We start from the raw sequence: 62,525 nt of genomic DNA, 5'->3' as shown, positions 1-62,525 counted from the left end.
TTGATCAACACCTCCCCAATGCAGTAAAGGACTGGACTGTTGGCTGGGCTGTAGCAGCACGTAAATACTGGAGTTGGCCTTATTCCGGTATCCAGTGTTACTGTTCTGCTGTAGTCAGGCCTGCCTACTACAACAGTCTGCTTTGTGTTTCACACTATAATGAGCAACTGCATTATTTAATACTGGATCAACATTTTAACTAGCCCATGATTAGTTACCCATTTTAACTAACCCATGATACTTATTACCCATTATTACATGTTTTCTTAAAATTCAACTGTGGAACTGTCTGTATTTATTTATAAGAACATTTTCATTTCCAGTGTGAAAGCATGTTTACATGACATTCAGTGTTATAATGTACTTAAGTAAAAAACAATTTAAAGTACTACTTGTCATTTCTTTGGGTATCTGTACTTAACTATTTATATTTTTGACAACTTTTACTTCACTACATTAAGAAAATAATGTACGTTTTAATTCATACATTTTCTCTGACACCCAAAAGTACACATTACATTTTGAATGCTTAGCAGGACAGAAAATGGTCCAATTCACACACTTATCAAGAGAACATCCCTGGTCATCTGTACTGCCTGATCCGGCCGACTCACTAAACACAAATGCTTCGTTTGTAAGTGAGTGTGCCCCTGGCTATCCGTAAATTAAAAAAACAAGAAAATTGTTCTCTGGTTTGCATAATATAAGGAATTTGAAATGCTTCATACTTTTACTTTTGATACTTAAAGTATTTGGTTTTAAATATACTTAACTCAAGTAGTATTTTACTGGGTAACTTTCAAATTTCTATGAAGGCATCTTGACTCCCGTATGACAGTTGGGGACTTTTTCCACCACTGCACATATTGCTCTGGTAGGTTTTGATTTTGCTGACACAACTCCACAGAAGACAGTTGATTTCCAGTGCCAACGCTGGGGAGAATGCCTCTATGACAGCGGTGACGGCTGTATCACAACCGGCTGATTGGGAGTCCTATAGGGCAGCGCACAATTGGCCCACTGTCGTCCGGGTTTGGCCAGTGTAGGTCATTGTAAATAAGAATTTGTTCTTAACTGACTTGCCTATTTAAATTAAATAAAAATAGTGGTATAATTTATATTTAACTTAATTATTTGGTACCACAAGCAAACCTTTTGGGGGGAAATCAGGAGTCATGAGGGGATGGAGCAGAGTTTAATGGTTGGGAGGGTAAAGAGAAAAACATTGTGATTGCATGAATCATTGTCATACAGTAGATGGAAGCTTAAAATACATATTTATAAAAGCAGATATGCATAAATGATCATAATATTGAACCACATTCAATACTCACAGTTTATATTACAGTACTACTGATGGAACACTTCCATTTTGGGGGGAAAACTATGCAAAAAAGAATATGTAATGTATTAGGATACCTGCTCCTTCCTTTGTCCATACCACTGAAACTATTATGTATAAGTAAAGGAATTCGGTCTTCAAGTGACGTACAAACTTTCAAATCAATGTCAAGCTAAAATCAAGTTTTGTGAAATGGAAAATAATTTAAATCTTAAGTAATTTTGACAATATGATGACTAAATGTTTGTTCTACTTCCTGCTACCGTAGCATAATTTCTCAATAAATTACTAATCTACAAAAAAATAAACTCTGGGTATTGATCATTATAACAGGGCAAGCAAATGTTATATTTATTGAAAGCGATGACAGCATGCACATGGACTCACACATACCAATATGTCCAAGGCAATGTCACACCTCAGAAATGTTCAATCTTGACACTTTAAAGTGTGTGTGGTTTCTAGAGTGCAGCACAGCATGTGGGGGTTGAGAGAGGGGCTTTGCAAATCTGAGGGGCAATGTAAGTGTGTGTATATACCTCCTCAGGGACCCTGAGCAGAACATGTACATGTGTGTGAGCAAGAGTTTCAAGTGAGCTGCACTCTTGATTTGATTTTCCTGACCAAAAATATATATAAATCAGATGTATAAAATGAAAGCAACATAAAAAAGAATGATAGCCAACTAGAGGAAGGGCTGTCCTCTTCAGGCCTTGTATTTTTCCTTCCCCGTTTCACTAATGACACAGATGTGCTGGAAAGCAAACAGAAAGGAACCAATGAGACCGTTTTACTCAACATCGTTTATCTAGCTGAGAAAATCTGTTCAAAAATACTTACATTTAAATCTCTGAAGTACTCGTTGTAGTCTAGCGCATATCCCACCACAAATTTGTCTGGAACCTCAAATCCTATGACTGAAAAATAAACAAATGAAGTAAGTGTGACAGGGTGGAACCATAGTTTTCGTCCATGTTTCTCAGGGGACCCTAATTGGTGTTGAACATGTGAAAGGTATAAAAAGCACCCTTTAGTGTTTTTCAGTAAAGAGCATAGAGTTGTATAGTAATCGCAATGTTGTTTCTGTCCCATTTATGGTGTCTGAGTGCACAGGCTTCCAAGTAGTTCTACTTCTCTGAGTTGGTAAACAAACTGAAAGGGTGCATTCTGCCACCTGGAGTATGTCGTTTGACCTTACACCCTACTCCTTTAATAAACTTGGCTCTTTCTTTTCTCCTTTCTTTTTTAAACATGTGTCTCAGACTATTTCCCATAATGGGCCTAGAACCTCTATTTAATCAGATGGTTAGATACAGTGCTTTCGGAAAGTATTCAAACTCCTTGACTTTTTCTACATTTTATGTTACAGCCTTATTCTAAAATTGATTCAATTGTTTTACTCTCAAATCTACACACAAAGCAAAAACAGGTTTTTAGTAATTTTAGCAAATTTATTTAAAAAATAAAACAGAAATATCACATTTACTCAGTACTTTGTTGAAGCACCTTTGGCAGTGATTACAGCCTCGAGTCTTCTTGGGTATGACGCTACAAGCTTGGCACACCTGTATTTGGGGAGTTTCTCCCATTCTTTTCTGCAGATCCTCTCAAGCTCTGTCAGGTTGGATAGGGAGCGTCGCTGCACAGCTATTTTCAGGTCACTCCAGAGATGTTCGGTCGGGTTCAAGTCCGGGCTCTGGCTGGCCACTCAAGGACATTCAGAGACTTGTCCCAAAGCCCATCCTGCGTTGTGTTGGCTGTGTGCCTAGGGTTGTTGTCCTGTTGGATGGTAAATCTTCAGCCCCAGTCTGAGGTCCTGAGCCATCTGGAGCAGGTTTTCATCAAGGATCTCGCTGTACTTTGCTCTGTTCATATTTCCCTCGATCCTGACTAGTCTCCCAGTCCCTGCCACTGAAAAACATCCCCACAGCATGATGCTGCCACCACTAAAGCTTCACCGTAGGGATGGTGTCAGGTTTCCTCCAGATGTGACGTTTGGCAATCAGGCCAAATAGTTCAATCTTGGTTTCATCAGACCAGAGAATTTAGTTTCTCATGGTCTGAGAGTCCTTTAGATGCCTTTTGGCAAACTCCTTTGGCTGGCCCCTCTACCAAAAAGGCCTGATTGGTGAAGTGCTACAGAGATGGTTGTCCTTCTGGGAGGTTCTCTGATGTCCACAGAGGAACTCTGGAGCTCTGTCAGAGTGACCATCGGGTTCTTGGTCACCTTTCTGACCAAGGCGCTTCTCCCGCGATTGTTCAGTTTGGCCGGGCGGCCAGCTCTAGGAAGAGTCTTGGTGGTTCCAAACTTCTTCCATTTAAGAATGATGGAGGCCACTGTGTTCTTGGGGACCTTCAATGCAGCAGAAATGTTGGTACCCTTCCTCAGATCTGTGCCCCGACACAATCCTGTCTCAGAGCTCTTCAGAAAATTCCTTCGACCTCATTGCTTGGTTTTTGCTGACATGCACCGTCAACTGTGGGACCTTATATAGACAGCTGTGTACCTTTCCAAATCATGTCCAATCAATAGAATTTACCACAGGTGGATTCCAATCAAGTAGTAGAACCATCTTAAGGCTGATCAATGGAAACAGGATGCACCTGAGCTCAATTTCTAGTCTCATAGGAAAGGATCATTTGTGTGTAGGTTGAGGAAATGTTTTTATTTAATCCTATTTCATCCTTTTTAAAACAAGGCTGTAACGTAACAAAATGTGAAAAAAGGGGTCTGAATACTTTCTGGATGCCCTGTATCGGTCTGCATTATAGTTAATGTATGTGTGACAGCACAATGCCTCAGGCTATTGATTAAGATGATTCACTGAAAGCCATTTAGCAGTGTTGAAGTGAACTCACAGTCTGGTGTGTAGCCAACACTCCTTGGTGTCCTCTTCACCAACAAACTGAAAGCACAAACCAGGAAGTTGGTCATGTGACTAATGGTGTTAGAGAATTAAAATACAAAGGAAAACATGACAGTTGGAGGTTTCCATATAACTTCTCTGTAAGCAGAAGTAAGTTGCACTGTACGGTGCCTTTGCTTGATTCTACATTTACATCAAAGATGTATGGACAAATATTTAACTTTTTATAACACTGCAATGTAAGATAGAGACTTGGGGATTACTTTACCTTGCAACTTTTACCATTTTTGGGTTGTACTGTTTGAGAAGTTGCAGCAAGGTCTTCATGGTCTTTCCTGTGTCAATAATGTCCTAAAAATGACACAACAGTGAGTGTCGCTGCCAAATGTCTATAATGCTGACATAGCAAAAGGTTTAACTTAACAATGAGATAGAAGTAGTCATAACATACCTCCACAATCAGGACATTCTGTGTAAAAACAAGAGGCAGAGATGACAGAGTGTAACTGTTAGCCTTTATCAAATATAAAAGTTACTCCAGAACCCATTTAGAAATGTGCCCTTGAATGTATCCTGGTGAACCCTGCAGCCATTATAGTTATACCCTCTTGTACTTTAGACTGCATGAGAACCCCTTCAAAACTTTTATGTCAAAGTACAAAAATATACATATATATATTTATTTTTACACGTGGCCTTATTTTTCACTTTCTATGCTTATAGTTGATCCTCCAAAGTTTCCCTTTAAGAAAGTTCAAACTAGATAACTGAGGAATGTTTGACAGACATATCTATAGAAAAGGTCAGTTGAAAAGATTTCTTTACCTTCCCTGTCAGCGTAGACAGGTCATCCCCTCCAATGACTTTGATTTCACCTGTAGATTGGTCATTCTGTGTAGACATGTAATAAACAGGTGAACAGGGATAGGGGACTTTGTCAGGACAGGTCTGCTGTTATTGACATCTCTAGTGTCTAGCAGTAAGAATCCATAAACAAAGAGCTGCTAGAGCTGCTTCTTAATGTATTATATCAAGCAGCTGAGTGTGAGTGAGTGTGTGTGTGTGTGTGTGTGTGTGTGTGTGGGTACAAATACAGATGGAAATAATGGAAATTTAGTACTAATAGCAGCCAGTCTTAGTATTTACCAAGTAAGCATTTATTGTGGATACGAGCCTAGGGGATTGTCAGTCAAAACAAGTTTAAGGTAGTGCATGTTGACATTTGGCTCAAAGGTCAAATGAAAGCTTAGGTGTAACTGTGAAACCAATGGACTGAATAAAATATTATATTCTTTCCATTATGCCGTTTTTGGCAATGCCTGTAATAAATAAATTAAATAACAATAACATAAACGCTAAATACTTCTAACATCTATAATAAAATAGTAATAACTCATGAACTACCTTCCAAATGGCTCCTATTCCCTTTATAGTGCACTACTTGTGACTACTTTTGACCAGGGCCCCTGCAGGGCATGCAGGGGCCCTGGTCAAAAAGGGAAAAAAGGGAATATGGTGCCATTTGGGACACAAATTTGAAGAACAGAGCGAAGAGTGAGCCTTACGCAATAGCTCTTGAGGCGGATGAAGTCCACTGTCATAGGAATGGAGCGGTCGCTGTTACGGTTTAGGGCCTTGATGTAGTCCAACAGGTCTGCAAAGAACTTGTAACCCCCCTTGAGCACGCAGAGGGCCACGATATGGTGCCCCCCCATGTCCTTCATAATCTCCCTGGCTAGCCTCTCTGTCCTGTAGACAGGGAGAGAGAGGGTGGTCAGTCGGCACTGGTTCCTGTTTCCTATGTCTGTTTGAATAAGGGGCTACACTCTTAGAAAAAAAGGTGCTATCTAGAACCTATAAGGGTTCTTCGACTGTCTCAATGGAAGAACCATTTTAGGTTCCAGGTAGAACCCTTTACACAGAGGGTTCTACATGAAACCTAGAAGAGTTCTGCCAGGAACCAAAAAGAGTTATCCTATGGGGACAGCCGAAGAACCCCTTCGCAACTAAACTGAACTGCCAGCCTCACGTGGATGTGATCAGTTAATTGATTTGATTATAAAAGAGTTTGTGGCTATCCAGTGACAAGTTCAGTAAAGGAAGAGAACATGCTCAACTCTAAATCCTTGTGTAAACAAGTAACATAGGCTGAATGAGTAAAATAACTAACATAGTAGTAAAATAACTAACATAGGCAAAAATGTAAAAATAATTTAAAAAGGGCCAGCTTGAATATGTATTGCAATTGAAGCTTAGTTGACATGTTCTTTCATAGCAACATCTATGGATCTGACCCTTTGTTTCCAATTTCGACTAAAATGACATACCCAAATCTAACGGCCTGTAGCTCAGGACCTGAAGCAAGGATATGCATATTCTTGATACCATTTGAAAGGAAACACTTTGAAGTTTGTGGAAATGTGAAATTAATGTAGGAAAATAACACATTTGATCTGGTAAAAGATAATACAAAGAAAAAAACATGCGTTCTTTTAGTATTTTTTTTGTACCATGTTGGAATCCGCTAAACTTTGATCATTGAGATAGTAAATGAATGATAGGAAATGAAAGAGACTGGGTTTTATGTCTGAGGAAAGACAGATGGACATCTGTGTATTAGATGAAAGAGGGGTTGAGGTCAGGAGGTGAGGACAGATTCTCTTAAGAGAGTAATAAATGTTAGGAATCCTGTTACCCTCTTTATTAGCTTCCTGTAGAGCCATAAAATGTAAGGATTGGAGAGAAAGGGGAGTGTCTTAAGTGGGATGTATATAACTGTGATGTGAGAAATGTTTTGCATTCTGATTACAGCTGTACAGAACCTTTGGGATAGAATTAAACTTGGTTAAAGCTTCTCTAGTGCCCGTGGGTTATTTACTCGGAAAAATAAGAACCTAACAGATGGCGCTGCGAGCAGGGTTCACCACGATTTGTAGTCAAACCAAAGAGACCAGATCAGTGGCACAGGAGCCGGCACAACAAACAAGGTAGGCTAGTTCCTATATCTGTTTCCACTCATTTTGACATCTTGGGGAGATGAGAATCGTTGGCTGAACTAATTAGGGGATACGGACCTGGAGAGCCTGAGTTTAATTATATAAGTCCATTGTGTAACGACCGGTCGTAGCTTTATAGTAAATGGTAAGGCCCGGAAGGTAAACTCATACAGGCTGGTACCTGTAGGGTAAGTCCTAGGGGGTAACTCCCTAGTAGGTTGGTTCCTGCTAGTACTATAAAGTCAATAGTAAATCCCAGTGGATTAATACCTGTGATTACTATTAATATAGGGTGAGTCCCGGAAGGTAAGCCCGCGCAGGCTGGAACCTGCGAAGGGTGAGTCCTAGGGGGCAAATACCAGCGGGTTGGTTCCCTGCATAGCTATAACCGGGTGAGAGCCTAGTTGTATTGGCCATAAAAGTGTGAATGGAAGGTTAGTTGTGTCCCCTGTTGGGGTGGTGACCATGGCAGATTATGTGGAAATAGGAAGACAAGTGTGAATCATTTTGGTGTGGGTTATCAATATTAGTGATGTTTGAGGAAATACTGGAATAGGACATAAGGTCCTGTCCGTATTCTCCAGTAATAAATTCGCAGACGTATAGTTAATAGAAGGTGTGTATTAGACGGGATTGAAGAAATCTAAAATACCCTGAACACCGACGGGAGTGTTTAGGAATAACAGCTATTGATAGGGTGACAAACGGACCCGTTTCTCCCTGTAATATAGAGATAGCGGAATTTAATAAAGCCATGGAGGCGCTAAAAGAAGCGCACAAGCATTCTACCAATTCACCTGGAATATGGGAAAAATTTAGCAAATTTTGGAAAAAATTGGACTGCTGACGGAGAATTCAAATCAAATAAAGAATTCAGGGAGGCAATTATGAATTGGCACAAGGACATGAAACCAGAATCAAAAGCTCAATATACCAGCGTTTTGATGTCAGCATTCTATCAACGGAAAATGCGTAACGCTGAACCCATAAAGTGTGACACCAGTACTTTACTACAGAAGGCCTGGGAACGGGAGTGTATTGATAAAATTTGCGCTTCTGCTTTGATGACGGGGTTGAACCCTGTGATCAAAACGGTAATTGCGGGGGTAGTAGATTTAATTCAAGACAATGTTTTGAGAGTGGAATATGACTCGACTCACCTCGCAGACGTGCGAGGGGTTAATAGGGCCATAGAGAAAATCACTAACTATGGTTTCAATGACCAGGATAAAACTACTACATGTGACCCAGATCAGATTACTCCAAAACCTAGGCTTGATTTGCAAGAGACGGCATTGGAATCAGGAAAAGTATAGTATACAGATGGCTCTAGTTACATGAACACAGAAGGGAATAGAGTACAGGAGTACGCTGTGTGTGGTAAGCATTTGGACTAATTCATGATTTCGGTACATTGTGGTCACCACGGGGCATGTTAGCAGCGACAGGAACACCAATAAAAATGGTCTGGAGGTAGATGTATTATTAGAATAATGTCAGTTAACCAGTAAATTAGCAGTGGTGAAATGTGAAGCTCATACAAGTCGTACAGATAAAAATCGCCATAAGTTATTGTAAAGCAGACGAAATGGCTAAGGCGGTTGCCTTGGTGAGAGAAAGTGTTATGGAACCACATGCCTATATTGCGGATTCCTTACGATGAGACATTGGCTAAATTTGCCACAAGAAAACGTATTTTGGGTTGAAGATTCTAGGCGAAATGCCAAGGGAATGGATTCTAAAGGTAACACATTTAAATTATATGACCAAACACTCATTGCAAATGCAGAAGGCCTTAGGATTTGTCTAAATCATTAGACATTCTATGTGGTTTTATTTTTAAATACATTTATGTTTGATGTCGTCTTATTCTGGAATGGGATTCTAGAATGGCCGAAAGGGTGATAGGGTCACGCGGAGGTAGTGTAACCGATGTGAAATGGCTAGCTAGTTAGCGGTGGTGCGCGCTAATAGCCTTTCAATCGGTGACGTCACTTGCTCTGAGACCTTGAAGTAGTGGTTCCCCTTGCCTTTGTGCTTCCCCTTGCCTTTGTGGAGCGATGGGTAACGACGCTTCGTGGGTAACTGTTGTTGATGTGTGCAGAGGGTCCCTGGTTTGCGCGAAGGGACGCCATAAAGTTATACTGTTACAGTAGCATAGGGGTACCAAACCTAAAATGAACTTTACATTTTTTGATATGGTATGATGGTTATGGAGAATCATGGGGAAAAGGAGACCAGTGAATCGTTAGACTCGGTGGAGAGATACCATCGCCGTGTTGTGGGATTTATTGGAAGGAGTCTTTTCAATTCAGTTAAAATGAGTTTGCAGGAGGATGAAATGTTTGGAAGAGGTATTTAAATGGTTTCTGAAGGACAGGGAATGAAAGGGAGAGGAAACATTTTAATGGTGACGAAAGCCCTGAATATAAAAAATTCCTAATGAAGAATGATCAACTTCATTAGGAATTAAATAGACGGGGGTTTCATTATAAAATTCATGAGAAACACCATTTTCTATCCAAATTGTACCATTACTTTAGGAGATTATTCTTATTTTTGTAGGGAGTTATAAAGAGTTGTAATTCTAAATTGTTTATTTTTGATTTAACATGTTTTTTTTGTTTTTTTATCACGTGTTTCAAAGGGGTAAATTACCAGTTCCCCGAGGTCCTGGTTTTTAGGGTACTTATACAGTGGTACTGTGTTCAGGCTGCATATAGAAAGGGAAATATATGTTAATAAGGGATGACAGTAACTTCAAATAGACTGTGATATGTATTGCTATCTTCATGATCTGGTAACTTAGAAAATGTTGTTTTCAGCAGTAACATTATGTTATGCTTTTTGATATTTGTCGTAGAGATGTTATTAAGAAAAGGTTAATGTCATAATTCGTCAGAGTCAATGTTTGTCTAGTTTCCTGAAACAGAAATGTAATGAACTTAACCTCAAAAAAGCACAGATCATAACAACAGTTATCATGGAGGGTGACGTCAGATCGTGTTTCAATGCATGGTAGAAATAATTTGACCATAGACAGTGTGTGAAGCTCAAAACCCTCCCTAACCGGCTGAAGAAAGAGCGATGAAGGCGTGCTGAGAGACAGTGACTTTTACCACTCCTATCTGAGTCCCAACCAAAACCAGGGCCGGGGTGCTGAGAGACAGTGACTTTTACCACTCCTATCTGAGTCCCAACCAAAACCAGGGCCGGGGTGCTGAGAGACAGTGACTTTTACCACTCCTATCTGAGTCCCAACCAAAACCAGGGCCGGGGTGCTGAGAGACAGTGACTTTTACCACTCCTATCTGAGTCCCAACCAAAACCAGGGCCGGGGTGCTGAGAGACAGTGACTTTTACCACTCCTATCTGAGTCCCAACCAAAACCAGGGCCGGGGTGCTGAGAGCGCGTGTGGAGTGAGCGTGGAGAGAAAGAACAAGCTCAGGTGGGAGAAACGGAAGTATCTACTTGGATATTAAAATCGGGACATTATCAAGGGCCATGAAGTGTGACAGGCAAAAGTTACATGTGCCGTTGGGAAAATTAACTGTAAACGATATCTGAAGAAGACACGCTAGAATGATAAGTGCCGGGTGAAGTACAGGGGGTTAGTGGGGTGGTGGTATACGCCCTGCTAACTATTTAAACTGAAAATGCATTGAGATACTGATCGTTCTTTACCAGGCCACTCTTGACAGGAAAACAGGGAAAAGGGGGGGATGTAATGAGAAGAGTTATGACCGGCAATAAAAGGTTGTTTATAAATGTGTGTTTTAACAGGGATGATCTGTGCTAAGTTGGCAAACTAGAATTTGAGCACTAGACTCAAAGTAAGAACTGAGGTCAGTCATTCTAAATTCAGTTTGGATAATTTATAAAATGTTTTAATAGTGATTGGGATACAGCGAGAGAGAATTGCTAAAGCACGATGAGGGGTGGAGGGCGCTGCTAACATTTATGTGGCCGAGAAAGTCTCCAGAAACTTATCTCCAAGTGTCATCCTGAGGGGAGGTGGTTTGTTTGGGAGACTGACTGGATGATAGCTTGGGACGAACTCATTAATGCTCTGTATTAAGAGTTTTTTATGTTACATCGCATCAATGAGTGGTGCTGAGTTATTAAACATGTACTTTGTTTCTCTTTTCTTTTCAAGTCAATATGTTTTTAGGTTTCGTGGAACATGAGGGTGTTCATTGTTCCAGAGAAGGGAATGATGTAAATTGACTAACTGATTTGAGAATGTGTTAGTAGGTTTGTAAAATGTAGAAAATGCATTAGGAGCATAGTGTGTTATGGGTTAGATGTAATGATATAGGAGTATCATTCCCAGAGACCGAATATTGTTACAGGAGATAGCTCATAGAAGGAGAGCAGCTAACTGTACACAATATGGGGATTTAATTGAACGTTACACATACCCAGATAATGGTGAAAGTAGAAGAGATAGTGTTGTCATTTCAGACACTATTGTCAACTTTCAGTAATGAGTTTGTCACAGAAGGCATAACACTTAAAAGAATAGCAACCGATCCCTGTATACAGGAGGCCACATCGCCAGAAGGAAAGTTTGCTGTGATAATCACATCTCCTGCAGAGTGTGATTAAGAGACATGTGACTCAGAGTTTTTGTACGGTTGGATACTCTTCCAACGCCACTAATCTCTCCCCCATTTCTGACAGATAGTAAACATTTGACATACCTCCCAGTAGATTGGGACCGAACCACGGTAAATGGTAAGTGTCAGAAGGTGGCTGCTTATCAACTGTTGGGGCCCAAAGTCTACATGTTAACAAAGGTGTTTACAAACGGGTGGGGGGTAGATCGGCCCTGGGATGAGCGATGTGTACCTAACTTGAGCACAGGGATGTATTATCCGCACGTACCAACTGTAGCAGAATACAGGAGGTCAGTGGAGATGTTGGTGGCTAGAGACCAAGGGATAAACTGGGAAACAGGTAGGGGGTAGCTGACAGGTTCAGTCCTAGACTTATCAGTAAAACACGAAGACAATAGGAGAGCAGGAGACAAATTCCGAGCAATAGCTATTCTCACAGCAGTCGCTGTAGGGACAGTAACAGGAGCAGTAGTAGAAGCGTAGAATGCTATATTGATAGCATGTAATGGGACTACTGCGCAAATGAGGGATATTGTGAGACTATAGTCATGGCCATGTTGGAAGTAGCAATGGTTACTTTAGTAGCATTGTTGGGATATCAGTTTATGACGACTCATGTCACACGGATTGGTTACTGGTAACTGGGGGACCAATGGGAGGACAGGGGATGTGATTATTCAAATATCACAAATGATGTTGTCAGGAAATAACCCATGTGTTGCAGTGTGCATATCCTCAGGTGGAAGCAGAGATATAACCAAGGGCACGGGCTGAATTCTGGAGATTGAGTGTACATCAAGAGACACCAGGCGGGGGTGTTGGAACAGCATTGGTTTGAGAGACACTACTCCGTACAGTACCTGCAGTGGTTAAAATCGTCATGTCTCTCCTTGGGGGGTGCATAGTTTTCACGTGAAGTGAGGTCCAACTGCATAATGGGTGAGTGAAGACACCATGACACAGGAAGCGGAGCGAGAGAGAGAGACTAGATTCCATTGTAAGACATAGATGGGTTGGGTCTGGGAACTACTATAAACATCATAGTTGGATTGGGGTTTAGCTGCTTTATGGGTTAATGCATCATATGATAGAGGATAGAGGGGTACTGTGAACAAAATGTTGAAGGCATTGATGTGAAAGCAGATACAGTGCTGAGATACCTCAAGAGGATGGAACGTGGATTAGGGATAGACACTTGCATATCAGGTGTTGGTGCCTATCAGGTGAAATGGAGAAGATGGGGAACAAAGTGAAAATGACATGACTTGGGAACACCTCTCAGAACCTGGGGCCTAAAGGGGAAGACTGGGTGAAAGCATGAGGAAGCTTTTAGAGGTTTCATTTTTGTGGAACCCAGCAGGAAATTATCCTGGAGGCATAGAGTCAGGTGAAGAGAGTGGGAATTGTCATGGTTTCAGACTTTGGTTTTCATGCATATATAAATATGCATAGCTTATCACATTGTTAATACTGTTATGTTTTATGGTTTTTTTTTTGCATTCCAAGTCTTGTGCTATCACTCTCTTAGGAACAGAAGGGGAAAGTGGAGAAACTAAAAGCTGCTCCCTCTGCCATTGAAGGAGACCGCAGATTCAGCTGGAATGGCATTTTGTTGTGTGATCATAGTTCGGAGGCCATAAGTCTCTGAATTTGTACACCTTGCGGTGAATGTTTGTTCATTTGTTTGTTTGTTTAATTCATGTTTTATAATCATTTGTTAGTTATTTTTCTTTATTTTTCTTAAAAAAAAAAAAAAAATGGTGTCCCATTTTCTCCCCAATTTTCGTGGTATCCAATCGCTAGTAATTACTATCTTGTCTCATCGCTACAACTCCCGTACGGGCTCGGGAGAGACGAAGGTCGAAAGCCATGCGTCCTCCGAAGCACAACCCAACCAAGCCGCACTGCTTCTTAACACAGCGCGCCTCCAACCCGGAAGCCAGCCGCACCAATGTGTCGGAGGAAACACCGTGTACCTGGCCCCCTTGGTTAGCGCGCACTGCGCCCGGCCCGCCACAGGAGTCGCTGGAGCGCGATGAGACAAGGATATCCCTACCGGCCAAACCCTCCTTAACCCGGACGACGCTATGCCAATTGTGCGTCGCCCCACGGACCTCCAGGTCGCGGCCGGCTGCGACAGAGCCTGGGCGCAAACCCAGAGACTCTGGTGGCGCAGCTAGCACTGCGATGCAGTGCCCTAGACCACTGCGCCACCCGGGAGGCCTGTTAGTTATTTTCTATTCATGTTTTATTATTGTTTATCCATTTAAGTAATTTCCAAGTTTATGTAAAGTGAACATTAGGTCGCTATTGTTCAAGAGGAAGGACTGTTGGAATCGGCTAAACTTTGATCATTGAGATAGTAAATCAATGATAGGAAATGAAAGAGACTGGGTTTTATGTCTCTGAGGAAAGACAGATGGACATCTGTGTATTAGATGAAAGAGGGGTTGAGGTCAGGAGGTGAGGACAGATTCTCTTAAGAGAGTAATAAATGTTAGGAATCCTGTTACCCTCTTTATTAGCTTCCTGTAGAGCCATAAAATGTAAGGATTGGAGAGAAAGGGGAGTGTCTTAAGTGGGATGTATATAACTGTGATGTGAGAAATGTTTTGCATTCTGATTACAGCTGTACAGAACCTTTGGGATAGAATTAAACTTGGTTAAAGCTTCTCTAGTGCCCGTGGGTTATTTACTCTGAAAAATAAGAACCTAACAACCATCATCTTTGAAATGCAAGATTAAGGCCATAATGTATTATTCCAGCCAAAGGCACAATTTAGATTTTGGCCACTAGGTGGCAGCAGTGTATGTGCACAGTTTTAGACTGATTCAATGAACCATTGCATTTATGTTCAAAATTTTGTCTCAAGACTGCCCAAATGTACCTAATTGGTTTATAAATACATTTTCAAGTTTATAACTGTGCACTCTCCTCAAACAATAGCATGGTATTCTTTCACTGTAATAGCTAATGTAATTGGACAGTGCAGTTAGATTAACAAGAATTTAAGCTTTCTGTCAATATCAGATATGTCCATGTCCTGGGAAATGTTCTTGTTACTGACAACCTCATGTTAAATCACATTAGCTCAACCGTCCCGCGGGGGACCCACCGATCCTGTAGAGGATAAATTATTAAGACCACACTGCCAGTAACAACCCACCTGTCAAGGATGAGTCCATGTGGGATGTAGACCCGGTCCAGGTCATCAGCATAGTGCTTTGGGATGCAGAAGAGGTCCAGATCATATCCCTGCTCATCATCGCTGATCTGGAACACAGATCACATGCTGACAATCTACCTGATCAATGCCGTGCCTGTGATGTGGAACTGCTATGACGCAGCAGGGAAAGGGTTAAAGAAATCACAGGGGCGTTATCTAAACGGGACACAGAGAGAAGTAGGGCAGTGGGAATAGAGGTGAAGACACTAAAGGTTGTTCACTTTACAACTATCACAACGCACCCTCCCCTCTGGCTGGTATCACTGGTGCAACTGACTTCTGGCAGAGCAAATCACACCCACACTTGCTGCCGCAGCTGCAGCCTCCTCTCAATACTGACCGAGGCAGGTGAGAGCAAAACACACATTGCCAGCCCCAATTCTAGGAAAGAGGAATCAGTCCACTCCAATCATGCAGTCATCTAACGCACCCCCCAGCTTCTATTAAAGACTCCACTGTTCGTCCCTGGCATCGACTTTGAACTAATACAAGATTACTCTGCGAAGAAGTCTCTCAATTTTAATAAACACTGCCTCTTTTCAGAGATGCCATACTAATCCTGGAAGCGATATACCCCATATGTTTTCAAATCTAATTTCCTACTGAGGGGTCAACAGCCCTGCACTTGAATCCAGAGAGCGGGATGTGTGTCCCAAATGGCACCCTTTCCCTATATAGTGCAGTACTTTTATATGGAATAGGGTGCCATTTGGGATGCACAGAGAGCTTCATCAGAGTCATGTGACAGCAGAGTGGCCACCAGACCAGGCCCAGAGGTGCCCAGGGATTGGGGTGTGATCACGGGTCTCTCGCCTGCCCTGGCCCCTGGCTGACATTTACACACTCTGTAAGACGCCATAAAAGGGTTACTTATTATAACAATGTAGTTACATGTAGGCCTAAGCTACATGCACTGTGGATAATCCTATGAGACATGTCCTCACATTTTCTGACCTGGGACAACTGTGTGTTCTCCTTCCCATGCCAGTCCAACTGAAATATATTCCTATGTACTCATGCGATTTGGCTCAGAACAGATGAAGTTCACGTGCAGAGAAATAAGGACTGATAGTGAGCCATGCAGGTACTAGGCAGTTGTCTGGGGACTACAGATCCTACAGCAGTCTTCCTCCCACCTGTTGTCTACTACAGGTGCTGCTGTACTGGGTTCAGCTGGTGGGAGAACAGGGGAACAGTTCCCTCAAACTATCTTATAGCTCTACCAACAGCACATCACATCAGGTCTTACTATGTAGCACCATAATCACAAATGTGCAATCGAGTTATTATTAAACCAAAAAGAGCCCTCCAAAAGACGACATAACAACCAAGCTATGAATCATAAGTTGACCTGAATGTAAGCTTGTACTAGTGTAGAGAAATGTACTTTGTAACCGTTGTGAAAGCAATGTGTGTTGTTATGATACAATAATTCCTATCTAAAGATGGAGTGAGGCATTCCTCCCCACAGTGGCCCTCTCTTACCTATCTCTTTTAAACAAGGGCCCACTTATCAGCAGTAGGGGTGAATGTAACACTGTAGTTTCTCCAGTCCCTACAGACTGACTGACTCTCCAAGCCATGTCTGCAAAACCTGCTGCATTCAGCATGTTGTCTGTGTCATCAATCGATAAGCAACTGCCAGCATGTGACTCCCAGACTACAGACAGGGCAAGTTTGATAGCAAAAAGAAATGCTATACTGACATAGGCAATAAAATGTGTTATTATGTTGGAAATGGCTACAAAAGCAAAATGTGTTCTTCTGCAATTTACATCTTCTTGTACTTCTGTAAATATATGGTGAAATATATGGAGAAATATAATGATAAAATGCATACCAGTGAAATGAGGATATCATGCTGGTTGCAGTACAGCAGTAATCCCCAAAAGCCTGTAGGCTGTCGTTTTCCAAAAATAAACTACTCTGGGTGACAGGACTGAACCAAAAAAAATGTATTGGTTGGAGAGACAAGCAATATCCCGCCCCATATGGCATGCATATATATTCGTTTCGAAGTTAGATATAACTTGCATTTTGTTCGTATTTTAAAGAAAACTACTCTAGCGCTATTATTGGTCAATTGAATATGTATCTGTATATTCGTCCTACTGTATGAATCAAGATTAGTGGTATGGTATAACAAGTATAACATGTGCCATGCGTGTTAGCACGCGTGCGACGCCCCAGGCCGCGTTTAGTTATGTAGCTAGACAGCTATTTTTGTTGTTGAGATGACATGAGTGATTTTTAAAGTGAGCGTGCGATGACACGTTTGAAGCATTAAAAATGAACACATAAAGGACATCGTAATAATTTGGAAAATGTACATTTACAGGGGCGAATGGCGCGTATTTCCGTTAAAAAAAACTAGTTACGACCCATTCCTCTTTGACTCGAAATAGCAGTCATGCTGAGTTCGCAATATGAACACCCATTTGAATCAGCATTGCAAGACTTACCACAACACAGGGGCTGCTTGACGCCATGTCCGTTTCGTCGTTTAGATCACGACCCGCTTTTTCTCCGACAAAATTCTTGTTTTTGCTAGACTCTGTCACCTAAAATGAGTTTCACCTCTTTAACAGCAGACCACCTAGCAACCTACGTACAGTAGATCTTCCGCAAAACCACTGCAGGACCTGCGGAGCTGGTTGTAGGACTGAATAACGAATCAAATGAGGGGAAAACCTGATGTACCGCCCATTTTGGATAGAATCTGTCATTGCCATAAAATCATGTAGACAAAACGCAATGCGGGGCACTGTATGATATTCCCCTCACTATGAATATGGAAAATGGCAACGTCAATTACCAAGCAGTTTCTTCAAACCATGCACCTGTAATGTAGCATTCTAGCTACCCAATTGATCAATATGTTGTTGATCAACATGCCCATTCTAAATCAACAGTACCGTTTTAAATAGAAATGCTCCAAAACAATAATACATTTTCAACCTGCTTTTCTGTGCAGCGGACTGTATTCCGTTTTTATTGCCAACAATAAACTTACTTCAAACGATATATAGCCTGGATAGAGATCAAGGTTTAACTAAACACAGACTACCATTTAGACATCTAGCCGGTTGAACCCAGAAGACGTTGTTGTTGACTGGGGTAGTGCGGAAGGGCCTTCTTGCTCTGGTCAACATCCAGGTATCTGTGACATTCTTCACCCTATTATCTGACCATAACAAAACTCCTCCAATCCCAAAGCGTCCATCAACAACCACTATTTGTGAGGCATCTTATATTGATCTGGCAGTTTAAAAGTTAAAAAAAATCATATTTGGAAGCTTTCGAAATAACATGCCTGGTACAATATTCAAATCATAAAAGGAAAAAGGAATACTGCCACCTGCTGGACAACATAAAAAAAAAACATTCTTGGTTTCTTATGTTGGACAAAAACATTTCAGCAGTATAATAAGTGTAATACAAAATGTATATTGTAGCCTGTAATTGTAACCCTTCACGAATACAATTGTGGATGCTGAGAAAATGAGAATAGCACAAAAACTTAAGTCAATATTCTTTCCTTATAAAGAAGTCTGCATGGGCATGTTGGAGCAATACAGAACATGAATAAACAATCTAAAGTGCTGCATGCTAGCAGATTAACTTTAATCCTGATTGACTATAAAGAAAGCCACAAATATTCAATAGTATTCATGATTATGATAGTTGTCAAACAATACACTTTTTTTTAGAGAAGTAAAAAAAGGAATTTCTTGAGAGAAGATTACAGCTACAACAAAGTAAATCAAATTCCATGATTAGGAAGAGACTGGTGAAAAAAAATGTACAATATTACAAGGCAGCCTCCTTGAAGAAGAGCTAGAGGAAGAAGAATATTGTTTGTATAGGACTATGGAATGCTGTGGGGCACATGGGAAGCAAGATACAATGAATGTTGATAACTTTGTTGAGTCATGTCTTCTTTAAGAGCAATACAACATGTATTACAGGGAGACCACAACTCTCATGCTTCGTCTTTCACCCAGCAGCAGTGTTTTGCTCTTAGTACTCCAGTCCGTCCGTGCCATTTCTCATCCATGAAACTTAACAATATGAAAGAGGTTTGTGAAGAAGCCAGGGGCTGACATGTTCACATCTGGCAGGGGTGTGTGTCTGATGTTTGAAGAAACTGAAATGGTGAATGAGGGGGCTGGCAGTAACCCCCTACTTCGGGAGAACGCAATAGAAAAATATCTTTGCTCCATCTTGGATATCCCCTCTTCTTATCCTGCAATTCTTAACCATCACCTGTGAAGGGAGTACATTGACATCAGCCATATACCAAATACTTGACAGCTGCTGGCCTATTGGTACTTATTCATCACCATTTGATCCAGGCAGGTGTGACAGTGCCATACCTAGTTGCCATTGATTTGTGGCGGAGGCAGAGGCAGTGTTCCCCCGTGATCAATGGCCGCCCTCTCTCTGTTGCGACTCTCCCTCTCCTCATCCTCCTCATCCCGCTCCTCATTCCCACTGTGATTCTTACAGTACAGCCTGGAGCAGAGACAATAGTGTAATGTCAACTTATATCTTTACGACAGTTACATATCATTACAGACAGGACAGGAATATTAACTTGAGGATTATTATTGAGGTCTGTCAGGAGCAAATAAATTATACTATATTTAAGTAGTTGCAATGTAATTAATCACCAACAGCAAACTAAGTGTGTATTTTATGAACCAGAAGAAAACTATCCATAGGTGAGGACTTGACACCTGAAAATGAGAAAGCAGAGGGGATTCTCACTTATAGATGCCACGAGCCATGTTCTCTATGTACTTGGCCTTGTCCTGCAGGCCGCAGTGATAATGATAGGTCTTCACACAGGCTTTGATCTCACAGCCAATAGTGGCTCCCAACTGGGTACACAGGGTACATTTCTGGAAGAGACCATCAATATACAGTTACATTTTTGTAATTTAGCATATGCTCTTATCTAGAGCAACTTACAGTCAGTGGATTCAACTAAGGAAGGTACATCCATAGAACTATAATACTTATTTAATAGGATCTCTATGGGTACATCAATCTGATTGGTAATACAACAGCAGGTCTCTGATACAGCATTAGCAACTTTCAAGGATCTTCCCCCATATTCAGTAGAAATGCATTAAAATTCTCTGCAAATAAAATTATTAGTTGCTAGTGCTAGTAAGCTACTTGTCCCACTGAGCAACCCTTGCGTCTTCACATTACCATACTACAGTGCTATCTGCAAGGTTCTCACCATTCTCTTCCCCCTCTTGATTTCCTGGATGACCGTTTTGATGTCAAAGTTCCCAAATTCAGCCCGTGAGGAGGTAGTGAGTTGGACGGTTCCCGATGAGAACAGCTGCCAGGTAGGAGTGACGACCAGGTCAGATGACAGACAGGGCAAATCAGAGTATAGCAGAAAATACCTTTAAAATGGATTGTGCTTTTCCAATCCATACATCTTCCAGAAAGTAATGCTTGGACAAGCAATAGTATATAGACCATCTTCAGCAGAAAATTCATTTTTTTCTGATGAACAATGATTGTTACAGCTTAGTACAGACTGACAAGTGATTAGATAATTCTTACCATGCACTTGTAATGTGCAGCAACCTTTTTTGCATTATCTGCATGTAGCACGCCCCGCATCTCGTTCTCCTCCTCTCCGGAGTGGCAGAAGCCACAGCGCTGGCCACCGTCCCCAGAGCCCCTCAGAGGGGACCTGTCCCTCTGAAAGACAGACACACACCTCAGGATACATTTTCAGGGCAAATGTTTTGTGTGTGTGTGTGTGTGTGCGGTCTTACATGCGAGGAGCTCTCATCATCTACACCTTGAGAGGAGGTCGAGCGTGTGTCCTCTGATTGGCCACGGGATCCAACTTTGATTCGCTCTTTCTCTAATCTCCCACGCCCCCTACTCCGTGGAGGGGAGGAGTCAGAGTCATTGGCAACACCTCCTTGTTCCTGTTCATCTGAAAAATATAAAATTGGAAACATCAATACACCAGCAATTCACCCTCAACAACAGTATAGAGAGTTATCCCCGTGTTCTACTTTAAAAGTGTCAAAAGAAAAGCCATCCCTTGTGTGCTGAGCATCACATAGCAGAGAAGTTAGATACCTTCACTGGCATCCTGGGAGGCATCCCGGTGTTTGCGACAATACACACTACATCCAAAGACAGAAATATTAGGATCATTTTTAACAGAAACGTCAAGCTAAATGTTTTAATAAGGTTATGTACACAGGGCACTTACAGGTAGCTCCCTTGTGAGGGATTCTCTTTGACCTGGGCCTTGTCCCATACTGCACAGTAGTAGTGATACGTCCGCCGGCATGTCTTCACATCACAGCCAACAGTGGCACCAGGCCGATGGCAGGACCAACACATCTGAAGGGGAGGAGAAGAATAAGACCTCCCATCTCACTAGCTGAACCTGGCAACTCACCGTGGTATGAGTCCTAAAAGGCACACCATTCCCTAAATCGTGCACTAGTTGACCAGACTTGCCGTAGTGCACTAATAGGGATTAGGGTGCCATCTAGAACACATTCCAAATGTGAGGACATGTGGGAATATCTTGCCATAGAGACTCACAAGTTTATTCCCTCTCTTGATCTCCTTTCTCACGTCCTGGACAGAAAACCCCCCGATGTTCTCGTTGCAGTCTGAGTGAGATGTAACCAGCGCGGAGGAGAAAAGCTGCACAGGGCAATGACAAAATCATTCAACAGAATACATGGACAACACAAGCAATAACTATGTTCTACTTCTCAGAGAGCAAAACTAGGGCTGGCACTACTACCATGTAACTGACGTTATGGATGAAGACTTCAAATAAAATAAGTCATAACCGTTTTGAAATAGTTTTGTAACAGCTGACTGAAGACAGGATGGCTGGGCATTCATGCAGTCGAGTCCGTTTCAGTGGTGACATGGACTCGTAATGTGATGAAACTTTTTTGCTCCTGGCTGAAACAAGCAAGTTGTAGTTGCAAATGAGTCTTCGGTTGCCTAGGCAACACCACCCTCCCTGCAGCAGCAGCACACATAGAAATATCATTAATAGAACAGGCTTGGAACCGCTAACCCTGGCAATTTGACTGGTAAACTCATGGGTACGCTCATGGTAATGTAATATGTTCATTCGAATTATGTTAACTGATGTGGCTCATGCGATGGAATGTATTTTTTTTAAATGTCAGTTTCGTAATCACAGCACTTACTGATTGGTACTTCCTGTTTTGCTCCTCGCAATGGCTGCCAGTCCACCCATTATGCCATCATTGACTTGAATGGGGACGCCTGTTCTATTCATTCTATTTCTATGGCAGCACATGCTGTCAGGAGAGGAGAAAATGTGAGTCTTTGGGGGGGGGGGGGGGGGGGGGGGGGGGGGGGGTTATGGTGGCCGCGGCCTGGCCAATTACCACCAACCAAAATTCCATGACCGTCAAAGCCCTAAGAAGAATAAGGATTCACAACTGAGACACAAGGACACTCCCCGCTAAATCGGAATAATAAGCTGCAATACAGAAATAGATATGATTGTAGGGCCGGGATGATACCAGTATTGCAATATCTTTTCCATGACAAAAAATGAAAACACGAATCAGACCATACTGTTTCGTGTTTCGTCCTGATAAAAAACAGCTGTATGTCAAATATTGTGTGCTGTAGCTTAGAAAATAAATATATGTAACTCTGGATGACAACAATGTTTGTTTCCAACATTAGGGTGGTTTACCTAAAGAAGTTCAATCCGCTTCGAGTTTAGTTTCCTTGCCACGATAATAATGAGTATCGTGATACTGGTATCATCCCGGCCCTATATGATTGCTTTTGTAACAGTGTTGCTTACATCCCTCTCCTTGCCCCATCCTGGGCTCAAACCAGGGACCCTCTGAACACAATGACAACTGACACCCACAAAGCATCGTAACCAGTCACTCCACAAAGCCGGGTCCCTTGCAGAGCAAGGGAAACAACTACTTAAAGGTCTCAGAGCGAGTGACGTCACTGATAACAAGTTAGCCATTTCACATCGGCTACACCTACAGTGTCTCAAAAGTGGTTCACAATGATCTGTTTTTTAACCTGTAACATGGATATCAATACTATCATATTGTGGAGTGACACTTAAATATGGTTTTATATGATAGTTAAATTGGTTGGCATTGAGAAACCCTTATGGATGGCCAATGCATACAGTAGTCAGTGCTATACCACCGACTGGGGGTTCTTCTCACCATGCACTTATGGTGGGCTGCCACCTTCTGGTTGTCCGACACTAGCAGCTGTCCACACTCCTTGTCCCGGTTCGTCCTGCAGAAGGCACATTTTCGCAGCTTTGCTGCCGCTCCCTTCCTCTGTGCCGACATGGTCGGTCTCTCTCACAAACTCTCTCGTCGTCTCCTGTATCGTCTCTGTGACAGTCAGTGAGCTCTTCTGTTCGTGAGAGGGACAGAAAGAACGAGAGGTAATCACTTGATAGCAGCACCAAGTTGACCTTGTTAGTAAACCCCAATAGATACTATAGATTACACTAGACAGGTAAGGTACAGGTTTATTGCTGTCAGCGAATAATTTTTTAAAATTGTATTTTATTAAAATGTAACCTTTATTTTACTAGGCAAGACAGTTAAGAACAAATTTATATTTGCAATGATGCCCTACTGGGGAACAGTGGGTTAACTGCCTTGTTCATGGGCAGAACAACATATTTTTACCTTGTCAGCTCGGAGATTCAATCCAGCAACCTTTCGGTTACTGGCCCAATACTCTAACCACTAGGCTACCTGCCAGATAATGATATCTGAAGGTATTATTAAAAAAAACTGTTAAGGCCCTCCAAGTTCCTAAAATCTAGGCCTACATATGAAACCATACCGCTGTTGGTTGCTGGAGGTGACGTACTGTGTTTCATGGATACATTGCTAACATGTTGTGTAATCATCAGTGAAACAAAAGGTGAATTTGGTTGAGACTTGGAGACAAATAAAATAGGGGTGGGCCTGTGGAACATTTCTCCTGTTTTTTGGAAGTTAAGCCCCTCGGCTACTGCCAATTCCATTGTTGGTGTAGGTGTGGTGTATCTGTGTGTACATGCATGTGTTGGAAGAAAAGAAAAGCAGAAAAGTCAAGTAAATTGTTGAAAGACGGTAGAATACATTTTATGATCGAGAAGTGTAGAGGACAAAATCTACAATTTACCCCAAGAACAGCTATAGTCAAATCAACAAAAATCGATAATTTTTTTTTTTACAATAACTCGTAGAATTCATTAGGTTAAGATATAATATTTTAATAGGAAATGGAGACATTACATACAAACACTGAAAAGTGAGAGGCCCTGATCACAAAAATCTGAAAAACACCAGAAAAATGTAAAGGTAAAAGTTGTATTTCACAGTAACATTCAATCTCTATAACCTCATGTTCTCCTAATAACGAAACTGGGTGTTTTTAATCACAATGGCATGCACCGCAACGCCTTGGTTTTAAACACAGCTGCCATGATAGCTCAGGAAGAGGATCTCACAGCGACGGGCGGCAACAACGCAGCACAACGTGCATGCTCACCAGCCAAGTAAACAACGAAGGATATATAGCTACTAAACTATCAATGAAATCTTCAAGAATTACACACGAAACACAGTGACATATAGTGCTACGAACAGTTTAGATTAATGATCGTGTTGGTCTGTTTTTTGGGGGGAACATCGCGTACACAATCTTGTCAAAATACTATTTATTTCAGTGTAAGTTTTGAAATAAAAAAAGGGGTGTGTGTGTGCCTCTTCCAAACTGTATAAGAACACTACCATTTCGGTACACTGCTCATCGAAAGACGAGCACTGTAGGCCCTCGTCGTAGGACAGAAAGGCCCGAACCAGTAAAACAAAGATAGTCCTTTCATTTGTGATCATAACTAACCGTTTAAACATACTTTATTCTAGTATATTTCTGTTCAGGGTGAAGAGGCGCGTGTAGGTTTTGAGTGCTTTCTACGCAGAGCGCCATACGTGATGTATTCACATTCAGCAGTGAACACCGAGGGACTTCAGCGAGCTTGTCCGTCAGCAATTCCCATCGACCTAAAACCTAACAATAGTTACCTGATAAAAAAAATACCGATCATTCCTTTAGTACAGTGCCGAAAGATATTTAGATCTTACCAGTCTCTGTGGGATTTTGTCACGTTGCTGTGCTGGATAGAAGGGGTGAAAGTGTGATCAAGAGTGTGTGTGTAGTTTCCCCCTTTTTTTAATCAGTGATCGCTTGTGTTCGGTTTCAGCACTGCGTAGCATTCGAGTGACGTTGCGCACTGCAAAAAAAAAACTTAAACACGCCCCCACGCTATGCACGCACATTTTCCCCCTGAAAATTATGTACCAAGAAGCACTGATGCCATTGAACAAATAAGGGAGTGGTCGAAATTTACACCATTGTCACACGGAGGAAAATGGGGGAGGGTCATGCTTTTTCAATTTCAGTCAGGGGGAACATCGTGTACAAGGGGAGGGTTAATATTTTTTTATTTAGTCCAGGGGAGGGTCATGTAATTTGCAATCAATTAATGAACCTGGTTTGTGGTAATCTAAGCGCTGGCCATACCATTATAGGTTCAGGGGTGTGTTCGAAATATTTTTGCTATTTCCACATTTAAAAATGATCTGCGCAGTGCTGGCGGGTATTGATGAATAAACCAGTTGTGGGTGTGTAGAGGCTTGGCTCCTCACTGGTTAATCAGAATGTGCTCCGTGACTATAAATGTTGTTCCTTCAAGTCAGGATTCTCCAACTGGCTGCCCGCGGGCCCCCCAAGTTCTCTTTGCAATTTAAAAAAAGAATAATTGTATTTTTTATTTGACATAATAGACTAGAAACACCAGGAAATCAGCTCCAAGTGATTTTAATTTGAGAAATCTGTTCCCAAGTATTCCCATGCGTAATAGAGAAATGTGATCGTAATTATGTTCCAGCCCCCCGACCATCCACACACAAAAAAAATCATCCCACAGCTGAATCTAGTTGACAATCCCTGTTTCAAATTGTGTATTTATGGTATTTTATGTATTGCTTTGGAATCAACTCCAATTCCAATGTTGGTCCGTTATAGTTTGTTAAAGACCTTACAGAAACAAAATAACAAAATGTAGATCCATCCCATCTTTGCTAAATATGGTACCAGTCAAAAGTTTGGACACACCCACTCATTCAAGGGTTTTTCTTTATTTTTACTATTTTCTACATTGTAGAATAATCGTGAAGACATCAAAACTATGAAATAACACATATGGAATAAAGTAGTACCCCAAAAAGTGTTGAAAAAAATTCTAAACATATTTTATATTTGAGATTCTTCAAAGTAGCCACCATTTGCCTTGATGACAGCTTTGCACACTCTTGGCATTCTCTCAACCAGCTTCACCTGTAATGCTTTTCCAACAGTCTTGAAGGAGTTCCCACATATGCTGAGTACTTATTGGCTACATTTCCTTCACTCTGCGGTCCAACTCATCCCAAACCATCTCAATTGGGTTGAAGCCGAGTGATTGTGGACGCCAGGTCATCTGATGCAGCACTCCATCACTCTTCTTCTTGGTCAAATAGCCCTTACACAGTCTGGAGGTTTTGGATCATTGTCCTATTGAAAAACAAATGATAGTCCCACTAAGCGCAAACCAGATGGGATGGCGTATCACTGCAGAATGCTGTGGTAGCCATGCTGGTTAAGTGTAACTCGAATTCTAAATAAATTACAGACGGTGTCACCAGCAAAGCACCCCCACACCGTCACATCTCCTCGTCCATGCTTCAAGGTGGGAACCACACATTCGGAGATCATCTGTTCACCTACTTTGCGTCTCACAAAGACATGGCTGTTGGAACCAAAAATCTCAAATTTGGACCTCTCAGACCAAAGGACAGATTTCCACTGGTCTAATATCCATTGCTCATGTTTCTTTGCCCAAGCATGTCTCCTCTTCTTATTGGTGTCCTTTAGTAGTGGTTTCTTTGCAGCAATTTGACCATGAAGGCCTGTTCACGCAGTCTCCTCTGAACAGTCGATGTTGAGATGTGTCTATTACTTGCACTCTGTGAAGCATTTATTTGGGCTGCAATTTCTGAGGCTGGTAGCTCTGCAGCAGAGGTAACTCTGGGTATTCTTTTCCTGTGGCAGTCCTCATGAGAGCCAGTTTCATCATAGCGCTTGATGGTTTTTGCGACTACACTTGAAGAAACTTTCAAAGTTCTTTACATTTTCTACATTGACCTTCATGTCTTAAGTTAATTTATGGAATTTCTTTATTTCTTAATGCATTTGAGCCAATCAGTTGTGTTGTGACAAGGTAGGAGTGGTATTACAGAAGATAGCCCTATTTGGTAAAAGACCAAGTCCATATTATGGCAAGAACAGCTCAAATAAGAAAAGAGAAACTACAGTCCATCATTTATTTAAAACTTCTACAGGATCGGTACCCCCCCCCCCCCCCCCCCCCCCCCCCCCCCCCAGGACAGTTGAGCTAACCTAGGCTAATGTGATTAGCATGAGGTTGTAAGTAACAAGAACATTTCCCAGGACATAGACATATCTGATCTGGGCAGAAAGCTTAAATTCTTGTTAATCTAACTGCACTGTCCAATTTACAGTAGCTATTACAGTGAAATAATACCATGCTATTGTTTGAGGAGAGTGCACAGTTATGAACTTGAAAATATATTAATAAACCAATTAGGCACATTTGGACAGTCTTGATACAAAATTTGGAACATAAATGCAATGGTTCATTGAATCAGTCTAAAACATTGCACATACACTGCTGCCATCTAGTGGCCAAAATCTAAATTGCGCCTGGCCTGGAATAATACATTATGGCCTTTCTCTTGCAGTTCAAAGATGATGAAAAAAACTTTTAAAAGCGCATGTTTTTTTATTTGTATTATCTTTTACCAGATCTAATGTGTTATATTATCCTACATTCATTTTACATTTCCATAAACTTCAAAGTTTCTCCTTTCAAATGGTATCAAGAATATGCATATCCTTGCTTCAGATCCAGATTTGGGTCATTTTAGGTGAAAATGGAAAAAAAGGGTCCGATCCTTATTAACAAGGCACACCTGTTAATTTTAATGCATTCCAGGTGACTACCTCATGAAGCTGGTTGAGAGAATGCCAAGAGTGTGCAAAGCTGTCATCAAGGCAAAGGGTGGCTACTTTGAAGAATCAAATTCATCAATCAAATTTATTTATAAAGCCCTTTTTACATCAGCTGATGTCACAAAGTGTTATACAGAAACCCAGCCTAAAACCCCAAACAGCAAGCAATGCAGATGTAGAAGCACGGTGGCTAGGAAAAACTCCCTAGAAAAGCAGAAACCTAGGAAGAAACCTAGAGAGGAACCAGGCTATGAGGGGTGGCCAGTCCTCTTCTGGCTGTGTCGGGTTGAGATTATAACTGTGCATGGCCAAGATGTTCAAGCGTTCATAGATGACCAGCAGGGTCAATTAATAATAATAATCACAGTAGTTGTCGAGGGTGCAGCAAGTCAGCACCTCAGGAGTAAATGTCAGTTGGCTTTTAATAACCGATCATTAAGAGTATCTCTACCGCTCCTGCGGTCTCTAGTGCAACAGGTCAGCAACTCAGGAGTAAATGTCGTTTGGCTTTTCATAGCTGAGCATTCAGAGTTAGAGACAACAGGTGCGGTAGAGAGAGAGAGTTGAAAACAGCAGTTCCGGGACAAGGTAGCACGCATGGTGAACAGGTCAGGGTTCCATAGCCGCAGGCAGAACAGTTGAAACTCGAGCAGCAGCACGACCAGGTGGACTGGTGACAGCAAGGAGTCATCAGGCCAGGTAGTCCTGAGGCATGGTCCCAGGGCTCAGGTCCTCCGGGAGGAGAGGGAGAGAGAGAGAGAATTAGAGGGAGCATACTTAAATTTACACAGGACACCGGATAAGACAGGAGAAATACTCCAGACATAACATATTGACCCTAGCCCCCGATACATAAACTATTGCAGCATAAATACTGGAGGCTGAGGCAGAAGGGGTCGGGAGACACTGTGGCCCCGTCCAACAATACCCCCAGACATGGCCAACCAGGCAGTATATAACCCCAGCATGAACATGCCAAACCTTGTCAATAAGCAAGATAGCGTTCATTATTGATAAGGCCTACAAAAAGAGTGAATAATTCAGATCAAATTCTAAACAAAACAACAACTTGTTTTAAATAGGCTATGTCTAAATACATTTACAGGCACCATAATTTCTCCCTGTGGGCATCTAATATTAAAACAACACAGAAGATTTTAAGCATGGCTAAAATAGTGTAGGCCTGCCTACAATACATACTGTAGATAAAAAGGGAATGTCAGCTAACTGTTTTGCTCCTCTAAAACTTGATCTTTAATAAAGCTTCGGTGATTAAGATTTATTTCCAAGCTGTCTCAAGAGCCAAACCCTTTTGTCGATGGTCTTGAATAGCCTATACTTGATTTTATTTGGCAGGACAAAAAGAAAACAGCATTCATTGGGAAGAGGGGAGGCTATGCTTGGTTTTTAATCAAATAAAACGAAATGGGGAAAAAACATGCCTTTTTTTAATGTTTCTAAATACGAAGTATACAGGCTCCAAAAGCACAATATTATTGTTCCATGCGCGTATGCTAGTGTGCTTCATGGCTGGATTAGGCTGCGTTACCGCTGTCAAAATTAATGCCATAACCAACCGTGTTACCGCTAAAACCAGTTTTTGGTTGGTTTTAAATACCCTTACCAGCGTACTTGCATACTGCGTTTATATTTTTGTTCAGTATATTTCCAACCTTCCTATCTGGGCGCAAGCGAGCTGAGACAGGTAAATTGCCCATCCTTGCGCAACAGTTTGAAAATAGCAGAGTGCTGACTTTACACTAATGCAGCCTTAACGCAACCTGAAAATAGAGCCCTGAATGTAATATTGCTCAGTGTTTGAGAATGAGTTACTTATTAAATCTCAATGTGTGCCCAATGCTGCCCCTCATCCATGATTCTCTGCTGGGCGTGCAATATCAAGTAAGCCTAGTGTGGTCTCAATCAAATGATCCATAGCCTATACTATAGGCTCTAGGTCTAGGCTATACCAAGAGCATGCTCAGAAAAGCACAGAGCAAAGTTATATTTTTAAGAAAATGTACTTCCTTCCCTTATATTTTGCGCTGCTGAGATGGTGTATATAAAACAAAGCTACATTGCATTAGACACTGCAATGGATAGGCTATCAGAAATTATGAGCCCTGGCCAAAAAAGGCAATATCTGTGTGTGAGGACTATGCCTACAAGTTCAGTTTGAGAGGGAGAGCACGAAGATGAGAAGGAGGACCTGAAGTAAGCTTGCTACTGCTATAATTGATTTGAATAAAAACAATATGTTTCATTGCCCATAATGAAGATATTTATATGGCTCACAATAAGCCATATTCGAGTAATTTACATAACTTATGTTCAGTGGCGATTTTTAGCATGTAAATCTTGCTGGGACAAATAAAATGTAATGCATGCCAGCAAAGCCACTACACAACACTAAACAATACATTAATTGCACTATAACGGTGACAAACGGTGCCCACAAACTGTTAGGGCCTACATAAAGCTGTCTGAACAGCAGAGTCCCTAACAACAGTCCCAACACATTACCACTGCTATACCTGGCTATCAGCGGAGCCTTGTCTGGCAAAGAAAACAGTTAATTCAGTCTCATTTGCTGCCTTTTTTAAAAACATATCTGATATGGCTGAATTGTTTAAACCAATGTGGTTTCTACTGACAATTGAGATGTACAAACTATGGCATGAGGGAACGTAGCTAGGACGGACGTTGTCAATATAACTATTTGTTCAGCACTTTTGAAATGTACAGCGACAGAATTCAGAACATGGGCCGTTCTGACAGTATTTTCCCTGTACACCAAGTCAGAACCATAGGATAAATAACGGGGCCATATAAGCCATATAAGCATTCGCGAACCAACTGGCAAGTGTCTTCACTGACATTTTAAACCTCTTTCTGACAGAGTCTGTAATACCGGCATGTTTCAAGCAGACCACCATAGTCCCTGTGCCCAAGGAAGCAGAGGTAACCTGCCTAAATGATTACCGCCCCATACCACTCACGTCGGTAGCCATGAAGTGCTTTGAAAGACTGGTCATGGCTCACATCAACAGCATCCTCCCGGATACCCTAGACCAACTCCAATTCACATACCACCCCAACAGATCCACAGATGACGCAATCTCAATCACACTCCACACTGCCCTTTCCCACCTGGACAAAAGGAACACCTATGTGAGAATGCTGTTCATTGACTACAGCTCAGCATTCAACACCATAGTGCCCACGAAGCTCATCACTAAGCTAAGGACCCTGGGACTAAACACCTCCCTCTCCAACTGGATCCTGAACTTCCTGACGGCCCGCCCCCAGGTGTTAAGGGTAGGCAACAACACGTCCGCCATGCTGATCCTCAACACTGGGGCCCCTCAGGGGTGTGTACTTAGCCGCCTACTGTACTCCCTGTTCACCTACGACTGCGGGGCCAAACACGACTCCAACACCATCATTAAGTTTGCTGATGTAGGCCTGATCACCGACAACGATGAGAGAGTATATAGGAAGGAGGTCACAGACCTGGCAGTGTGGTGCCAGGACAACAACCTCTCCCTCAATGTGAGCAAGACAAAGGAGCTGATTGTGGACTACAGGAAAAGGCTGGCCGAACAGGCCCCCATTAACATTGACGGGGCTGTAGTGGAGCGAGTCGAGAGTTTCAAGTTCCTTCGTGTCCACACCAATGAACTACAATGGTCCAAACACACCAAGACAGTCGTGAACAGGGCACGACAACACCTTTCCCCCCAGGAGACTGAAAAATTTGGCATGGGTCCCCAGATCATCAAAAAGTTCTATAGCTGCAGCATCGAGAGCATCATGACCGGTTGCATCACCGCTTGGTATGGCAACTGCTCGGCATCTGACTGTAAGGCACTACAGAGGGTAGTGCGTACGGCCCAGTACATCACTGGGGCCAAGCTTCCTGCCATCCAGGACCTATATAATAGGCGGTGTCAGAGGAAAGCCCAAACAATTGTTAGAGACTCCAGTCACCCAAGTCATAGACTGTTTTCTCTGCTACCGCACGGCAAGTGGTACCGGAGCGCCAAGTCTAGGACCAAAAGGCTCCTTAACAGCTTCTACCCCCCAAGCCATAAGACTGCTGAACAATTCATCAAATGGCCACCAGACTATTTACATTGTGCATATATTTAAGCATAGAAAATTTGTGGGCAGAACTGAAAAAGCATGTGCGAGCAAGGAGGCCTACAAACCTGACTCAGTTACACCAGCTCTGTCAGGGGGAATGGGCCAAAATTCACCCAACTTATTGTGTGAATCTTGTGGAAGGCTACCTGAAACGTTTGACCCAAGTTAAACAATTTAAAGGCAATGCTACCAAATACTAATTGAGTGTATGTAAACGTCTGACCCACTGGGAATGTGATGAAAGAAATAAAACCTGAAATAAATAATTCTCTCTACTATTATTCTGACATTTCACATTCTTAAAATAAAGTGGTGATCCTAACTGACCTAAGACAGGGAATTTTTACCAGGATTAAATGTCAGGAATTGTGAAAAACGGAGTTTAAATGTATTTGGCTAAGGTGTATGTAAACTTCCGACTTTAACTGTAGTATTACTTTCTTAGCTACAGTATACATATCTCCCTGGCATATTACCTCATTTTTGCAGCAGCATACAATACATTTTTGGACTCACCTTGTGCTCACTTCCTTCCAAACCACTCATTGTTGAATTTGCGATTTCCAACTTGTTGTGTAATGTTTATGTCCAATGGCCGATGAGCACCGATACGTTTTTATTTATAATTTCTAATCATTAATTATCTTCATATCAAATCAAATGTATTTATATAGCCCTTCTTACATCAGCTGATATATCAAAGTGCTGTACAGAAACCAAGCCTAAAACCCCAAACAGGAAGCAATGCAGGTGTAGAAGCACGGTGGCTAGGAAAAACTCCCTAGAAAGGCCAAAACAAACCTAGGAAGAAACCTAAAGAGGAACCAGGCTATGAGGGGTGGCCAGTCCTCTTCTGGCTGTGCCGGGTTGAGATTATAACAGAACATGGCCAATATGTTAAAATGTTCATAAATGACCAGCATGGTCAAATAATAGTAATAACAGTGAACAGATCAGGGTTCCATAGCCGCAGGCAGAACAGTTGAAACTAGAGCAGCAGCACGGCCAGGTGGACTGGGGACAACAAGGAGTCATCATGCCAGGTAGTCCTGAGGCATGGTCCTAGGGCTCAGGTCCTCCAAGAGAGAGAAAGAAAGAAAGAGAGAAAGAAAGAGAATTAGAGAGAGCATACTTAAATTCACACAGGTCACCGGATAAGACAGGATAAATACTCCAGATATAACAGACTGACCCTAGCCCCCCGACACATAAACTACTGCAGCATAAATACTGGAGGCTGAGACAGGAGGGGTCAGGAGACACTGTGGCCCCGTCCGATGATACCCCCGGACAGGGCCAAACAGGCAGGATATAACCCCACCCACTTTGCCAAAGCACAGCCCCCACACCACTAGAGGGATATCTTCAACCACCATCTTACCATCCTGAGACAAGGCCGAGTATAGCCCACAAAGATCTCCACCACTGCACAACCCAAGGGGGGGCCAACCCAGACAGGAAGACCACGTCAGTGACTCAACCCACTCAAGTGACGCACCCCTCCTAGGGACGGCATGGAAGAGCACCAGTAAGCCAGTGACTCAGCCCCTGTAATAGGGTTAGAGGCAGAGAATCCCAGTGGAGAGAGGGGAACTGGTCAGGCAAAGACAGCAAGGGCGGTTCGTTGCTCCAGTGCCTTTCCGTTCACCTTCACACTCCTGGGCCAGACTACACTCAATCATAGGACCTACTGAAGTGATGAGTCTTCAATAAAGACTTAAAGGTTGAGACCGAGTCTGCGTCTCTCACATGGGTAGGCAGACCATTCCATAAAAATGGAGCTCTATAGGAGAAAGCCCTGCCTCCAGCTGTTTGCTTAGAAATTTTAGGGACAATTAGGAGGCCTGCATCTTGTGACCGTAGCGTACGTGTAGGTATGTACGGCAGGACCAAATCGGAAAGATAGGTAGGAGCAAGCCCATGTAATGCTTTGTAGGTTAGCAGTAAAACCTTGAAATCAGCCATTGCCTTAACAGGAAGCCAGTGTAGGGAGGCTAGCACTGGAGTAATATGATCGCATTTTTTGGTTCTAGTCAGGATTCTAGCAGCCGTATTTAGCACTAACTGAAGTTTATTTATTGCTTTATCCGGGTAGCCGGAAAGTAGAGCATTACAGTAGTCTAACCTAGAAGTGACAAAAGCATGGATTCATTTTTCTGCATCATTTTTGAACAGAAAGTTTCTGATTTTTGCAATGTTACGTAGATGGAAAAAAGCTGTCCTTGAAACAGTCTTGATATGTTCGTCAAAAGAGAGATCAGGGTCCAGAGTAACGCCGAGTTCCTTCACAGTTTTATTTGAGACGACTTTACAACCATCAAGATAAATTTTCAGATTCAACAGAAGATCTCTTTGTTTCTTGGGACCTAGAACAAGCATCTCTGTTTTGTCCGAGTTTAAAAGTAGAACATTTGCAGCCATCCACTTCCTTATGTCTGAAACACAGGCTTCCAGCGAGGGCAATGGGGCTTCACCATGTTTCATTGAAATGTACAGCTGTGTGTCATCCGCATAGCAGTGAAAGTTAACATTATGTTTTCGAATGACATCCCCAAGAGGTAAAATATATAGGGAAAACAATAGTGGTTTTAAAACGGAACCTTGAGGAACACCAAAATGTACAGTTGATTTGTCAGAGGACAAACCATTCACAGAGACAAACTGATATCTTTCCGACAGATAAGATCTAAACCAGGCCAGAACTTGTCCGTGTAGACCAATTTGGGTTTCCAATCTCTCCAAAAGAATGCGGTGATCGATGGTATCAAAAGCAGCACTAAGGTCTAGGAGCCCGAGGACAGATGCAGAGCCTCGGTCTGACGCCATTAAAAGGTAATTTACCACCTTCACAAGTGCAGTCTCAGTGCTATGATGGGGTCTAAAACCAGACAAGGTTTGAAAAGGATCTTGCGAGTAGATTGTCGACTTGATTCATGATGTTAACTGCTTGCTAAGATTTTGAAAGTACGATGTTGACATAATCAGTCCAATCAAAGCTACTGTACATATAGTGTGATTTGACATCATTTTACCTGTGGCCAATGACATTGAGACTTCTTGGATGGGCCCTTCTAATGTATCTCTATGTCAACACCCAAAGGGCTCGAATTCTCAAGGGCTCCCCTTAGACTTCGCAGTGACGTAGTTTCCCCATGAGTGACAGAACACTGAGCCAATCACGGCGCAACGCTCCGTATTTTCTGCTGGTTTGCCCCACCACCACAGAAAGCACTGAGCTGGGCTGAAACCCCTGCATTTTGTAGCTACCTTACTCAGGAAATCAAAAAAGAGACCATGTTTGTATGCGGCTTTATTAACTCAATGATATATATATTTGTTTATATTATTTGCAAACTGATATGTGACTCGTATTAATGCCAAAATAACATGCAATACAGGCAACCCCCCCCCCCCCACACACAAAAAATGTGGGACTCAAAACAGGTGGGGCCACTGCTTTGTTACTTTGAAGCAGCAGACACGGAGATGGCTACTAACAACAAGAGGGCTTTGTGTTGGAGCCTATTTATTCCTATTCAATAAATAAGAGGTAGGCCTACCTGTTTGACAGACTAAATTATAGTTTAATATCCATAGATTTTGTCAGCAAATTTCTTCAGTCACCATGCACTCCTTAAATATCTCAGTGTCAGTGAGTGAGGGGCTTGCTTGGTGTATTAAGTTAAAAACAAGGCTCGAATTGAGGGGGTGTGTGACAGTATTGTGGCTTTCGTAAAAGAAAATGGCTAAAAGCATAGGCCTACCCCTTGTTAGTTTCAGATTTTGAAAAAATGTAATGGACCTGATTATATAGAGAGATTTATAACGACACTTTAGTCCGCAATGCATTATGCTAGAAGAAACAAGCTGTAAAATGCCGGGGAAAGACTTGCGTGTCTTTGCTATCATTAAATTGAAGACTTTTTTAGTTAGTTTTTATCAAAGATTCTCTGTAATTAGTTATTACGCGATCAACTAAATAATAACGTAACTAATTAAGTAAGAATTTGGGGGCACCAGGGAAAGTAGTCAGATTACAAAGTTATAATTTCCCAATATAACCTTTCAGATATTTCCATATCTGATCAATAGTCTTCTGATTAATGATTTATTTATTTTACCTCACGTTAGTCTCATTCCAAACGTCGTAAATTGTTGGTTATCTGCACGAACCCAGTCTTCACTATGAGTCATCCATACATCAATTGGCTTAAATCATTTATTTATTACTAACTAAGTAATTCACAGAAATGCATAAACAAACAAACAAACTTAAAATGGTTACATGAAATGATGGGAGAAATATGCCCTAGTGGGCTGAACCGGCATGGCGGCTTGTTAGACAAAGGGAAAATTGGGGGTCGACTCAGAAGTCACTACAGAGTTCATAACTATAACAATTGACATGCTAATCCTTTACACATGAACGCTCACTCATTCGGGAACAACTGCAATCAATATATATATATTTACGCTCAGTGTGTCGTCTTGATTGCTGGAGAAAAGTTTGTTTTTGTTGGAGAGTTTGGTCCGTCTTTCTGTCTTGGTTATTGTGGATAGTTCAGAGTGACATTCGTTATAGAATGGATGTTTCGGCGGTTGTCGTTCTTCGCGTTCAATGATACCGAATTCCTAGCTGCAGACTAGTAGTCAATATCAAAGACTTGTTCTTATTCGTCTAAGAGTTTAACCATGTGGTATGGTTAACAGATTCAGCAATGGTACTCAACCTTCGTTCTCCTCCTATGGAGAAAAAACATGGTCTGCTGATAATTTCTCAGAGTTGGGTTTTTATTCGGATTGCAGAGAGGGGCTGCCCCAGGATGTCTGACCCTAACTGGGCTCAGGGGCGGTCCTTGGATTTAGTTCAAATCAAAAGGGAATTGTATTTTTCTTCATTAAAGAGTCCAAAATCATATTACACAATTATACAAATAGTATCATACTCACTCATTCATCTTATATAACAATTAGATATAAACCTCATATCTGAGGCTATTATATAAACAACGGTATGGTAATGTAGCCACACAGTCTCCCATGAGTTTCCCACATTGTGACAAACGGACATGTTAATAGCTGGAATCTTCACCGATCTTTTATACTTTTTCCGGAACATGAAATCTGTTCGTACCTCAAGTTCTGTGAGGTGGAAGAAACCCCTTTGTCCTGAAAGTTTACCCTCTCTCTAATACTGTTTGGCCATGAGGAGATTCTCAGGAATTTACGACGTCTCTCTGTGACCACAGCATGGGTTGTAGGGGGCAGGGAGAGGCAGTGAGAGGCAGGGAGAGGCAGGGAGAGGGGGATGGGCTTGATGTACCCAAACAGGCAACGTCATGACAGACTTAAGCAACATACTAACTCTAAATCAGTCCGGAGCAAGCCAGGTAGCCTATGAAGGAACTAAAATGAATTATTTAGACCAGGTATTCCCAAACTGTGGTACACGTAAGGCCATCTGGGGTACGCCTAATAAAAAAGTGATTCACATTTTAAAAATAAAACATTTTATTTGATTTTTCTTCACATTTTCAAACAGTCCATTTATATTTTCCAACAGGGCTATACATTTGGGTGAGGTTTTTTTCTCGCCTGAGTTGCCTCGTTTCACTGTCAAAAATGAAATTCAACCATCTAGTGTTCAGCAAAATAAAAACACAATGTCAAATACAGGTAGCCTAGTCAAATAATTAACATCCAATCACATTAACCATTTACTCTCTCGCGGGAATTCCACTAATGGTCCGTATGTAGCCAAACATAGCTGCTGCTCATGTTGGTATCTGTACTGATGGAGCAAAAGCCATGACAGGGAGACATAGTGGAGTGGTAACGCATGTGCAAGCAGTTTCTCCCGACGCCACTTGGGTAGACTGCAGCATCCACCAAGAGGCTCTTGCTGCCAAGGGAATGCCTGACAGCTTGAAAGACATTTTGGACACTACAGTGAAAATGGTTAACTTTGTTAAAGCAAGGCCCCTGAACTCTCGTGTATTTTTTGCACTATGCAATGACATGGGCAGCGACCATGTGACACTTTTACAACATACAGAATTGTGCTAGTTATCAAGGGGCAAAGTATTGACACATTTTTAAAAATTGAGAGACGAGCTTAAAGTTTTCTTTACTGACCATAATTTTCACTTGTCTGACCGCTTACATGATGACGAGTTTCTCACATGACTTGCCTATCTGGGTGATGTTTTCTCTTGCCTGAATGATCTGAATCTATGATTAAAGGTACTCTCCGCAACTATATTCAATGTGCGGGACAAAATCGAGGCTATGATTAAGAAGCTGGAGCTCTTCTCTGTCTGCATTAACAAGGACAACACACAGGTCTTTCGATCATTGTATGATTTTTTTGTGTGCAAATTAACTCAAGCTTACTGACAATGTCAAATGTGATATAGCAAAGCACCTGAGTGAGTTGGGTGCGCAATTACGCAGGTACTTTCCCAAAACGGATGACACAAACAACTGGATTCGTTATCCCTTTCATGCTCTGCCTCCAGTCCACTTACAGATATCGGAACAAGAGAGCCTCATCGAAATTACAACAAGCAGTTCTGTGAAAATTGAATTTAATCGGAAACCACTGCCAGATTTCTGGATTGGGCTGCGCTCAGAGTATCCTGCCTTGGCAAATCGCGCTGTTAAGACACTGCTGCCCTTTGCAACCACGTACCTATGTGAGAGTGGATTCTCGGCCCTCACTAGCATGAAAACGAAATACAGGCACAGACTGTGTGTGGAAAATTATTTAAGACTGAGACTCTCTCCAATACAACCCAACATTGCAGAGTTATGTGCATCCTTTCAAGCACACCCTTCTCATTCTCATGAGTTGTTCACAATTTCCATCTTTCATATAATGTTTTATATGAAAGATGGTTAAATATTGATTATTATTATATTATTATTTGTGCCCTGGTCCTATAAGAGCTCTTTGTCACTTCGCACGAGCCGGGTTGTGACAAAAACTCACACTAATTCTCATATTTAATAAATGTATTGCATAGTGTGTGTGCAAGCTTACAATGATGGCAAAAAACAACATTTGAGAGTGCGCTGACCCTGGCACTAGAGGGGGTATGCATCTGGAGGTTGAATGTTTGAAGGGGTACGGGACTATGAAAATTTTGGGAACCACAGATTTAGGCTATATATTGTTATTATTTCTAAGGCTATAACCTGCCATTATCAGGTATCAAGGTAAGACCCAGATGCAGACCGTGTCAAAGTAACAATGTTCATTACAGCACAGGGGCAAAGGTACAGGATGGCAGGCAGGCTCAGAGGCAGGCAGAGTAGTCAGGTGGATGAGTACAGGGTCAGGACGGGACGGGATGAGACGAGGAAAGAGAGACTGGGGAAAACCAGAGGCTGACACAAAAACGCTGGTTGGCTTGACAAACAAGACGAACTGGCAACAGACAAACAGAGAACACAGGTGTAAATACACCGGGGATAATGGGGAAGATGGGCGACACCTAGAGGGGGATGGAGACAATCACAAAGACAGGTGAAACAGATCAGGGTGTGACAGCCATTTAAGAAATAAATTGTGAAGCATTTGTGACACGCAAACAGGCTTGCAGGAGCGCTCAGCATTTCAACGCACATCACCAACATCACTTCAACAACATGCCTATACATTTTTCATTTAAAAAAAAAAGAATTACTTAGAATTAAGTAATAACTAAATGAAAAATGTATTTTTAGGCTACACCTTTGAATTCAATTTTAGAGACACAAGTTTGGCCAGTCTTTGGTTTGAGGATCATGCATTGAGATATGCATGCCTAGTTTGTTCATTTAGCCTAGCAGATGCTCTTATATCCCCATGCACTAATCAGTCAACATAAACCTATTTTGTAACAACAATATCATGGAATAAAATATAATCAATTAGAAAATGGTTGTTTCCCAAATGAAAAAAAGTTACAAGCGCATATAGGCCTACCCGATGATATGCGACTGCTGTGTTAAAATATGAATGGCTTTTTCTCCAATTCGTTGATGATCAGATACTTCAATTGTAACTGGTTCTGTTGCGCTCCATTTTTACAGTTGATAGACAACTTTAGCACTGTTCCAAACTTAGACTATCCTCTTTTTTAACAATTGCCTGTATAGAAATCAAAACCTCTCTGGTGCTGCAGCATGCGCTCATTTGTTGTCATGCATGCTCTGTTGTGGTATTAAAATATTCTACTTGTCTCCAGTGATGTAAAATGATGTAGAATTGCATGAAATGCATTTATAAAAGGCATTTTTGGGGGGATTGCAAGTAAGATGATTCATACAGTGCTTTTATTACAATGGAGATCTTTCCACCACTACCCTTGTGTTCATGGTGGAATGTGAAGCCACAATCTTATGGCTACTTGCCATGTAATACTTACAAAATGAGGAACATTTTCTAAAACTGCATATCTAAAGGCTCTGGTCTGTTCTAGGAGTTTGTGTAGGCATGTTCTCTGCTATCCACTTTATGTTTAATTATTAATTTGGGTATATGGAAGGGTCACTTGTTTTTTTTTCAAGCATTCATGGAGGGTAGGGTAAAACTATATTGTACTGAATGGAGGGCCATCCATTTTCATTTCAGAGAGGTCAAATTTCTCCAAGTATTCCTCATTATAATTAACTTACAGTCCGGGGTACTGAAAAATATATATTTTTGCCGTCACTACAGATGCTATATCGGTCCGCTAATACAGCACTATTAAATGACCAGTGCACTACTTTTGCCCCCAATAAGTATTTGTAAGAATATGAGTTATTTAAACAGCATACATGTACAACTGGACAACCTGGTTTCTGCATCTTAGAAAATGTCAGTACCCTTAGATAGATGGATATGTTTTGCCAATACTGTTTTGTCATTATGTAGGCCTATAACAGCTGGAAAGACACTTTATTTTCAGGTGTGAATAGGTCTTTAGTATTTGATACCACTTACTTTAAGCTTTTCAAATAAGGTTCCAAGTTTATTGCAACTGGTACATAAATGCTTGCTATGGCTGGTTACGTCTAGTCTATGACACCAGAATGTGCTATAATGTATCCTCAAATAAATACATTTGTTACTGTAATCGGAAGAAATTATACCTTTTGATACATTTAAAACCATTTTGGGGGGGTTCAGGGAATTGGGGGCGTATCGTTCCATCGTTTCGGTTTGATTGGTTTAAATATTATGTCATAACATACCCGCCCCTCTTCCCTAGAACTAGGAGATAGGGGAAGTTGTCTGACAATAATTAGCCAGCAGAAATACTTTTTAGGTCACGAGAAAATAGATATGAAGTTCTTAAATAGGTGTGGTGTATAGGTTTAGTATAAGTTACCTTTAAATATCCTACACTTCCCACAGGATATAAAAAAAACTCGAAGTCGCCTTCTAAGCTTGGTGAGTGTCAAAAAAATCTAGCGTGCTAACGTTGTTAGCTTGCTTGCTAAACTCGCTAGCTAGCAATCCAGCTGCGAGTTTGCTAATCGCTCGTTCCTTCACTTTGTGCATTAATCTATATTACACTGACAGCTAGCTGCCTAACGTTAGCTATCCTGACTGTTAGCTTGCAAGAAAGCTAGCTAACAACTAGCAACTGTCTGACAATTGTGTTTGACTAATGTGTTATCGTGGTTATATCAATTTGATTCAGATTAATGTACCTAGCCGAATAAGCTAACTAGCCAAGATGAGAATTTGCCTTGTTAACCTTAGCCAGCTAGCTGTCAGTGTCGTATAGGTTAAGGCACAATGTCAGCAAACTAAGCTATCCAGCCAAAAGAAGAGAAGTTAGCTATCCAACATCAGCACAAACGAATCCTCAACAAACCCATTGCCACGGTCTATTGAGTGACACACCGGATATTACTTTGGAAAAGCATTTATGACCCATATAATAGTTTCCCTGTGGCTATGGGTGGGATCTAGCCCAGTATCGTTACAGATAGACACCTGCATTCTAACTCAATACCTACCTGCATTCGGTGGTTTGACCCAGTTGATTGCTAGGATCTGATCATTCTGTGTTCTATTATCTGACCACGAGTTATGTAACTGACAATGTGGCCTACAGGGATGCATAGTGTCATTGTCAGGATAGGAATTGATCTGTTAGTTACCATGGAGTGCTGTTAAGTGTAACAGCATCACTTAAAATGTGAATCTTTCAGTGAAGGAAAAGGCTAAGTTGCAGAGCTGTTGATGTCATGATGATCTGTCAGACCTGTAGTTTCTTAATATCAAAGCAGTGTATTGATGTAATAGCTCATCATTTGTCTGTTATCAATTTTATCCAAAGGGAAAGTGGTGCCTTCTACTATACAGCCATACTCATCTCCTCGTCACCATGCCGTTCCCCTTCGGGAAGTCTCAGAAGAACCCTGCGGAGATTGTGAAGAGTCTGAAGGAGAACGTAGCTTACTTGGAAAAGCTGGATGCGGCAGAAAGCAAAAAATGTGAAAAGGTCAGGTGATACCTGTGGACTGCTGTTTTGAGAGCACAGTAGAAATTGTCTGTGGGCATTTGTTGGTTAAAGTTGGTCTTATACATATGACCATCCAGACTGCAACTTCATATAGCAATGTTATGAGTCATTGGATGTGTCCGAAAAGGCACCCTAATCCCTACATAATGTGCTACTTTTGACCAGAGACTTATATGGGTTCTGGTTTAAAGTAATTCACTATATTATAGGGCATTGGGTGTCCTTTCAGGCTTTATTAACTAAGTGCTGTTTCCTCATATTTTCTTGCCTCCAGGTTGCAGAGGAGGTGTCTAAGAACCTATCATCTCTGAAAGAGGTGCTGTGTGGTTCAGGGGACAAGGAGCCCCAAACGGAGGCTGTGGCCCAACTGGCCCAGGAGCTGTACAACACCAACCTCCTCATTGCTCTCATCGCAAACCTGCAGAGGATTGATTTTGAGGTGTGGAAATGTTCTAGCCATTAGTTTAATACTGGGGGTGAAATTGATTCTTCATGCTAGAGTATTGGATAGTTCAAATCAATACAGAAGAGGGAGGAGCATAAAGACAATGTGATCACCCATCTCACATACCACTGTTTGATTGTAGCGTTTGAGAGGTCCACTCACAGAATATTTCTGCTCCACAGTGCTTTAGTCCTACACCCAAATGCAGAGGGACTTGGGGAGCCACAGTATTCTGTGTGTGGGCCTCTCATACCTTTATCAGCTTTTTTGGGGGGGATGTGCATATCACCCTCCTTCATTGATTGTAATGTTTCTCATGTAATGTTTCTCATTGTTGTCCTCCAGGGAAAGAAGGATGTGGTGCATCTGTTCAGCAACATTGTGCGGCGCCAGATTGGCACCCGTACGCCCACGGTTGAGTATATCTCCTCACACCCACAGATCCTCTTCATGCTGCTGAAAGGGTGAGTCTCAAAGCTGCCCATCTGCCATCTGTTAGATCAGCTAGATAAGCAAGAAGCATGGATTTATATATTTTTTGTTAGGTATGTACCCATTAAGTGAAATTGTAGGTTCTTAACTCGTTTGTTCATTTACAGACCCCCATGCATACAGCCTCAACATATACTATATGAATCATTCTTAATCACCAACAAAACACACCCACACAGTAGTGTTGATTTGTAGTGGCATGAATCCCAACTTTGCAGGTACGAGAGTGCGGAGGTGGCTCTGAACTGTGGGGTGATGTTAAGGGAGAGCCTGCGTCATGAGCCCCTGGCCCGCACAATTCTCTTCTCGGAGGACTTCTACTGCTTCTTCCGCTATGTAGAGTTCTCCACCTTCGACATCGCCTCAGACGCTTTCGCTTCGTTCAAGGTAAATGGCTGCTGTTCTCATGGCTTTATGTCCTGTGTGTTTAGCGCTTACTATAAAGCAAGCCTTGAATGAGCCAGAATGGCCCATAGGGCAGGAGCGTATCTCCTGTTTCTGTAGTGTGAGGCAGCTTGATGTACTCTGTACATCCCCTGTGCTTAGTATGTTATGTAATATCCTGTTATTTTCTTTCAAATGTGTTGCTAGGATCTTCTCACGAGACACAAGATTATGTGCGCAGATTTTCTGGAGACCAATTATGACCAGGTGTTTACAGAATATGAGAAGCTACTGCATTCCGAGAATTATGTCACCAAACGGCAGTCCCTAAAGGTACTTTTTGTTATCACTGTCACCAAACCCAAAATGTTAAGTTAGTTTTGACCTCTCACGTGATTCATTGATGAATTTCTTCTGTAACAGAAATACAGTGCATTTGGAAAGTATTCAGACTTCTTCACTTTTTTCACATTTTGTTACAGCCTTATTCTAAAATGGATTAAATCGTTTCCCCCCCCATCAATCCACACACAATACACCATAAAGACAAAAAAAAAAGTTATGTTTGCAAATGAAAAAATAAATACAAATGGCAATATTACATTTACATAAGTATTCAGACCTTTACTCAGTACTTTGTTGAAGGACCATTGAGGACCATAGTCGATTCTTCTTACGTATGATGCTACAAGCTCGGCACACGTGTATTTGGGGAGTTTCTCCCATTCTTCTATGCAGATCCTCTCAAGCTCTGTTAGATTGGATGGCGAGCGTCCCTGTACAGCTATTTTCAGGTCTCTCCAGAGACATTCGATCAGGTTTAAGTACGGGCTCTGGCAGGGCCACTCAAGGACATTCAGAGACTTGTCCCGAAGCCACACCTGCGTTGTGTTGGCTGTGTGCTTAGGGTCGTTGTCCTGTTGGAAGGTGAACCTTCGCACCAGTCTGAGGTCCTGAGTGCTCTGGAGCAAGTTTTAATCAAGGATCTCCCTGTACTTTGCTCCGTTCATCTTTCCCTCGATCTTGATTAGTGTCCCAGTCGCTGCTGCTGAAAAAAATCTCCACAGCATGATGCTGCCACCACCATGCTTCACCGTAGCGATGGTGCCAGGTTTCCTCTAGACGTGACACTTGGCATTCAGGCCAAAGAGTTCAATCTTGGTTTCATCAGACCAGAGAATTTTGTTTTTCATGATCTGAGATGCCTTTTGGCAAACTCCAAGCAGGCTGTCATGTGCATTTTACTGAGGAATGGCTTCCATCTGCCCCCTCTACTATAAAGGCATGATTGGTGGAGTGCTGCAGAGATGGTTGTCCTTCTGGAAGGTTCTCCCATCTCCACAGAGGAACTCTGGAGCTCTAGCAGAGTGAACATCAGGTTATTGGTCACCTCACTGACCAAGGCCCTTCTCCCCCGATTGCTCAGTTTGCCTGGCGGCCAGCTCTAGGAAGAGTCTTGGTGGTTCCAAACTTCTTCCATTTAAGAATGATGGAGGCTGCTATGTTCAAATTAAATTTATTTATATAGCCCTTCTTACATCAGCTGATATCTCAAAGTGCTGTACAGAAACTCAGCCTAAAACCCCAAACAGCAAGCAATGCAGGTGTAGAAGCACGGTGGCTAGGAAAAACTCCCTAGAAAGGCCAAAACCTAGGAAGAAACCTAGAGAGGAACCAGGCTATGAGGGGTGGCCAGTCCTCTTCTGGCTGTGCCGGGTGGAGATTATAACAGAACATGGCCAAGATGTTCAAATGTTCATAAATGGCCAGCATGGCCAAATAATAATAATCACAGTAGTTGTCGGGTGCAGCAAGTCAGCACCTCAGGAGTAAATGTCAGTTGGCTTTTAATAACCGATCATTAAGAGTATCTCTACCGCTCCTGCGGTCTCTAGAGAGTTGAAAACAGCAGGTCTGGGACAGGTAGCACGTCCGGTGAACAGGCAGAACAGTTGAAACTGGAGCAGCAGCACGGCCAAGTGGACTGGCGACAGCAAGGAGTCATCATGCCAGGTAGTCCTGAGGCATGGTCCTAGGGCTCAGGTCCTCCGAGAGGAAGAGAGAATTAGAGAGAGCATACTTAAATTCACACAGGACACCGGATAAGACAGGAGAAGTACTCCAGATATAACAAACTGACCCTAGCCCCCCGACGCATAAATACTGGAGGCTGAGACAGGAGGGGTCAGGAGACACTGTGGCCCCATCCGATGATACCCCCGGACAGAGCCAAACAGAAAGGATATAACCCTACCCACTTTGCCAAAGCACAGCCCCCACACCACTAGAGGGATATCTTTAACCACCAACTTACCATCCTGAGACAAGGCCGAGTATAGCCCACAAAGATCTCCGCCACAGCACAACCCAAGGGGGGGGCGCCAACCCAGGAAGATCACGTCAGTGACTCAACCCACTCAAGTGATGCACCCCTCCTAGGGATGGCATGAAATAGCACCAGTAAGCCAGTGACTCAGCCCCTGTAATAGGGTTATCTATCTTCTATCTTTTGGGAGGGGCAGAAAACAGTTTTCAACCAGCGATTGAGTTGTGAGACTCTGCTGTAGAGCTCATCACTCCCCCTAACTGGGAGGGGGCCAGAGACAATTACTCGATGCCGACACATCTTTCTAGCTGATTTACATGCTGAAGCTATGTTGCGCTTGGTGACCTGACTGTTTCATCCTAACGTCGTTGGTGCCGACGTGGATCACAATATCTCTATACTCTCTACACTCACCAGTTTTAGCTTTAGCCAGCACCATCTTCAGATTAACCTTAACGTCGGTAGCCCTGCCCCCTGGGAAACAGTGTATGATCGCTGGATGACTCGTTTTAAGTCTAATACTGCGGGTAATGGAGTCGCCAATGACTAGGGTTTTCAATTTGTCAGAGCTAATGGTGGGAAGCTTTGGCGTCTCAGACCCCGTAACGGGAGGAGTAGAGACAAGAGAAGGCTCAGCCTCAGACTCCGACTCGCTGCTTAATCGGGAAAACCGGTTGAAAGTTTCTGTCGGCCGAATGAGCGACACCGGTTGAGCATTCCTACAGCATTTCCCTCCAGAAGCCATGAGAAAGTTGTCCGGCTGCGGGGACTGTGCGAGGGGATTTATACTACTATCTGTACTTACTGTGGTGGCACAGACGCTGTTTCATCCTTTCCTACACTGAAATTACCCTTGCCTAACGATTGCGTCTGAAGCTGGGCTTGAAGCACAGCTATCCTCGCCGTAAGGCGATCGTTCTCCTGTATATTATGAGTACAGTGACTGCAATTAGAAGGCATCATGTTAATGTTACTACTTAACTTCGGCTGTTGGAGGTTCTGACGAACCGTGTCCAGATAAAGTGTCCGGAGTGAAAAAGTTGAATGAAAAAAAAAAAAAAATTTGAGGGAAAAAATATATAAATATATAATATATAAAAACCATAAAGTTGTCAGGTAGCAAAGTAAGGTTGGCAACAAAACGCACAGCAACACGTCTGCAATGTTCTTGGGGATCTTGAATGCTGCAGAAATGTTTTGGTACCCTTCCCCATATCTGTGCCTCGACACAATCCTGTCTCTCAGCTCTACGGACAATTCCTTCAACCTCATGGCTTGGTTTTTGCTCTGACATGCACTGTCAACTGTGGGACTTTATATAGACCGGTGTGTGCCTTTCCAAGTCATGTCCAATCAAGTTTAGAAACATCTCAAAGATGATCAATGGAAACAGGATGCACCTGAGATTAATTTAGAGTCTCATAGCAAAGGGTCTGAATAATAAATAAGGTATTTCTGTTTTTTATTTTTAATACAGTTGCAAAAATTCTAAAAACCTGTTCACTTTGTCGTTATGGAGTATTGTGTGTAGATTGATGGGAAAAAATAATTGAATCAATTTTAGAATAAGGCTGTAACAAAATGTAGAAAAAGAAGGTCTGAATACTTTTCGAATGCACTGTATCTTCCTAACTTATCCTAAAAACAATGATGACCCTTTTTCTATTACTAAACAAAGTGTTTTGCAGCTCCTGGGAGAGCTTCTTCTGGACAGACACAACTTCACTGTGATGACCAAGTACATCAGCCGGGCTGAGAACTTGAAGCTGATGATGAACATGCTGAGAGACAACAGCCGCAACATCCAGTTTGAGGCCTTCCATGTCTTCAAGGTGTGTAGACATGTTGTGTTCTTGGAGGGTGCAGGCTGAGGGTGCAGATTCTGGCCTCATTCTCTGCCTGTCCTATTTTCCACCGTTTTGGGTTACTTCATCTAAAATACATGTTATTAACTTTTACATCCCCTAATCTACAATTCTGACTTTATAGAGGATGCAGAAATAGTCATGCCTTTAAAACTTAGTTATAACTTAATATGGTTGTAGTATTGTATTTTTTAAGAAATTAACCAATTAGCATATATGGAGTGTACAAAACATTAACAACACCTTCCTTGAGTTGCACCCCACATTTACCCTCAGAACAGTCTCAATTCGTCAGGGCATGGACTCTACAAGGTGTTGAAATCGTTCCACAGGGATGCTGGACCATGTTGACTCCAATGCTTCCCACAGTTGTCAAGTTGGCTGGATGTCCTTTTGGTGGTGGACCATTCTTGATACACACAGGAAACTGTTGAGCGTAGAAAAACCCAGCAGTGTTTCAGTTCTTGACACAAACCAGTGCGCCTGGCACCTACAACCATACCCCGTTCAAAGGCACTTAAATGTTTTGTCTTGCCCATTCACCCTCTGAATGGCACACATACACAATCCATGTCTTAATTGTCTAAAAATCCTTCTTTAACCAGCCTCCTCCACTTCATCTACACTGATTTGGAGTGGATTTATGAAGTGACATCAGTAAGGGATCATAGCTTTCACCTGGATTCACCTGGTCAGTCTATGTTATGGAAAGAGCATGTGTTCCTAATATTTTGTACACTCAGTGTATACTAAGGTACATTAACCAGGTGACCAACTACAATAGATTGTCATGCTGTGGCACCATTCAATTCAATAGATCTTTATTGTCCCTGAAGGGCAATTCTTGTGCAGCATAAAAATCATTATAGGTACCCCATTAACCCTGTTCTGTCTGGTCTTAGGTGTTTGTGGCCAACCCCAACAAGACCCAGCCGGTGCTGGACATCCTGCTGAAGAATCAGGCCAAGCTGGTGGACTTCCTGAGCCGCTTCCAGAGAGACCGCTCCGAGGACGAGCAGTTCTGCGATGAGAAGATTTACCTGATCAAGCAGATTCGTGACCTGAAGAGGCCCACAGCACCAGAGGAGGCATGAGGGAGACAGGCAGGGGGACAGCACCAGAGGAGGAATGAGGGGACAGGCAGGGGGACAGCACCAGAGGAGGAATGAGGGGACAGGCAGGGGGACAGCACCAGAGGAGGAATGAGGGGACAGGCAGGGAGACAGCACCAGAGGAGGCATGAGGGAGACAGCACCAGAGGAGGCATGAGGGAGACAGCACCAGAGGAGGCATGAGGGAGACAGCACCAGAGGAGGCATGAGGGAGACAGCACCAGAGGAGGCATGAGGGAGATAGCACCAGAGGAGGCATGAGAGGACAGGCAGGGGGACAGCGCCAAAGCACAGGTAGTGGTGATGCTAGTGATTTTGGTTGGGGCCTTCAGAATTCAGAGAGAGAATGATAGTGAGAGAAGCATACTTAACTAGATTCCATTACTCTGCCCTTCTCTTAACTTCAAACATAGGAACAATATACTGTACAAAGTCGTCCCCCCCCCCCCCCCCCCCTCAAAATCATGGAGGTGATTTTGAGGCACACGCGACAAGAGTGACCAGAGAACTGTTAGTTAAACCATAGATCTATTTCAGCCAGTAAGTATATGAAATCAATGCACTTAGTCAGATGATGGTATATTGAACATTAAACACACCATTAGCCTCTTTAATAAGCACAGTAGCACACCTGAGCCATTTCCTGGGAAATCAGGATAAGTGGTCCACAAAACAGAATACACTCTCCCCGACAGACTCCCCAAACCTTACAAGAACTTTGAAATGGATTTGTAAGCTTTTAAAGACAGATGTCCTATATGATATTTTAGGGATTAGAATATAAAAATAAAGATTATTTTGCTGGGGTTATTCAGTTAACATATATTTTGTAGTGGTCTTGTTTCTGACACCATACTTAACTAATTCCATAATGTGTTGGTTTATTGCTTAGCTTTGGATAGACTCTTGGGTCAGAGTAGGTCATTGTAATCTTTAGTTGATAACACGGTAATTATCTTCAGTCCATCTCCTAATGACAAACAGTGACAATGGAAGGCTCAAAGACGTGAGTTCGTAGCAACTGTTGTCCTAATAGGAGCCATCCATCAGAGATGACAGTAAAAAAACTATATGAAAACATGAATCAATGATATGATAGTAGGGCCCAGGCTAGTGGACTATAATATAACCTACAGATGGTTTTAGTAGGGGCCAGGCTAGTGGACTATAATGGACCTACAGATGGTTTTAGTAGGGGCCAGGCTAGTGGACTATAATGGACCTACAGATGGTTTTAGTAGGGGCCAGGCTAGTGGACTATAATGGACCTACAGATGGTTTTAGTAGGGGCCAGGCTAGTGGACTATAATGGACCTACAGATGGTTTTAGTAGGGGCCAGGCTAGTGGACTATAATGGACCTACAGATGGTTTTAGTAGGGGCCAGGCTAGTGGACTATAATGGACCTACAGATGGTTTTAGTAGGGGCTAGGCTAGTGGACTATAATGGACCTACAGATGGTTTTAGTAAGGGCCAGGCTAGTGGACTATAATGGACCTACAGATGGTTTTAGTAAGGGCCAGGCTAGGCTGCAGGGTGATCCATTCTTTAGTCTGATTGATCCCAATGATGGCACTCTTTTCTTTCTCCTGGCACGGACGCTTGCTAGTTTTCATGTGCAGTTAGGAACTGGTGTAAGTTAGGAAGGTGTTTTTTATTTTAGAAATGTTCACTAACTAATATTAAGATGAGATGTACCCTCCAACAATATTACCAACACATAGTATCTATGGGACGAGTAATACAATACGAAAGTAACACTGTACTGTCTAAGAGGAGCCGAATCCTCCCAGTCCTGATACTCTAGTAAACATGGGCTTACTGTGAGCTGCATGCTGCTTCTCAGGGCTTCTCTCAGGCAGCCAGACGCACTGGTCAAGAATCCACAGAATGCACATAATGATCGGCACCGTCAAATTTAAATGAGCCAATTCGGATGAAGTATGTTGTATCAATTGCACCTAATTGGCCACTCCTCAATTCTCTACTCAAGCTTAGGACCTATCAATACCTCAATCAATAATTACGTTGTATGTTGTCCAGATGAACTACAAAATGGGATTCTCATCTAATAACAGCATTTTGCCTTACCTAGTGTCACTTAAATTGCATAATAACAGATTACAAAAAAATATGGTGTCTGCACAATTTTCTAGTATATACCTCATTGAGTTCATAAGGGCTGTTTTCTCTACTTGACAATATATTTTGGACAAAGAGCAGTGGTTTGTATTATACATGATAAATATGTCAATGGTTTTATTTTAACTTCAACAGGGAGTGGGACCTGGTTTTCTTTAAGGGGAAAACCAGAATCTTCAACTAAATGTATTAGTTGGGTGCCTCAAATTTCAATTCATATTGAATAAGAGGACACAAGTATGAATGTTGTCTTACTTTCAGAATTGCAATTTGATTGGGAAGACCATGTATGTGGAGGTATAGACCTCACCAATCTTCTTAATCAAAGGTAGTATAAGGGGCAGTGCTTGACTTGACTGAGATGGGTGCCCGTACTCATTTTGGGTGCTGGTTCTGTTTACATTTAGATGCAGGAGCTCCTCAATACTTTCGAGCTAATATTCTATAAGAGGAACAGGAGCTCAAGCAGTAAAAAACTTGAGGTGCTGTTACTCTGCTCCGGTGAGCTCCTGCCCAAGTCGAGCACTGATGAGGGGGGTAAATAATGTATTTCAAATCCCAAAAAACACCAACTTCACAGGCCCAGATTAAATTATTAACTGCAAATGTGATTTATTGAATATAGATAAACCTTGAATGGAATACATATGAACTATTCCAGGACTTTTTACCAAAAGTGCAATTTAGTCCAGTAGTACTGTAGGCTTAATCCTGTTAACTGTAATCAGCCCACAGTCTGTTATTTATAAGAATTTCAGAGCACCTGTTTTGTGGTAGACCAAGCATTAATCAATGTTTGATCAAAACTTTAAACTGAATAATTTATTGGAGGAAACCAAATATAAAGCAAACATTTCTGATAATTTTCAGACTTGTGGTTGTTTGGCTAGTATAATAACTCAATGACAACATACAAACATTATCAAGATTTGTCAAGGCTAAATTATTTTTGGGTGATTCAGAATTTGAACTGTAAAATGTATGTTGTACTTTACCTTTTTCACTGTGTTGCCTTCCTATTTTCCAATTTTTTTGTGTCTGATTATTTTCTTTATTTACTGTGGGAGAGGATGAAATGTGTACATAGCTTTATTTTAAAAGGTTATAGTGTGGAAGCATATATAAAAATAAAATGATGACATCTTTGTTTGTTTTTATTACAGTAAGGACAATCCAGCATACAGTATTTCCACCAATATGTAATTGAGAGGCTAGTTGGACTGAAGGCCTGCCTTACTGCAGAAATGCTGTTTGTATGTTTTTGTGAGTTTGTTAAAAACGGGACAAAAACAGTGTGCATTCTTGTCTGTCAGTGTATGTGTTGTGCCCTCTGATGGGTTATTGAAGTGCCTGTGCAGGAATCCCAAGGCAGCATAGCTACGTGTATGGCTCTCCTTCAGCTGAGTCTTGGTCTACTCTGTACAGCTAGCTCATGCGCCAACCGAGAGATGACCTCCTGCCTCTGTACCTCAATTGTCGGGTGCTTTCCAAGCCTTTCGATATCCAACGCCAAAGTCTCATTCTCCCTCCTGACTTCCTGTACTTCTTTCTACACTTTTTTCAGTTTCTCATGAAGCCTCGTCTTCTCCTCCATGATGTCTTTGGCCTGGGTTGCTTGTGCCTGAAGCTGGACAGTAAACTTATGTCCCTCTGCCGGCAGTGCGTCCACATGTAGGGTCCTCCGTGCAGCCTCCTGCCTGGCCAGGCTCAGCTGCTCCTCCCGCTCCTCCAGCAGGCCCTGCAGACACTTCCTCTCCATCCCCTGCCTCTGCCACTGCTTCACTCAGCTTAGCCCTCAGACTGCATCTGTCCTCCTCCACCTCACGGATAGCCCTCCGCAGGACCCCAATGTCCTTTGCACCCCAGTATCTCTACTTGCACATTCATATTCTGCACATTCTACCATTCCAGTGTTAAATTGCTATATTGTAATTACTTCACCACCATGGCCTATTTATTGCCTTACCTCTCTTATCCTACCTCATTTGCACATGCTGTATATAGATTTTTCCACTGTATTATTGATTGTATGTTTGTTTATTCCATGTGTAACTCTGTGTCGAACTGCTTTGCTTTATCTTGGACAGGTCGCAGTTGCAAATGAGAACTTGTTCTCAACTAGTCTACCTGGTTAAATAAAGGTAAAATAAAAATTATTGTGGCCCTCATAATCAGATCTCAACTCCCCTCTCTTTTTCTGCAAGTCCTCCTTGATGATCTTCTGGAATGGTGTCTCTTTTCTTCGCTGCGCCTCTTTGTGTTGTACCATCTGTAGAATAGTCTTGTAGATGTCCTGCCTAAAGAGTCTCCTCTTAAGAGGATAATGATGATGGCTCTGTTATCTTGACGGCTCCAGCCTTCCTGGACCCACAGATATTGTTCTCCCCCACCAGAGTCAACAGGGAGAAGTGAGGAGGAAACAGTGTCTCCACCCACTGATGGTCCTCTGATTCACAATCAGGTTTCTGTGACTTGTCTCCCCTCTCTTTCTCAACCATGGTCTCTAATAAGGGTTGAAATATAAAATGTTATCATTGTTTAAATGTATATAACTTTCATGAATAAGCCATGTGTGTCTAAGACACTTCCTCTTGGGGACATTAAAGTTCATCCTATCCTATTATAAATGCTTTAAATGATTACAATCGTTTTAAATTCTTATGTGTAATACTTAAAATGTTTATAAATGAATTAAGTAGATTTTAAATAGGCCTACTACTATAACAAAAGGCTGTGTAGACTACAACGTTTACAAATAGTTTATTCATGCTTATTTATTCATGAAAAGTGTAACATTGTTAATCGCAAGTTTAATAGTGACATATATTATGGTTGTATATCTTCCGTTTCTTCTTGGATGAAATAGGAATAGCCTATTGTGTACATTTAAAACCGCTGCCATTTTCTACACGGTTGGCTAAAAAGTCTACATGTTCATCTAAATTGACAAAGAACTAACTTAGCATACTTAGTTATAATTCTTTTTCATCGAAACGATTAAAAGCGCTAGTACCTCATGTATTGAAAGCTAGATGATTGCGTTAGTTTATTGCTTCACTAGTGTTGTGGATGTAGATAGCTACTAGGCAACTTCCTTGACTACATTGTAACCAAAGGATCATGTTTCAGGAAGTAAAGTTGAGGGCGGGAATTTTCGAACTGAAGCCCTGACAATAGGAGTCGTCCCAAAGGCGGGAAGGCAGGCGATTTTCTTATTGGTCTGCTTATTGCTATGTTCAGATTTATGAGAGGAGTGGACCCTCTCCCTTCGCCTCTTCTCTGCAGAAGTTTCGCAGAGGTCGCACCACCCACCACCGGTTTGATCAAAACGGGCGAAAAAAAAATCTAACTAGAGAAGAAACTCTAATAATATTTAACCTATAGCCCATCTTAAGTTTCCTTTCATTTAATTGAATATCTAAAGGAAACGTATTTATGCTGTTTCCTCTTTGTTTTAACCAGTCTAGTGAGTTTATTCGATAATTCATGTTACATTCTTTCGAAAAATTAACTCAGTCTACTGATCTCAGTATCTTTTGATAATAAAGAATAGAAGTAATTGAGGTTTATATGTTGGATTGGACTTTAATAGCCTACCTGGGTTACATGAGCAAAAAAAAAAGCATTTTAATGACTTATTTCGATCTACTCAAGGTGCTGAATGAGAATAGAAGCACACATCCAGGGAGCTGTTCAACTTCTTTTGACACACTGGTGAATGTGAGGTATTGACTAGGGCCATACAATAGACAAGGTATGCCATGCTCCTCCATCAGACGACACGTTTCAATCATGCTTGCTTGAACCATGGACATGCTATATATAGTGCATCAGGAAGAGCTGATTCCAAAGATTTAATGATGTGCAGGCTGTAAGTCTCCACTGAATGATTTAGTTGTGAAAGCTTTTGCAAAATTTCACAATTTCCGCATCTTCGAAAGATTTCAGTGCTTGTATTTTTCATTATTGGAGTAATGGTAGCTTCAATGTGAATTCCTTTGTACACACCTTTGTTGTTATGTTTACATATTTTACCTACTGTTTTGCTGAACTAACCCAAACGTTTAGAGAGACTATTTAAATCCCAATCCACTGATTATAAAACCCTATGTATATATACACACTGTCCATAATTAAAAATCAAACAAATCAAATCTTAATCATACTTAGTAATAAGAACTAAACTGTAGTCTAATAACAGCGCAAACTACTAATTTATTGGGAAGAAACAATAGGAACCAATATGCAGAAACGTGCCAAAGTGATAAACTATTTCGCTAAAGGAATGTCTTGTGGCTTCATTCATTTAACTCGAATATGGATATGTGATCAACAACTTATAATTTAAACATTCAAAGAACCAATAGAGGAATAAAAGCGACAGATAGACCTACAACCGTATAGAGAGCAAACAACTTACTGAGAAGAAAACATACTTGACAAATTCGTTTTGAATGACACAACCGTTTACGTATATTGTGATATAACATTCTTAAATGTTTTTGTTAAGTTAAATGCATTTATATTAGCCAATCTACTACATATATATTAACATGATCAAGCTACATTTTAAAAGTGTTTCTCCTCAAACAGCATAGGCCTCTACTTAATTAATACGAATGTGTTGAGTCTGGCTGGCTAGTCTTGCAAGTGGGTTAAAGTTCAATGGGACAGTACCGTCACAAATTAAATAAAACATTCGAGATGTTGGTCAATCAGTGAAAAATTATCTTGAAGCATTTCCCGACAGATTTAAGAGATAATAGGCCAATAACCTGTAAGAAAAAAGTTGTACTTTAAACAATTAGCCCCTAACTCAAAGATTACATACAATAACACGCGGGAATGTTGAGCGAAGTATGTTCTTTGAGGCCGCTAATAATTGCGCTTCTTTAGACGGGTTTGGTGTGGAGTCATGTGGGGGTAGGGTTTACAGGTCACACTCTTTGACCATAGGATTTGATGGAGTTTATTTAAAATTTGAGGTAAACATTTGATTTTCATTGTTTGCGTTTGAAAAGTTTCAAAAAGTCAGCAAAATGTCTGTGTATATTTAGGACATATAGGCCTACACAAGATAATGCACAGTCTGAACTAATTTCCCCACCCCCAGGCGGGGGACAAAATAGATGCTCATACAATTTCATGCATGGCAAAACTTTTTGTTGTCAGCCAGAATGGCTGAAGTTGAAAATACAACATCTGCGTGGTAAGGTACATTATACTAATAAGAACACTCGCTTATGTTGAGAATAGTTGTTGCTTCTGTTTTCAAATGCGCCACCACAATTCACAGGCTGACAAATTAGATGTGCGTCTTATCTTCCCTTATTTACTTGGTAAGTATTCATTAAAGGACACATCATCTATATGAAAATGCATAGAAATAGTGTTTTAACCACATGTTTTATCATGCAAGTTATTAGTGTAATATTTGGTTTATTCCTTATGGTGTGTATAGATAATCCATTGTCTATTTAGAAGTTTAATATTTTTTTGTCTATTTTTTTCGTTTATGAATATTTTATAAGGTTATTTCATGCTAGTCTAAAGCTTTTTCTGTAGAATATATACAATAACATAAAATTAAAGTAATTATACAATAACTTAAATTAAAGTAATTAATCAAGATTAACACATTCAATCTATTACAACATATTTTTTTAAACATTAAGTTATTTGTAAACACAGATCACTGCGCGCAACTTTGCTTGTGGAAAGAAAACCAAAAAGGTTGTTTTGGGATCAAATTGTAGACTACTGTTATTTAAACAGCAATTAAGGGTTGAGTTAATTATGCAATTGTGACTAATAGCGGATGTGGTTCCCATGCTGGAAGGGTTTTGTTGGGGAGTGGGGACTCGAGAAATGCACATCACATCACATGACGATACGTTCGCGCCTCTTTCGTAAAACTCCCCGACCAGTAAAGATTCAAAACAACTTAAAGGTAATACGAACAATCAATATTATTTGTTTATTAACTAATTTAACAGATCAAAACGGCCTTTAGGCAATGTAGTTTTATTCAATCTGTTGAATAAAAGTTTCAAATATTTTTGCGCACGATGGTCATGCTTTTTGTGCTGGCAGACTAGTTTAGCTAACCACAAGTAGAGATTGTTCTATGTTCTACATGGTATATATGAGTCATTTAAAAGCTTTTTTCAAATCGTAGAATGTAAAAAAGTATAAAGCTGGTCAGTTAAACAAACACCCTATAGAGTGCGCAATAACTCGCAAGTAGCCAAAACTGTAGCGGATAAAAGGTTAGCCACAGGTTGCTATGGCTAATTCGATAGTATGAGTATTTATGGCCACATTCCTGCACTAACAGATTACATGATTTAACAAGCCACCTGTTGTATCATTCATTAATTTAAAGTAGAAACTAGCACATTGGTATTTCTATTTAGATTCCAAGTCACCGTTTGGAAAGGTTGTAGGCTAATGAAGCCCCTTACACAAGCAAAATGTTATGGCACCTTTAGGCTATATGGATATAACGTTACTGCTCTATACTTGGGTTAGGTAAAGGTACTAAGGAAATCAGTGAGTAAGGTAAAGGCAGGTAACGGGTATGTATCGAATTGATAATGCATTTCCCTCTATCGCACAAATGAGTAGGCTAGCCCAGAGTGCATCACAACCAAACCAAAAAATCCCTGTTTGAATTTATCATGGCGCCTGCCCTTGCCTCCCTCTCCATGCGTTATCCTGATTGTAAAAGAGCAAATCACAGTTTTAGCTTTCTTTTGCCAAATCTTGTATTTGATTTAAATAGACAAACGACGTGTTATTAAGTTCATAATAGCCTACCTAAATAACACGTGTATTTGAAAAAAATAATTTGTACTATTTTGTTGCATCTTTCACCCTGTTTATGCTACGATTCTGATTCTGTAAGAACATTTCAATTTTATTATGTTATTAAGTGTCTTTGCAATATCCACACTTTTTGGTGATTTGCTAGATTTTTCTATTGAGACTTTTTTTCAGAAGTGGTTAATCTTTTACGCTGCTGCTACTGTCTGTTTATCATATACGCATAGTCACTTTAACTATACATTAATGTACATACTACCCCGATTAGCCCGACTAACGGTGCCTGTATATAGCCTCGCTACTGTTATTTTTCACTGTCTTTTTACGGTTGTTTTTATTTCTTTACTTATCTATTGTTCACCTAATACCTATTTTTTTACTTTAAAAATTGCACTGTTGGTTAGGGCCTGTAAGTAAGTATTTCACTGTAAGGTCTACATCTGTTGTATTCGGCGCACGTGACAAATAAACTTTGATTTGATGGTTCTTAAAAATGTGTTTTTCTGCTTCTCTTTATAGGTGACCTTCTAATACAATGCTTTTAAAATGGAAGGTAACCTCAGAATTACGCCATCCAATCCTCATCAAAAAGATCGACTGTTTTCCCAACCGTAATTATTCTGGCTCTGTACAGTATGCATCTGTAATCCGCCAGATGTTGTGAGCAGCAGTAGTGTGCCATTTATCCACCAATTATTCTGGTTCTCCAGCTAAGGTGCATCTAGTGTAGTTAGTGAAATAGTCTAGTATCTACTGCCCTAGTTGCTCCTTCTGGCTGGAGCACTTGTATCCCAACTCTGGACATTTGGTGTCAGCAGTTTCATCTGTTTCCTGTCACTATTATTTTCTGACCTGTGAGCTAGCATATGTCACAATTTGGAATTAAGTGTTATATTTTGAAAACATTTTAGTATAAAAAGTAAATACCACTACCTCACTGGATGTTCTTTCATATTTCTGGTATTATGTATTAGTCATATATCAGACTTTTTTTTGTAGTTTGTGTCAAGTTTTGTTGGGGTATTCCAAGTTCTAGAATATTCTATGTTGTATTGTCCTGGCAGTTCCAAAGTGCTCACAGTGCAGGTAGTTTAAATGGACCTACTGCAGTGTGTGCACTTCAAGTATTGCCGGTCACCCTCCCTTTGAAGCTCACTACTGAGACCACCTTGAAGAGATCCATGGCACATCATGGGTTTACTGTGAGTTTTGCAGGTTTGCTTTCAGCTTCTGAAAATATCCGCTGTGCAAATCCATGCAAAACTCTCTGTACCTGAGAGACTCAACAAACAGAGAAGAGCTTCTGTTCCCCTGGGTCCCGTTGTATTGTTTTATATTGTTCAGAAAACTACAATATCCTCATGTTCAAGTTTAACACTTTTGCTTTGTTTAAGTATGCAGCAGACAATCTGTCAGCGCAGCTGTTATCACAGGCTTGGTCTCGGGGATGGCAAGCATGGGGATGTGTTATGTACAGTATACATCTGTAATCCGCCAGATGTTGTGAGCAGCAGCAGTGTGCCATTTATCCTTTTGGTTCCTTCTCTAAATTTAAAACGATCAACACAACTGCTGAAATAAAAGAACGTTGAAGGGTTTTTTCTGTCATTGCTTTTCCTTTACAAATGCAACATCTGTAGGAGTTTGTATCCTTCATAGGACCAGGCTGTGGACGCTGTGGCTATAGCCAGTACCCCACTAGATGGCAGTAGGTGCATATGGCGTGCTGCTGTACACTTGAACAAGAGAAAAGCAGAAAGCAAACTACAGTATGCACTCGGGATTTGACAGATAATATTACCATGATACCTTAACATAATTACAGTGTAGGTACACATTGTAATTGTACATGTTTGTGGTATGTGTAATTACACTTTTGAAGGCCTATTGTTATATGCATAAGATTTATAAAGAAAGAAATGTGTTATGGCTACAATCTCATATCACCCTGGAATGATTGTTTTCGGAGTTAATTTGAAATGATGCATGCCACACATGGTTGCTAATAAAACTACCATGTCAATGGGTATTGGGGACACAAAGGACTCACCTAAGAGTGTAATTATTCCAGCTGTTAATTCGGCCAAATCCATGTGCTGTAATCCTGCTGTCTTCAATCCTTGTAGACAATTTAGGGCCGTTTTCCTGGACACAGATTAAGCCGTAATGTTTGGAAATATGTAAATGCATGCTTGAATGATTGTCATTGTTTAATGGATACAATGCATCTGGAAATTCTAATAGAACAACATGGCACTTATTCCATTTTACTATTAGTATTTTTTCAGCATGTATAAACACTGGCACACAATTCAGTCAAATTGTAAAATGATTCTTATGAAGTGCAGTCTTGCATGGAGCACCATTTCTGCTTTCACCTTATTTCATAAGCCAATAAACAGTTGAGATCCTCAGATGCTCATCTCAGATAGGCAAAATTGTTTTACGATTATCAATTGAATATACAGTATGTGCTATGTGAGAATTCATAGGATAAAGCGAACGGTGCCGGTTTGTGGCGTGCGCTGTTAATTAAGAGCGATAACGCGCAGTCTTGATTCAGTGCTCATCCACCCTGACCGAGCTAGTTGAGAGCAAGCAGTGAGGGGGATTTACAACTTTATCAACACCAATGTCCCGCTTTACCCGAACATTCTAAATAACAACAGCAGATATACCTACGAGTTTCTGGTAGAACTTGAATGAGACTGGAACTCTGAGGAGAACACCATACATCAGCACTCCAGAAGGACATGCCGTTTCGCGGCGTCGGTGATCTTTTTGATTGGAAGAGCGGAAGGATGCTTATCAAATAGGGGTCAGGAGCTGCGCTGCTACCTATCCAACACAACATTACGAGTGCGCTGTTCAGTTAGTCAGTGGTCGTTAATCTTGCTGTGGGTTAAGTACTGACTTGGCACTCGACATTTTTAGCAAGGACCTGCAGTGACGGACTAAGTTTACAAATCGGCTACATTTTGTGCGGGTGAGCCATGAACGGTTTCCCGCTGTCTGGCGTGCTCTTTCTGTGCGCCCTGTGCCTGCCGTCCACCCTACCGGGCGGACAGGTACCAGTGACTCCCAGCTGCCACGAGGTGCGCGCGTCATTTCAGTCTCTGCACCCCGGGTCGAAATGGGCAATGGAGACCCCAGTTTCAGGTAACTATAGCAAACCTCTTTTTGGTACCCGGCTCATTACAGTATGTTTTACGTATGATTCGATTGCGTTTGATTAGATTATGTGAAACAGTTTAATGCCTCAGTAGGCATATCTGAAGGTGCTAGATTTGAAATGAATTCAATCTGTTTTAGTTTGCAATTTCATGTTAGCAAATTCCATTGTGAACTCTTTTAACTACAGGTGTACTGTGCCTCTTGGGGAGGACCGGACTACAGCTATTGTTTATAAGTGTATTTCACACTTTGTAGAAACGGACTATAATACTTGTATGGATATCAACCCCAATACAGGTTCATGTCATCAACAATAAACTGCACTACAGTTAAAAACGACCACCGATTTCTCAATGCTAGCTATGCTTCCCCCTTATACGAACGGAAGTTAGCATTTAGCAGTCACTTCTAAGCCTGAAAGGGGACTACTTCTAAATGTTATGCAGCGAAAAGAGTCAAATATATTCAAATCGGACTTTAGTAGCCACACAGTGGGCCCTTTTACAATGCATAAATCCTGATTGATTTTTACGAATATTCACTTTGTTTGATCAGATTTGTTGAATGTGCACCAGTCTATCCCACGGTCTGCGTTCCATTAACCTCTTTAACCATTAACCTATTAATTCGCCTACTGGGGTTATGTCATAAACCCTCAAAGTTCCAGAATGGGGTGAAAAGGGCAGTCATATTAGTCAGGGAGAAATACAAACCAGTCTAATTGGAATGAATGGCAGTAGAGGCATAATCCTGATTTTACTTTGCAGGAAAATAAAAGTAAAGCATGTGCTATATCAGAAGTTGTGTAATATATATATATTGAAAGTTGAACCTTTATTTAACATGGCAAGTCAGTTAAGAACAAATTATTATTTACAATGACAGCCTA

General features: G+C 41.5%; 3 protein-coding genes and 1 long non-coding RNA gene across 5 annotated transcripts; 2 read left to right on the top strand and 2 right to left on the bottom strand.

The window, feature by feature from the left end:
* Positions 1-1,835: 1,835 nt before the first annotated feature.
* On the bottom strand, positions 1,836-17,711 carry hprt1 (hypoxanthine phosphoribosyltransferase 1). Its single transcript, XM_039012443.1, has 9 exons — positions 17,515-17,711; positions 14,993-15,099; positions 5,775-5,958; positions 5,035-5,100; positions 4,661-4,678; positions 4,478-4,560; positions 4,202-4,248; positions 2,183-2,259; positions 1,836-2,096 (listed from the first exon to the last, which is right to left on the bottom strand). Exons 1-9 carry the CDS (start codon positions 17,539-17,541, stop codon positions 2,049-2,051), a joined length of 657 nt encoding a protein of 218 aa, XP_038868371.1. The 5' UTR covers positions 17,542-17,711; the 3' UTR covers positions 1,836-2,048.
* On the top strand, positions 11,831-13,570 carry LOC120062461. The gene is made up of 3 exons (XR_005478406.1): positions 11,831-12,165; positions 12,550-12,764; positions 13,354-13,570. It is a non-coding gene; the product is annotated as an uncharacterized LOC120062461 (long non-coding RNA).
* A 287-nt stretch (positions 17,712-17,998) lies between the features above and the next one.
* phf6 (PHD finger protein 6) lies at positions 17,999-25,354 on the bottom strand. The gene is made up of 11 exons (XM_039012442.1): positions 25,231-25,354; positions 23,302-23,500; positions 21,650-21,754; positions 21,309-21,442; positions 21,173-21,219; positions 20,857-21,023; positions 20,639-20,779; positions 20,304-20,408; positions 19,823-19,956; positions 19,429-19,567; positions 17,999-19,318 (listed from the first exon to the last, which is right to left on the bottom strand). The coding sequence occupies exons 2-10, from the start codon at positions 23,431-23,433 to the stop codon at positions 19,429-19,431; spliced, it is 1,104 nt and encodes a 367-aa protein (XP_038868370.1). The 5' UTR covers positions 23,434-23,500; positions 25,231-25,354; the 3' UTR covers positions 17,999-19,318.
* A 16,247-nt stretch (positions 25,355-41,601) lies between these two features.
* Positions 41,602-53,589, top strand: cab39l1 (calcium binding protein 39, like 1). 2 transcript variants are annotated; one of them, XR_005478405.1, is made up of 9 exons: positions 41,602-41,786; positions 42,685-42,849; positions 43,145-43,309; positions 43,661-43,779; positions 44,026-44,194; positions 44,399-44,524; positions 48,206-48,349; positions 49,285-49,788; positions 53,202-53,589. XR_005478405.1 is itself a non-coding variant. In XM_039012441.1 (8 exons), the coding sequence occupies exons 2-8, from the start codon at positions 42,733-42,735 to the stop codon at positions 49,474-49,476; spliced, it is 1,032 nt and encodes a 343-aa protein (XP_038868369.1). In that variant the 5' UTR covers positions 41,602-41,786; positions 42,685-42,732; the 3' UTR covers positions 49,477-52,799. The 2 variants fall into 2 exon arrangements, 1 of the variants encoding a protein (XP_038868369.1); XM_039012441.1 differs by lacking the exon at positions 53,202-53,589 and having other exon boundaries at positions 49,285-52,799.
* Positions 53,590-62,525: the final 8,936 nt, after the last annotated feature.

This window comes from Salvelinus namaycush, chromosome 17 (genome assembly GCF_016432855.1).
Source record: "Salvelinus namaycush isolate Seneca chromosome 17, SaNama_1.0, whole genome shotgun sequence".
Taxonomy (NCBI): domain Eukaryota; kingdom Metazoa; phylum Chordata; class Actinopteri; order Salmoniformes; family Salmonidae; genus Salvelinus; species Salvelinus namaycush.
This window is presented reverse-complemented; position numbering and strand designations above follow the sequence as displayed.

What these genes read in the sequence shown, in the direction of transcription:
- hprt1 (XM_039012443.1), bottom strand. Translation starts at nt 17,541, where the DNA reads ATGGCGTCAAGCAGCCCCTGTGTTGTG. An exon ending in CAAGCAGCCCCTGTGTTGTG is followed by an intron (nt 15,100 to 17,514) that starts GTAAGTCTTGCA and finishes TCTGTGTTCCAG; the next exon opens with ATCAGCGATGATGAGCAGGG. An exon ending in TCCGCCTCAAGAGCTATTGC is followed by an intron (nt 5,101 to 5,774) that starts GTAAGGCTCACT and finishes ATGTCTACACAG; the next exon opens with AATGACCAATCTACAGGTGA.
- phf6 (XM_039012442.1), bottom strand. Translation starts at nt 23,433, where the DNA reads ATGTCGGCACAGAGGAAGGGAGCGGCAGCAAAGCTGCGAAAATGTGCC. An exon ending in TCAAGAGGGGGAAGAGAATG is followed by an intron (nt 19,957 to 20,303) that starts GTGAGAACCTTG and finishes GGTCTCTTCCAG; the next exon opens with AAATGTACCCTGTGTACCCA. An exon ending in ATGGCTCGTGGCATCTATAA is followed by an intron (nt 19,568 to 19,822) that starts GTGAGAATCCCC and finishes TCTCTGCTCCAG; the next exon opens with GCTGTACTGTAAGAATCACA.
- cab39l1 (XM_039012441.1), top strand. Translation starts at nt 42,733, where the DNA reads ATGCCGTTCCCCTTCGGGAAGTCTCAGAAGAACCCTGCGGAGATTGTG. An exon ending in AAAGCAAAAAATGTGAAAAG is followed by an intron (nt 42,850 to 43,144) that starts GTCAGGTGATAC and finishes TCTTGCCTCCAG; the next exon opens with GTTGCAGAGGAGGTGTCTAA. An exon ending in CTCTTCATGCTGCTGAAAGG is followed by an intron (nt 43,780 to 44,025) that starts GTGAGTCTCAAA and finishes CCAACTTTGCAG; the next exon opens with GTACGAGAGTGCGGAGGTGG.